This window comes from Dendropsophus ebraccatus, chromosome 15 (genome assembly GCF_027789765.1).
Source record: "Dendropsophus ebraccatus isolate aDenEbr1 chromosome 15, aDenEbr1.pat, whole genome shotgun sequence".
In the NCBI taxonomy this organism is placed as follows: domain Eukaryota; kingdom Metazoa; phylum Chordata; class Amphibia; order Anura; family Hylidae; genus Dendropsophus; species Dendropsophus ebraccatus.
Genome location: NC_091468.1, coordinates 8,004,357 through 8,076,445, shown reverse-complemented (window position 1 = coordinate 8,076,445; position 72,089 = coordinate 8,004,357).

Genomic DNA, 72,089 nt, shown 5'->3' with positions numbered 1-72,089 from the left:
GAAAAGGCCAGAGATTTCTAATTTACTTCTATTAAAAAATCTCCAGTCTTTCAGTACTTATCAGCTTCTGTATGTGCGATGACCGGGCCCGTAAGGGCTCAGAGGATGTTGAGAGGAGAGGATGTTGTTGCGGGCAGAAACCGGGGCAGCTGCTACCTAGAGGGATGTCACGGTTTAGGCACGGGGGGTCACAGCTGGAAACCGGGCTCCTGACCATGCGGGAATACTGGGCGTGCGATTCTTCATTGTCCTTAGTCAGGGCACCAATAATAACACCAATGCCAAGGTTCAGAAACAACGGTAGTTGTATATTTATTGTAACGGTGGTAACTAGTAGCAACAGTCTCTCCGGATGCAACCGGGAATAAGGCAGACTTGGATAAGGCAGAGTAATGGGTGATGCTGCAATAGGCTGTGATGATAGCGTACTGAATGATGGGAGTAGTAGTGATACTGAGGATGAGATGCTGGGCGGAATGGAACTGAGATGAATACTTGCTGTTGATGATTAGAGAAGATGATGAGAGGAATGACTGAAGAACGGCACCCAGTTCTTGAGAATAGATGAGAATCTTGAGAACTTGAGAATAGAACACAGCCAGGAACACTTCTGGTAATGCTGCAGTAGGTACCGCAGGGTTGCGGCCTTGTGACACAGGAGCAGAAGCAACACACAACCTATCCCCCTGAAGGTGGGAGACAAGAGCCCAGGTAGAGAGGAAGTGACATGGTTTTCCCCAGCCAAAGCTCGATGGCTATTGGAGTTACCATGGAAGCAGGGGCAGTCACGTGACATCCAGCCATTGCATAATCACACCATTAGACATATAGGACTAAATATACATGAGAAGTACCATACTTGAACACTGGGGGGCGACATAATACCCTTAGGCACTGATAACTGAATATGCATACAAGAAATGAATGGAATAGCATACCTGAACACTGAGAGGGGTGACACAATACACACAGTTTGCAGTGGACCATAGCTTTCCAGAACAGAACTGGCTATGATAAAGGTACAGAGACAAAGTGACAAATAGATACTCTGTTCTGGGACACTGCATACCTCCCTACTAGAAATGAGCCAACCTCAGCGAACCACAAGCTGAGGTAGATGTGGATGAATGAACATATAGGATCAAGACGACAGGAAGAAAGAATATGAGTGTGAGTGAATGTGTAGGTGTGTGTTTCCCACGCTCAAGGCACAGGTGACCGGAGAAACTATGAAGAGAAAGAAAAACCCTAGTGGCAGGACTTCACCTAGGGGTGCCTAACGTACTCTGGTTACAGGTAGCGCGTGGACCATGTGACATGTAAGTCAGGACTACTTAACTGCTGGCGGGTGACCCTCAATATTCCAGTCAGTTTGGACAGTAGGTTTCCAATGAAATACATTACCCTACTGGAAAAAGAATGTGAAGACCTGTGTACTGCCTTGGGTGTCTGTGTGACATGACTTGGACACCTGGAAGAGAAAAGAATAAAATAACAAAAGCAAACATACATTTGGGCCCCTTTCATACCGGTCAATCATACAACACAATTACTCGATAGGCCGAACACACGAAAAGGTATCCAAGGTGCAATATGTACGAACAAATGTAAATGTTAAATATGACTATGTGAAGCAACTACTGTGTGTTGGGACAAGACAGGGGTAAACAAACAATGGAGACACAAGGAAGGGAAACATAGAGGACAAGAACACTGCGAGGTCCTGAAGAATACTGGCTCAGAGGAATCTTTCCAGTGGATAACACAATAATACAATATATGAAGGAGATAGAATACCCTTTAGGAAATACACTCTTTGAAAAATATACTCCCTAAAAAATAGACTTTCTCTGAGGCTATAGATACATACTGACTTCTTACTCAGAGGAGGAGGAAACTGACTTTGGCCCGAAAATATACTCTATGAGAAGATAAACTGTTTCAAAAACACTTTACTCTGAGACTATCTAAATGACTTTTCTGCTTACTCAGAGGAAGAAAATATATATATGACTCTGGTATGAAAATAACCTTTGACTACTGTAGTGCAATAATAAACCTCTGACAATCACATAAGTATGAAAGTGCTTTAGGAAGAACTGGGTAAGTGTCTCTGTTTTGGTAGAGTCTCTTTTAGGCAATTAAAACCATTGTCCATGCAAAAGGCTCTGGGACAGGCACTAGAGAACAATACAACAATCTGAGTGTCCATCAGCACATAGCTGGGTGATGAAACAAGGAGGCTTGGTCAGGAGGAGCAGGTACAAACCTTAAACGTTGCAAAACTTTTTTTTCAACCTGAAACAAAACAGTCATATAAACAGTCACAGTGAGAACAGTTAGGACGACCATGTCGGCCTAGCTTCCCAGAGGAAGCTTACTCTTGCCCGGGGTGTGGAGGATCAGTCGGCTGCCAGATAGCAACCGAGGCTTCCCCGTTAGCGGCCATGACCTCTGCCCGATGATGCTCCCAGAGAGCTTGGACCTGGCAACGCCAGGCATGCAGAATGGCAGCCTTTTGGACCTCCTCTGGATCCGGGGTGTCCTCCAGGGACACCGGAGCGGTGTCCATCTCGTCTGGGGAGTCCTCCTCGGCCTGGGTGAGCTGCGAGTCCAGAGGCTCTTCCTTATAGCCGGAGAGACGGGACAGCCCGATGAGGAACAGCGCCCCTGTGGCAGCTGCGGGCACAGCAACAGTACCAACGGGGCTGGAGTGACCGGGTCCCGGAGAGATTCTGGTCTCAGGTATGGGCCCCTCATTCTGATCAGCAGAGGCCGGGATGGAGGCCCTGCAAAGACTTCCGTTGTCCGACGGGGCAGCGCCCAAGCTGGTGTCGCTGTAGGATGGGAGCGGTGCTAGCAGGCAGGCAGGATTGCTCTCTGGCAGCTCCGGTATCATGGGAGCTGCGGCTGCAGGCAAACGTTTCTTGTGGGCCGCCATCTTGCTGCGCACTGGCGAAGTCTTGAGGACCTGGGAGGAGGCGGAGCGCAGAGGCTGAAGTTCCGGCCCAGTAGTCTGCCCTGCAACAATGACGTCATCCGGCACAGGCAGCCAATCAGAAGGACCCACTGTAAAGTCTATGTGGCTGGGCGATTCCCGCGCTTGGGCAGCATGACAATTAACCCCCTCCTCTCCGGGGTATGGCGCAGTTACAAATAATAGGAGACGGCGGCCATCTTGCACACCGTTTAGGGCCTTTAGCACCTCGATTACGCCCATAGTGATATGACAAAGTCTTTCTTGGGATCCTTAGTGTGCCTTGAGAACACTGACACTCAGAACAGAGCAGCTCCAATCCTGTTTGTGACGCCAAATGCGATGCCCTGATAGGATGTTGTTGCGGGCAGGAACCGGGGAAGCTGCTAGCTAGAGGGTTGTCACGGTTTAGGCACGAGGGGTCACAGCTGGAAACCGGGCTCCTGACCGAGCAGACACTAGGCATGCGATTCTTCGTTGTCCTTAGTCAGGGCACCAATTATCACACCAATGCCAAGGTTCAGAAACAACAGTGGTTGTATATTTATTGTAACGGTGGTAACTAGTAGCAACAGTCTCTCCGGATGCAACCGGGTATAAGGCAGACTTGAATAAAGCAGAGTAATGGGTGATGCTGCAATAGGCTGTGATGATAGCGTACTGAATGATGGGAGTAGTAGTGATACTGAGGATAAGATGCTGGGCGGAATGGAACTGAGATGAATACTTGCTGTTGATGATTAGAGAAGATGATGAGAGGAATGACTGAAGAACAGCACCCAGTTCTTGAGAATAGATGAGAATCTTGAGGACTTGAGAATAGAACACAGCCAGGAACACTTCTGGTAAGGCTGCAGCAGATACCACAGGGTTGCGGCCTTGTGACACAGGAGCAGCAGCAACACATAACCTATCCCCCTGAAGGTGGGAGACAAGAGGCCAGGTAGAGAGGAAGTCACATGGTATTCCCCAGCCAAAGCTCGATGGCCATTGGAGTTACCATGGAAGCAGGGGCAGTCACGTGACATCCAGCCATTGCATCATCATACCATTAGGCATATAGGACTAAATATACATGAGAAGTACCATACTTGAACACTGGGGGGGCGACATAATACCATTAGGCACTGATAAATGAATATGCATACAAGAAATGAATGGAATAGCAGACCTGAACACTGAGAGGGGTGACACAATACACACAGTTTGCAGTGGACCATAGCTTTTCAGAACAGAACTGGCTATGATAAAGGTACAGAGACAAAGTGACAAATAGATACTCTGTTCTAGGACACTGCCTATGTCCTGCAGGAAGTGGTGTACTCTCTCCAGTCTGAAACAGTACTCTCTGCTGCCACCTCTGTTCATGTCAGGAACTGTCCAGAGCAGCAGCAAATCCCCATATAAAACCTCTCCTGCTCTGGACAGTTCCTGACATGGACAGCGGTGGCAGCAAAGAGCACTGTGTCAGACTGGAGAGAATACACCACTTCCTGCAGGACATACAGCAGCTGAAAAGGAATGGAAGACTGGCGATTTTTTAATAGAAGTAAATAACAAATCCCCAGCACTTTCTGGCACCAGTTGATTTGAAATAAAATCTTGAATCTTGATTTTGTTTTGTTTTTTTGCTGGAGTACCCCTTTAACCTCACATATTAAAACCAAGTGCATGACCTCAGGCATACCATCTCTATACAAATAACAAAGTAAATTTATTCCAGCTCACCACCATGGCCCAGGGGTTTATCAAGAAGATAAAGTGGTGGTGTCGCTATCATAGGTTCCTGATCCTGTAGATCTTCTCTGGTCACTTGTGAGTGATAATAAGCTATGGACTGGCCGCCCGTTCCCCAGACCAGAATCCCATTGAGCACATCGGGGACATCATGTCTCCTCCATCCACCAACATCACGTTGCAGCAAAGACTGTCCAGGAGTTGGCGGCGGCGGCATTAGTCCAGGTCTGCGAGGAGATCCCTCAGGAGACCATCAGCCACCTCATCAGGAGCATGCCCGAGCCTTGTAGGGAGGTCATACAGACACCTCATCAGGAGCATGCCCGGGCCTTGTAGGGAGGTCATACACCTCATCAGGAGCATGCCCGGGCCTTGTAGGGAGGTCATACACCTCATCAGGAGCATGCCCGGGCCTTGTAGGGAGGTGATACAGACACCTCATCAGGAGCATGCCCGGGCCTTGTAGGGAGGTGATACAGACACCTCATCAGGAGCATGCCCGGGCCTTGTAGGGAGGTCTTACAGCCACCTCATCAGGAGCATGCCCGGGCCTTGTAGGGAGCTCATACAGACACCTCATCAGGAGCATGCCCGGGCCTTGTAGGGAGGTCATACAGACACCTCATCAGGAGCATGCCTGGGCCTTGTAGGGGAGTCATACACATCATCAAGAGCAAACCCGGGCCTTGTAGGGAGGTCATACAGCTAACTCATCAGGAGCATGCCCGGGCCTTGTAGGGAGGTCGTACACCTCATCAGGCAAAAGGACGCTGGTTGACCTCAGGGAGATCAACCAAAACACCGCAGAGACACCATCACGTGTCTTAACGTCAGTGTATTCTAGAACATTGCCCCCTGGGAAATCAAATATGCAAAAGAACACTGCAGAGACACCATCACATGTCTCGACGTCAGTGAACTAGCCAGACCTTCCCTCCGGGAAGGAACAACCAAGCCAAAAGCATTCTCCAGTCAAGGAAACCACCTCAGCAAGGTATCCATCCATAGACAGCTGTTTCGGGGTTTTTGCCCCTCATCAGTGTGGAGTAGGTTTATGGCTAGTGGGAGCAATGACTAGTAAGTGCATGCAAAAGGACGCTGGTTGACCTCAGGGAGATCAACCAAAACACCGCAGAGACACCATCACGTGCCTCAACGTCAGTGTATTCTAGAAAATTGCCCCCTGAGAAATCAGGAGCATGACCGGGCCTTGTAGGGAGGTCATACAGCCAATTCATCAGGAGGATGCCCGGGCCTTGTAGGGTGGTCATACAGACACCTCATCAGGAGCATGCCCAGGCCTTGTAGGGAGGTCATACAGACACCTCATCAGGAGCATGCCCGGGCCTTGTAGGGAGGTCATACAGCTAACTCATCAGGAGCATGCCCGGGCCTTGTAGCGAGGTCATACAGCCACTTCATCAGGAGGATGCCTGGGCCTTGTAGGGTGGTCATACAGACACCTCATCAGGAGCATGCCCGGGCTTGTAGGGAGGTCATACAGACACCTCATCAGGAGCATGCCCGGGCCTTGTAGGGAGGTCACACAGACACCTCATCAGGAGCATGCCCGGGCCTTGTAGGGAGGTCATACAGCCACCTTATCAGGAGCATGCCTGGGCCTTGTAGGGAGGTCATACAGCCACCTCATCAGGAGTATGCCCAGGCCTTGTAGGGAGGTCATACACCCCATCAGGAGCATGTCCGGGCCTTGTAGGGAGGATATACAGCCACCTCATCAGGAGCATGCCCGGGCCTTGTAGGGAGGTCATACACCCCATCAGGAGTATGCCCGGGCCTTATAGGGAGGTCATACAGCCACCTCATCAGGAGCATGCCCAGGCCTTGTAGGTAGATGATACAGACACCTCATCAGGAGCATGCCCGGGCCTTGTAGGGAGGTCATACAGCTAACTCATCAGGAGCATGCCCGGGCCTTGTAGAGAGGTCATACACCCCATCAGGAGCATGTCCGGGCCTTGTAGGGAGGTCATTCAGCCACCTCATCAGGAGTATGCCCGGGCCTTGTAGGGAGGTCATACACCCCATCAGGTGCATGCCCGGGCCTTGTAGGGAGGTCATACAGCCACCTCATCAGGAGCATGCCCAGGCCTTGTAGGGAGATGATACAGACACCTCATCAGGAGCATGCCCGGGCCTTGTAGGGAGGTCATACAGCCACCTCATCAGGAGCATGCCCAGGCCTTGTAGGGAGATGATACAGACACCTCATCAGGAGCATGCCTGGACCTTGTAGGGAGGTCTTACAGCCACCTCATCAGGAGCATGCCCGGGCCTTGTAGGGAGGTCATACAGACACCTCATCAGGAGCATGCCCGGGCCTTGTAGGGAGGTCATACAGACACCTCATCAGGAGCATGCCTGGGTCTTGTAGGGAGGTCATACAGACACACCATCAGGAGCATGCCCAGGCTTTGTAGGGAGGTCATACACCTCATCAGGAGCATGCCTGGGTCTTGTAGGGAGGTCATACAGACACACCATCAGGAGCATACCCGGGCCTTGTAGGGAGGTCATACCGGCACGTGGAGGCCACACATACTACATATATATATCAGCCTGGAGGGCTGTGCCACTGTAATTCTTTGTGTGACGCCATCTCCAGGCCGCCATTGGGTAATACATGGGATTTCCAGTGATGATGTTTGTGGGATTTTGTTGTCAGCACATTCAGCTTTGTAATGAGATTTTATTCTGTCACATCTTGGAGGAGATATCTGAGGGCTCCCTTTAATTTTTTTTGAGCAATATATATATTTTTCTTTAAAAAGATCCGGTAAAGAAATAAGAAGGGAAGTAAACATCTTTATGTATGAAAAAATGTATATGTCCGCCATCCATATGCATAATAGTGCTGCTAAAGCTTTTTTTTTTTTTCCTTTTCTTTAAAAAGATATATTACAAAGTTTATTAAAGAAGTGAGACTTTCTGCAGTTAGCTTTACATGAATGAGTCACAATCTAAGTGCATTAATAATGCCTGACAATCTGTATCATAGGTAATATATAATATATACCGTACGTCTCAATAGGATTAGACCCCGCAGTAAATTTGTGCCTTTAGACGTTCTATTACAATGTCTGGCGCTGTATATTCTTCCCCACGTCGCGGGGATCAGGCGTAGGCAATGGGGGTGATTAAGTTGGTAATTATCATGTGGTTTGTGCCACTTTCAGCCGACCTCCAGCTGCTAATGTGCAGTGAAGGATGTTGTAATTCTCTATGACATCAGCGGCAGTAGAAGCGCACAGGCCTCACCCACACAGCACTAAGAGGGCGAGAAGCAAAACTCACAAAAACTCAGCTTCTACATCCTATTTTGGGATGAAAAACTCCCCCCCCCCCCCCCGGTCTGATGGTTACAGACTGTAAGATAAAACAGCATGCATTTACCCTTGAAAGTAGACGAGGATATTGCTGCCCCTAGAGGACCAGTTCTAAACTTGCAATACTGTCTGCATCCACTAGGGTGTACGACCAAGTCTCTGGGGCAGTATTGCTATATTTCCCATCATGCCTGGACCAGTTTTGCACCAGCTGGAAGGGTAACAGAGGTAAGAGTTGAACCGGCACCAATGGTCCCTCTGCCCCATAAGTAGGCTGCTAGTATAAATGGTAGGTGGGGCCCTATTACTGATTTTGTAATGGGGCCCAAGAGCTCTGACAGTATGATCTTGCCTTTGAAGGTACTTTGATTTAAAGGGATTGTCCATGATGAAAAAAAACAGGGCAGAAACAAACAGAATCATAATAGATGGCCTCCTATCTATATTTAATAGATGGCCTCATATCTATATGTAATAGATGGCCTCCTGTGTCTATATGTAATAGATGGCCTCCTATGTCTATATGTAATAGATGGCCTCCTATATCTATATGTAATAGATGGCCTCCTAGGTCTATATGTAATAGATGGCCTCCTATGTCTATATGTAATAGATGGCCTCCTATCTATATGTAATAGATGGCCTCCTGTGTCTATATGTAATAGATGGCCTCCTATCTATATGTAATAGATGGCCTCCTGTGTCTATATGTAATAGATGGCCTCCTATCTATATGTAATAGATGGCCTCCTATCTATATGTAATAGATGGCCTCCTATGTCTATATGTAATAGATGGCCTCCTATATCTATATGTAATAGATGGCCTCCTATATCTATATGTAATAGATGGCCTCCTGTGTCTATATGTAATAGATGGCCTCCTATGTCTATATGTAATAGATGGCCTCCTATATCTATATGTAATAGATGGCCTCCTAGGTCTATATGTAATAGATGGCCTCCTATGTCTATATGTAATAGATGGCCTCCTATCTATATGTAATAGATGGCCTCCTGTGTCTATATGTAATAGATGGCCTCCTATCTATATGTAATAGATGGCCTCCTATATCTATATGTAATAGATGGCCTCCTATGTCTATATGTAATAGATGGCCTCCTATATCTATATGTAATAGATGGCCTCCTATATCTATATGTAATAGATGGCCTCCTATATCTATATGTAATAGATGGCCTCCTATATCTATATGTAATAGATGGCCTCCTAGGTCTATATGTAATAGATGGCCTCCTATATCTATATGTAATAGATGGCCTCCTATATCTATATGTAATAGATGGCCTCCTATGTCTATATGTAATAGATGGCCTCCTAGGTCTATATGTAATAGATGGCCTCCTAGGTCTATATGTAATAGATGGTCTCCTATATCTATATGTAATAGATTACCTCCTATATCTATATGTAATAGATGGCCTCCTATATCTATATGTAATAGATGGCCTCCTATGTCTGTATGTAATAGATGGCCTCCTATGTCTATATGTAATAGATGGCCTCCTAGGTCTATATGTAATAGATGGCCTCCTAGGTCTATATGTAATAGATGGTCTCCTATATCTATATGTAATAGATTACCTCCTATATCTATATGTAATAGATGGCCTCCTATATCTATATGTAATAGATGGCCTCCTATGTCTGTATGTAATAGATGGCCTCCTATGTCTATATGTAATAGATGGGCTCCTATCTATATGTTATAGATGGCCTCCTATATCTATATGTAATAGATGGCCTCCTATGTATATATGTAATAGATGGCCTCCTAGGTCTATATGTAATAGATGGCCTCCTATATCTATATGTAATAGATGGCCTCCTATCTATATGTAATAGATGGCCTCCTATATCTATATGTAATAGATGGCCTCCTATCTATATGTAATAGATGGCCTCCTATGTCTATATGTAATAGATGGCCTCCTATGTCTATATGTAATAGATGGCCTCCTATCTATATGTAATAGATGGCCTCCTATATCTATATGTAATAGATGGCATCCTAGGTCTATATGTAATAGATGGCCTCCTATATCTATATGTAATAGATGGCCTCCTATGTCTATATGTAATAGATGGCCTCCTATATCTATATGTAATAGATGGCCTCCTATGTCTATATGTAATAGATCGCCTCCTATGTCTATATGTAATAGATGGCATCCTAGGTCTATATGTAATAGATGGCCTCCTATATCTATATGTAATAGATGGCCTCCTATGTCTATATGTAATAGATGGCCTCCTATATCTATATGTAATAGATGGCCTCCTATGTCTATATGTAATAGATCGCCTCCTATGTCTATATGTAATAGATGGCCTCCTATCTATATGTAATAGATGGCCTCCTATATCTATATGTAATAGATGGCCTCCTATCTATATGTAATAGATGGCCTCCTATGTCTATATGTAATAGATGGCCTCCTATCTATATGTGATAGATGGCCTCCTATGTCTATATGTAATAGATGGCCTCCTATCTGTATGTAATAGATGGCCTCCTATGTCTATATGTAATAGATGGTCTCCTATATCTATATGTAATAGATTACCTCCTATATCTATATGTAATAGATGGCCTCTTATGTCTATATGTAATAGATGGCCTCCTATGTCTACATGTAATAGATGGCCTCCTATATCTATATGTAATAGATGGCCTCCTATATCTATATGTAATAGATGGCCTCCTATCTATATGTAATAGATGGCCTCCTATCTATATGTAATAGATGGCCTCCTATCTATATGTAATAGATGGCCTCCTATATCTATATGTAATAGATGGCCTCCTATGTCTTTATGTAATAGATGGCCTCCTATATCTATATGTAATAGATGGCCTCCTATATCTATATGTAATAGATGGCCTCCTATCTATATGTAATAGATGGCCTCCTATATCTATATGTAATAGATGGCCTCCTATATCTATATGTAATAGATGGCCTCCTATCTATATGTAATAGATGGCCTCCTATCTATATGTAATAGATGGCCTCCTATCTATATGTAATAGATGGCCTCCTATCTATATGTAATAGATGGCCTCCTATATCATATGTAATAGATGGCCTCCTATGTCTATATGTAATAGATGGCCTCCTGTGTCTATATGTAATAGATGGCCTCCTATGTCTATATGTAATAGATGGCCTCCTAGGTGAGGAATGTAAATAGCCGCGCACTTGCTGATATGATATATACTGATACAGACGTAGTTTTTAGCCAGCAATAAGTGCTGCATGAGCAAAAATAATTCTGCAAAGTTTTAATTTCCTGTCTACATAAGGAGAAAGCCGTCAGTATAGAGCTGGAAAGGATTCAGCATTCTCCGAGTGATGAGTAACCCTACATTTCCTTCTATACACAATGCTAATGTCGTGTTACTTGAACCGGTTCCATACATAACACCAGAAATGTAGCAACAATCCGCAAGCCCATGAGTGTCTGTATACAGATATTATTATTGGGATAGAGGATAGAAGCTGTGTTATATAGTGAAACGGGATAGAAAGTGGGAGTATTCCGCTATTAACACTGACTGTATTGTCTACCTAGTAGTGCCCATACAGTTATCTCTCCCAGCTTCCCCATACACATGAATGTTTGGCATGGGCCAATGCTCATGCATTCCCAATGGAAAAGTTTAATCCACAGTGAGAGTTCTAGTGTCAGCTTATTCCTCTAAGAACAAAGGGGTATGGCAGTTTATCTAGGACAGAGCTGTGAATACAGTGTCTATAGAAAGCATGAGATAATCTGAGACACACCCAATCTTGTCAATGGTTCACACTGTTGCTCCCTCCCTCCTACTGCAGCTGCTCTACCTCATCTGCCTTCACTTCTGAGACGGACTCATCTATGCAGTAACAGCCTAACAGCCAGCTCAGCAATCACTGCCCATTGTGCTGTCCTATCTCCGTCAGTGGTAATATGTCACCCCTAAGACAAATCCATCTCAGAAGTGAAGGTGGGATCATTCAGCAGGGGACCCAGGACACTGGGGGGCAGGGGGGGGATGGCAGTGGTGCAGTGGGGGTAAGCATAGGCTTTTTATTATTTTATATATACTTTCAACAATCTATATACATTTTCCCTAGCCACACAACCCCTTTAATTCTTGATAACATCAAGCATTTGGTTAAAAAAAAAAAAAGGTACCATCATGGGTACAAACCAAACCCCATGTTCAACTGCAAACACAGACATTCATGGAAGAAATATAAAATAAAAAAGTAACACGGGCCATTAGGTCTCTATACCAACAGCTACAGTTTATGTTATTTAAGTCAAGGCTAAATTTAGACCCAGAGATCAGGAGAAATGTGAAGAATTCAGACATACATACCTCACACTGGTTCTTCCACATTTTCATTGGACTATGAGTTATTTTGCCCAATAAGCCATTATCATTTTTCTCTTTTGCTCTAGTGGAGCATTGTTGCGGGTAATTCTAGGCCCATTTCATTGTGTGCTCTTAGTTATGGTTGTATGTCTAGAAACACATAAAAACGTGCACCATCTGACTTTTGGAACACTGGGAATGCAGCATACAGTTGAGCTTTCTGATCCCTCCCAGCCATTTGCATGGACCATGGTCACTAGGCCAGGTTCAGTAGCATACAGTGTAGGAAATTAGGGATGAAGGGCCATGTGGTGGAAGCAAGATATACCAATAGGTTTGTCTTTTATTGGACTTGTAGCCCGAATAAACATCCATAGTATAACAAAGCCTTTCTCAGTATGAGCTAAACATGACATTATTTTGCTTGTTTTAAGAGGTATTCTCCCAAGAGCTTAAAAAATGCTCCCAAACCTAGCTAGTCTCACTCACCAAGTCTCATTGAGTATTTTGAGCCATCTCCCGTCTTTCTAGCTGCCACGATTTTTTTAGTTACAAGTCTTTCTAAAAGGCGGTCTATATCCAAGATGGTGCCACTTTTCCCAGCATGCATTGCACCTCAGAGCCAACTGTCCGCCCCAAGTATCCGCCTCATATTCTAGAATCTACCCTTTGCTGGCTCAATCTGCTTCTGTTTTACAATGTAAACAAAATATCTATCTATCCATCTACATAGATTGATTAGAAAGAGAAAGATAAAATAACTGTGTTTCCTTTCCTCTATACTGCCCAGGAGGCTGTCACTGTTCTGTTGTTTCCCTGCCCCTTGGCCAGATGCTCATTGATCGGTGTGATGATGGGCCAAAAGTTTCTTTCTTTTTTAATGACAGGAACACTTTAAGGACCTATGTGACAATCTTCTCGTTTTTGATCAATCGTTCCACCATACACAGCATCCCTATTATTGTAAAAATCTGCGACTGTAAAGGCCACTCATAGACACAAAGATCAGGTGGAAACAATTCAGCGTAAGATCCATTTTAAGAGCATAACAGGTGTTGGTGGAAAATAACAGTATGTGAAAGTTTTTATTTGCCGTGATGTTGGTGGTATTCTTACTTGTTGTTATTACTCTAGAGATCGCTGTACTATAGAGAGGGCTGCCGTATGAGCAGTTCAAGGACTATTATGACTAATACGCTATTAATTATAATAATTGATATGAATATTGCTGAATCATTCAGAAAGACAAAGTTAAAGGAGTATTCCAACTTAAAAACACAGCCCCTATCCAGCGGGGTAAGTGTCAGATTGCAGGGGCATCCGTCTAATGCCCCCACCCCTGTGTATGATCTTCGCTACAGGTTCCTGACCACACTTCAGAATAGGTGTTATAAGTTGAAATACCCCTTTAACATTCCAACTCTAGTAAATATAATGGGTTATTATGAAAGGGGTAAAAAGCATAATCCAGCAGTAGTACTCATGAATGATTCATCCTTTAAGGTTTGATATGACAAAAATGTCTAGGATCCCATATAGGAGCTTCCTCCAGATGGGTATTTTTCTTTTGCAGGAGATTCCACTTTGACTAATAATTACAAGACATGTTTAAAGGGGTATTTCCATCTCAGCTAATATAGTTATACCTGTAGGACTCATCAAGTGAAATATTCTTGCAAATACATTCATTTAACAAACTTGTCTCCTCTTAATATGGCCACTCTTTTCCTCCCATTGTTAACATAGACTAGACATAACACTGGGGGAGCTGTCTGTGTCACTAGTGCTGCAGCCTCCCCTGATGTCTATATAATACATGTTACCTGTCAGTACAGGGGAGGCCGGGACAAGGCACGACAGTGAGCCCTGATGCTGAACCCACCAACTGTCCCTACCTACTTGCTTCAACCTTGGCGGCTGTGGACAACCACGAAGACGTTCCCTTTGCTAGATATGGGCCCACAGAACAAGACAGACAAACAAACACAATATCAGATAGCCAAACAGGCAAGGTCAGAACCAAACGGGCAGCACAGTACAAAATCAGGTAACAATCGGATGGTCAAAAGTCAAGCCAGAGGTCAGGTAACGAAGTCGAGCAAACAGAGGGAGTTAGGATGGGGATCGCAGGAATAGACAGGGGGAGCTGGGACAAGGTATGTGAAACCTAATAGCCAGCGCTGGGACTCTGCCTCAGCTTTATTTTATGCTGTCCAAGAGCCTGGTCCGGATCCCCATTGGACCGGCGCTCTGATCCTCCAGGTTGCAGACAGGCAGGGAAACCAGTCAATCACACAGACTACTCAGCTGCATAGTCAAGTCCAGCAGAACTCAGCTTAACTCCTGAATTGCCGGAAGCTGAGAAGCAGTCGGTGTGACACACAAAAGCAAACACCAGGCTCAGTTCAAACCAGGCTACTGCACATTCCTGACATTACCATTAGAATAGACATTACACTGGGGATAGCTGTCTGTGTCACTAGTGCTGCAGCCTCCCCGATGTCTATATAATACAGGTTATCATTAGAATAGACATTACACTGAGGGAGCTGTCTGTGTCACTAGTGCTGCAGCCTCCCCTAATGTCTATATAATACATGTTACCATTAGAATAGACATTACACTGAGGGAGCTGTCTGTGTCACTAGTGCTACAGCCTCTCCTGATGTCTATATATTACATGTTACCATTAGAATAGACATTACACTGGGGGAGCTGTATGTGTCAGTAGTGCTGCAGCCTCTCCTGATGTCTATATAATACATGTTACCATTAGAATAGATGTTACACTGGGGGGAGCTGTCTGTGTCACTAGTGCTACACCCTATAGCAGTGGCAGCAGAGATAAGCAGTTATCTCTGCTATAATAACATAAAGAAAAACTAAATACCCCTTTTATAAGCCGAGCCAGAAAACTCCCCCAGAAGGAGAAGGGAATTATCGGAGTCAGGGACAGAGCACATCTTTGCTATTCCCTGTCTTTGGTTCATTACTATGTATGTGTCGTTGTTGGTGGTGTTTTTTTTCACATACTTTTACTATACAAGAATCCTATTCTCCTGCATATTAGGAGAACGGCTGATCAGAATGATGTAAGCAATACACCGATCTGTTCAGCATTTCTGTCACTAGTTTATGCTGCTCATTTAAGGCGGCCTAAACCTAGTGACAGATTCCCTTTAACGCTGCTGAATGAATCTGAATACTGCCTTCATGTACAGAGCTAAGCAGAAAAACAAAGACGCAGCACTCTATATGGTTGTACGATTGAGCTTTTATAATGTAAGGGCTACAGTTATGGACTAAAGTCTAAAATCCTATCATCACAGAACACAGACTGGATTTATAAGTTTAGGGCAAGTACATTGTGCAGAATTAGACTGCTGTATATCATGTCGTTCTGTATATCATGTCGTATTGCTGAGCGCATCTATTAGCAGTGTGATAAGAGACAGGAAGGAAGAACGAGGACACAAAGGGTCCTAAATAACATAAGGAGTGTGTCCAGTATAGTAATAGCTTCTCGGCTATTAGACAATGCACCTTGCTGTGTACTTAGATCCTGGACATTATGCAGAGTGCTCTGTATCTAAGGCCCCTATTCCACTGGACGATTATAGTTCAGATTATCGTTAAATCGTTCGAATCTAAACGATAATCGTTTGGTTAAAATGCAGTTAACGATTAACGACCGAACGAGAAATCGTCGATCGCTTTATAAGACCTGGACCTATTTTTATCGTTGCTCGTTCGCAAAACGTTCGCAAATCATTCGCATTGAATAAGACATCGTTCTGTCGTTCGCAGTAGATACGAACGCAATAGCGAAGAAAAAACTGTCACAAATACGATCATAAGTAACGATTATCGTTCCATGGAAATGAGTGAACTTTTTCAGGTCTTTCACAATAGCGGTCGTTTGAGATCGTTAATCGTTAACGATTATGCAAACGATAATCGGCCGGTGGAATAGGGCCCTAAGATGAATGGTCGGGTGTAACGTAACCAAATGACGACCTTACTGCTTATGATGCAGAAAAATAGACTGTGATGCAGCGGCCAAGATTAGAGATAGCTCAGATCCCGGGGGTTGGGCGGGCTTCACCCCAGCAGCCGGGGTGACAGGTTTCCTTTAACCCTCCGAGTACATAGTGCCGGATGCATAAAATATTGCAGTGTATCCTATAAGTAATCAAGCGATTTCATGTCTAAGTCCCCAAGTGTGCTTAAAAAAAATGAAAATATATTCTTAAAAATTTTAAAAGTTCAAAAACACTTTTTCCCATTTATCAGGAAAAAAAATTCTATTGCCACATCTGAAAATGTCAGAACAATTAAAATATCAATTCAAAAAAGTTGATCCCACCAAAACTGTAATGATTCAAAGAATAAACCTAAAAGGGCATCGTTTAGCTTTTTAGCGCATAGTAAATGCTAAAACCGCAAAAGAATTTCAGAATTACATTCTTCTCCATTTCACACCCCTCCCCCCCCAAAAAAAAAACCAAAAAAAAAAAACCAAATAAACCCTGTCCAGTCCATTGTGCAGTTATACTCCCTTCAGTCTGCCCTCTAAAACTTGCTTAACCCCTTAAGGTCAAAGCCAATTTTCGTTTTTGCGCTTTTGCTTTTTCCATTTTATGTTTAAAAGTCCATAGCGCTTGCATTTTTTCACCTAGAGACATATGGGAGCGCTTATTTTTTGTGAAACCAATTGTACTTTGTAATGACAGGCATTGTTTTTCCATAAAATATGCTGCGAAACCGGAAAAAAATCATTTGCGCTGTCAAATTGAAAGAAAAAACGAATTTGTTTTGATTTCGGGGAGTTTTGCATTCGACCCTGGGGTAAAACTGACTTGTTATGCATGTTCCTCAAGTTGTTACGATTACAATGATATATAACATGTATAACTTATATTGTATCTAATGGCCTGTAAAAAATTCAAACCATTGTTAACAAATACATGTTCCTTAAATTCCCAGGCTTATAGCGCTTTTATTCTTTGGTCTATGGGGCTGTGTGAGGTGTCATTTTTTGCGCCATGATGTGTTCTTTCTATCGGTACCTTGATTGCGCAAATACGACTTTTTGATCACTTTTTATTAAATTTTTTCTGGATTTGATGTGACCAAAAATGCGCAATTTTGCACTTTGGAATTTTTTTGCGCTGACGCCGTTTACCGTGCAAGATCAGGAATGTGATTAATTATTAGTTCGGGCGATTACGTGCGCGGCGATACCAAATATGTTTATTTATTTGTTTATTTATTAATTTATAAAATGGGAAAAGGGGGGTGATTTGGACTTTTATTAGGGGAGGGGATTTTTAATTAATAAAAACACATTTTTATTTTTACATAAACTAGAAGCCCCCCTGGGGGACTTGTATATTGACAGAACTGATCTCTCATAGAGATCAATGCTGTGTATATACACAGCAAAGATCATTGTAATCAGTGATAGATTGCTGTGGCCTGCTGCAGGCCACAGCAATCTATTGCCGAGCCGGGATCAGCGTCATTGCGACGCTGAGGCCCGGGCCGGCCAGAAGAACAGATCTTCCCCCCGCGATCGCATCGCGGGGGGAGATCCATCCCACTAGACACCAGGTTTGACAGCTGCATTGAAGTGCTTAATTAGCCGACGCGGCAACGGGACCCGCGCCGGCTTATAGAGGCACTGCCCGGCTGCAGATTCCAACGGGGGGGGGGGTGCCTTTCAGAGCGGGACCCCGCTCTGAACACCCCCCGCAGTACCATGACGTACCAGGTACGTCATGGGACGCTAAGGGGTTAAAGGAGTTATCCAGTGCTACAAAAACATGGCTACTTTACTCTATAGACAGCACCACTCTTGTCTCTAATTTTTGTTGCAGGTTTTCCTACTCAGTTCCTTTGAAGTGAGTGGAGCCTAAATGCAAACCACACCTGACCTGGAGACAAGAGTCATGTTGTCTCTAGAAGAAAGTGGCCATGTTTTTGTAGCACTGGATAATCCCTTTAACTACCTTTAACATTATAGAAAGTTGTAGAAAGAAAGAAGTATGGCTGAAGGATCAGACTACTCAGAGTGTGCTTGTTGTCTGTTGCCATGGAGACACATAGGTTTCCATTAATGCTGTAGAGAGAACTAAAATATCTATAATAAAGACTACTGACAGAACTGCTTCACCTTTTATATTAGATGCATCAGAAAATTATAACTAGCAAAAGTGTACATCGCCTATAAGCCAGCGGTCGCATATTTTTGCAGACAAGATGTAAAACGAGGGAACCATTTGACTGCCGTGTTACAAAGCCTGCTCCATTTATAGTGGGAGAACGAGGACATGTCTCCGCTATTCTCAGTCATTGTGATCCCCGGGAGGATAGAATGTAGTTCACTCCGTCTCTCGACTTCCAGCTCTGAGCCGCTTTACGCTTCCACTCATCTCTCCATAATTTATATCTCCTTTAGAAATGTACAGCACATGTTTGCTTAAACTTTTACCTTTTGCTCTTAAGGAGTATTATCATTTTCTTTTGTTAAAAAATATTCCCAGGCTCATCATTCAGGATGGAAATGTCTGAGGCGAGCGGCCAAGAAATTCAAGGGAAGAATGCCGAATACTCTGACTGTCATCGTACCGTGATATGAGTCATTGGACCAAGACAATTACTCGATCCGCGTAACTCTGAAATGTATTGTAGGGATATAGTTAGTAGAGTTTAAAGCTAAAGATGGTATTGCATCCATTTTGTTACGAGTTTATGAAAATCAAGATGTCGGCATGGACATGGACCTCGTAAAAAGGTCTATAATTCACTGACACATTAACGGCAGCCATTTTGAAAAGTTGAGTAGCAAGAAGTTATTAGTTGAACAGAAATGTGACGAATCTACGTATAAGGTAGATGACAGCTACCTTTCCTAACCTCTGAATAGGGAAGAAGGAAAGCTGAAGGTATATATCTCTGGTATTCATTTGTCCAACCCCCCCCCCCCCCCCCCCAGCCAGATGAAACCCAAGGTGCCTGATCTCTTTCTTTTCCAACATTAAGAGATGGGAGGCCAATAGATGAGCCGATGGTCCTCCTGTAATAGGGAGGTCCAGCCAGAACATGTCAATGTTTATGGCCAGCTGTAGACATTCAGTAACCTTAGCTTTGTCTCCCACGATTGAAGACCACTTTCTCTATTAGCTTCATCATTACATTCATAGGAAGGGTCCTACAGGTGAGAAGGGGTAGGCTTGGGGGCTAACTGGAAAATACTGCTGGTGAAGACCTGAAGATTTGGCCTGTGAATGAAGATTGGGTGATGAAGGTCCCAGGACCTCTGATGAAGGCCCCATAACCTGGCCCTCTCTAGGCAATTTAAGTGGAAATACGGGTAGCATATTTTATAATACAGCTTTTGTTATTAGTTTGTGAAGATGGCGATATGGACCAGGAGTTCCCAAGGAGGTCAACAAGTCTTCAATCATTGTCTTCTTTGTATTAAACAATTAACATTTTTGAGACTTTTGATATGTCATAGATTTATCAAATTTTTTTGTCAGTCGGGTTCTGAGTGTTTAGACCACAACCGATCAGGAGAACGAGTCAGGTTACAGTAAGTGATCAGTGCATTCTCTCCCGGCTTTGTCATGTGACCAAAACAGCCACATAATGACTTGGCGCTGGTCTTTTTGGGAGCACCGGCCCGGCTCTATACACGGGGGGCAGGCCCGCTCTCTTATGTGATGAAACCCACTTCCCTCTGTGACGTGGCTCTATTAGAATCAATGGAACATTGTCACACAGGGGTATTCCGGGCAGGCTAGTGCACCCGAAAAGGAACAGGGAGGCAATTTCAAAAAAGGAGCGCGCCACCAGCATCCCTGCGCCAGCACTGATCCAAAGGCTCAGCAATATACTGATGGTGCATTCGTTTTAAGGTTGGCAAAAAATTTACAAACCTGCTAGACTGAACTTTTGAAAAGTTCACTCACCTCTGAATTGAGCCACACCGAATTGAGTTGACCTCGATTATATAACACTTAGAAGATAGAAATAAAACATTGAAAAAAAAAAGAAAACAGCAGCTCTGAAGCCCATGTTATAGCGGCATCATTTCCTGTTATTTTATAATGTGACTGTATTGATAGAGTGTGGGCAGTCATATAAAGAATAGGGCTACTTACAGGATCCACACAATGTGGCCGGCTGGTTCACTTTATAAAGTTTTAGAACCTGGAGTGGGTTGAAATTCTTCTGAATACTATTGTAAGAGCAAAGACACATTTCTTTTTTCTCTGTTGGATTTTTACACCTACGGCGCAGACCTGGAGCCGATAAACTCATAAGTGACGGTCGCTGTAGGAATGGCTGGTTACAAAAATACAGACTGAAGTCTCCCACTGAGTCATCTCCAAACCGACCTCTAATCTACAATCACCGTGCCCCCTCCTTCAGAATATAGTCAATGTATTTAACTCTACTGGATTCAAAGATACTAAAAGACAATAAATTATAGCGAAGTGAGAAAAAAAAATGTCACTACATAGTTTTGAAATGTCACTGCCACAATGTCTCAGGAGGGAAAAAAATGTAAGTGTTGTAATTAAGTCCCCCATGGTCAAGAAAACGACAACTAAAATACTGCCTTCTACACTATGTACGAGAAAAAAACTACTATAATACTGCTCCTTTATATAAGAAGATAACTAAGATAATACTGCTCCCTATATACAAGAATATAATTACTATAATACTGCTCCTATATACAGGAATATAACTACTATAATACTGCTCCTATATACAGGAATATAACTACTATAATACTGCTCCTATATACAGGAATATAACTACTATAATACTGCTCCTAAATACAAGAATATAACTACTATAATACTGCTCCTATATACAGGAATATAACTACTATAATACTGCTCCTATATACAGGAATATAACTACTATAATACTGCTCCTATATACAGGAATATAACTACTATAATACTGCTCCTATATACAAGAATATAACCACTATAATGCGTTTCAGGGAAGAAACAGAGTGCTGCACCTCACACCTATGGCTGATACTAGTGCCCCTAGGCTAAATAAAAAACACATCAGAATTTTGTGTATGAATTGATCAAGCCATACTGCCCCATGTACCTCGTGCCGGTATCTGATACACATGGGTCCCTACACTAAGTCCACACCGTGCCAGTCAGTGGCCTAGCGGCCTAGCGGCACTAGTATCAGCCATAGGTGTGAGGTGCAGCACTCTGTTTCTTCCCTGAACCGCATTTTGTTTCTCTCTCTTCTCCGTGTTTTGCACTCCTCCTGGTGAGACCCACATGACCGCAATTAGCAGGAGACACCTGAGTGCACATGGTTTTAATCCCTCCTGTTTTTTCCCATTCTGTCTGCTGCAGCTATGGTGAGTGTAATACCTTATCCAGACTTGTGCTGTTTGGGGGCGACCTTCTCCGCCGGCGGTGCTGGCCAGGTTCTGGTGTGGTGTTTTTGGGTCTGGTCCTGTGACATGGGGGTCGCAGGGCCGTCCCATGGCCCCCGTTCCCTGGCTGTGCATGCCTGCGGGGTTGGTGGCCACTGACTGGCACGGTGTGGACTTAGTGTAGGGACCCATGTGTATCAGATACCGGCACGAGGTACATGGGGCAGTATGGCTTGATCAATTCATACGCAAAATTCTGATGTGTTTTTTATTTAGCCTAGCGGCATTAGTATCAGCCATAGGTGTGAGGTGCAGCACTCTATTTCTTCCCTGAACCATAACTACTATAATACTGCCACCTATATACAGGGATATAACTACTATAATACGAACTGGAGAGAGTGGAACGGCTGCACATCCCATCTATGGCTGATACTAATGCCGCTTGGCCTATATTAAAAATCAACACCAGAGTGTCTGTATATGAATTGATCAAGCCATATTGCCCCGTGTACCACCGCGCAGGTCCTCTGGTCCACACGGGTCCCTACGCTAACTCCACACCGTGTCGGTCAGCGACCGCCAACCCCGCATAGCGTGCACATGCAGGGAAGGAAGGCCATGGAACGGCCCTGCAACCGTAGGTTGAGGTGCAGCACTCTGTTTCTTCCCTGAACCGCATAACTACTATAATACTGTCCCCTATATACAGGAATGTACTACTATAATACTGCTCCTATATACAGGAATATAACTACTATAAGCACAAGCAAATAGATGTGTTGGCACTATCAGTAACCCGTAATTTGTGTGGGGCTGTATATGTTTTCAGGTTAAGTGTCTTTGTGAGATGAGGAGCGTTGTAGTCTTTGTTGACTGAGTAATCTCAGTGACATTCATGCATTACAGTGGTGCTCAGCGTAAATGAGAAAGCAGTTCATTAAATCAGCACAAGCCATTGAGGAAGTAAAGACCAGCGGCACTCACCGGGTTAATGCAGTGGTGATGATTTATTGGTACGATGTCTTCTTGCAGATAAGCTCAGGGCAGGGGGAGACAGGTCCAGAGGTGCTGTGCACCGTGGACAGCACCTCTGGACCTGTCTCCCCCTGCCCTGAGCTTATCTGCAAGATGACATCGTACCAATAAATCATCACCACTGCATTAACCCGGTGAGTGCCGCTGGTCTTTACTTCCTCAATGGCTTGTGCTGATATAACTACTATAATACTGCTCCTATATACAGGAATATAACTACTATAACACTGCCTCCTATATACAAGAATATAACTACTATAATACTGCTCCTATATACAGGAATATAACTACTATAATACTGCTCCTATATACAGGAATATAACTACTATAACACTGCCTCCTATATACAAGAATATAACTACTATAATACTGCTCCTATATACAAGAATATAACTACTATAATACTGCTCCTATATACAAGAATATAACTACTATAATACTGCCCCCTATATACAGGGATATAACTACTATAATACTGCTCCTATATACAGGGATATAACTACTATAATACTGCTCCTATATACAGGAATATAACTACTATAATACTGCCCCTATATACAAGAATATACCTACTATAATACTGCCCCCTATATACAGGAATATAACTACTATAATACTGCTCCTATATACAGGAATATAACTACTATAATACTGCTCCTATATACAGGAATGTACTACTATAATACTGCCTCCTATATACAAGAATATAACTACTATAAAACTGCTCCCTATATACAAGAATATAATGAGTTTACCCTGCTGGCTCTACCCCAGTCCACACAGCAAAGCTGAGCAGCAGTAACATTGAAATGCCAGTCTGTTGTGCACCCTCTAGTGGTCAGTGTAAAAGTTTTTTTTTAAGTAAATATTCACAAAAATATATTCCAAAAACTTCTAATATGTTTATGCTAAGACCCTAATTGGAGTTGTCACCCTCCGGAGATGATGCATCAACTGTAGTACAGTTTAGTAGTAATGAACAGATGTTCAGAATTCCCAATATGCAGCTGCACAAGTAAAACTAGGAGAAAAGTCTTTGTATAATTAAAGTTTTAGTGTATACTTACTTTTAATGAATCCCCCCCCCTTAGCCCCCACAGGCCACGTTCCAGCATTCCTGGTGAGTACATTGTCAGATGACCAAATGTGTATGTTTAATCTGCATCACTCGGTTATTATGTAGACGGCCAAGGCATGTGTCTCCGCGGATGAGTTGGCTGCAGAGCACTCTATGATGTCATGGCATAATCACTCGTTGTTCTTCTCCCTCCTCGATGTACATTGGCCCTTTCTCAAGATCTCCCATCGTTTTATTAAAAGAGAGAGAGAGAGAGAGAGAGAGAGTAGATTGTACCAGGAATTAGGTCTTCATTGACCTGATGTTGAAAGCAAACATTCCTGATATGATGGAGCGGACGCCAAGAATACCGATGTTCTACGACTACCTGACAGGATCCTGACAAAAACTGGCGGAACATCAAGTCCTATATATAGAAGAATGAACACATCATGTTGATCTAAGTCACAAGGGTAGAGAATAGGTAATTGGCTGCCCAGTGCCAAGTTATTAAGCCCTTCACTTTTTTTCTGTAAATAAAAGACGTAAGACTTGCGCACAGTCATTGGGTATAGAGACTTTTACAACCCTTAAAAAAATAGCAACTTTGCAAATAGTTTTGATTAAAAGTCATTGCCTGTGTAGTCTAAGGAATGATGGCTGACCTCATGGAGATCAACCAAAACACAGCAGAGACACGGTCACATGTTTCTCAACGTCCGTCAGCTAGCCAGACCTCTACTGGGAAGGAATAACCAAGCCAAGGAGGGTCTCCAGTCCCTATTGCCATGGTTGTTCCTTCCTGGTAGAAGGTCGGGCTAGAAATAACATGATGGTGTCTCCACAGTATTTTTTAATATTTATCTTCCCAGAGGGCAATAATCCTAGATTCACTGACATTGAGAAACATGTGATGGTGTCTTCGCGGTGTTTTGGTTGAACTCTCTGAGGTCAACCATCATTCCTTTGAATGCACTTTCTCAGCTTTGCTCCCACTATCCAAAATCCTGCTCCACACTGATGAGGGGCAAATACCCTGAAACAGCTGCCTGTGGTTGGGTACCTTGCTTGATTTCCTATCATGTCTTACCTTGGCTTGGTGGTTCCTCCCGATAGAAGGTCTGGCTTGCTCACTGATGTTGAGAAACACATGATGCTGTCTCTGCAGTATTTGCGCATATTTCCTGTGTAGTGGCCGGACCTGGTTACTGCAGCTCAGCTACTGTATTTAAATACAAACAAATTTGATATGACATTCACCAGCAATTGGAATAAACCCAAAATAGAGTTTTTAGATGTTCAAGTAGAGATTAAAAACAACCAGATAACAACTACGAGTTATAGGAAGCCGACAGCATCTAATGCTTATCTGCACCATGCTAGCTATCACCCGTTACATGTAAAAAAAAGCGGTCCCATATGGACAATACTTGCGTTTACGGCGCATAAACAGTGAAGACACTACTTACCTTCGTCAGGCAGACGAGTTGACCGAGAGGCTGGTACCAGAGAAGTCCCCTTGAAAAATCAAAAAACAAAGCCTACAAAATAAATTGGAATGAACTCCTAAACACACACGCGTTCGATACGTACTGGGCAGGGAGCCACCCGACTCATACAGCATACAAACAAAGTGCATAATGGGGACATTAAAGTCCTGAAATTTATGGGCCTGGAGCACGTAACCGGCAAAAATACTAAAAATGTGAATAAAACCCTACTAAGGAAGGAAGAGCACCTCATAATAAATACAGGCGCACAAGGAGATATCGGTCTAAATGACCGTATAGAGTTGAATATGTTTCTCTGAAATCTTTTTGCGAAGTGGTAACAATAATGTTTTGGATTTTATATTTTGTTTTTAAACCCACTGTAACGCCTACCTTCTTACACGTCACTGCAACAGGTGGTTATACCTGTGACGTGAAGGAAGGGGCGGAGACTGATGAAGCGACTATCGCGAAACAGCTGTCTGCTGCAGGTGTTTGGCGTCCTCGCCGTCTGCTAAATTATGTTTTAAGAAGATTACAATAAAGACTACTGCACACATGGGTGAGTGCCCTTGCATTTTCTCTTTTTTGTATATTGAATGTGGAAGTGCTATACTGCCAGTGAGCAAGTGAGCACCATCGTGCACAGCAAAAAGGAGTGAATTACTCCACTCACTCTCCTGTAGATCCAAGCCGCATGGAGAGAGTTGTAGTGCTGATGCCTGTGACTTTGTAAATAGTACTATGGTGGGACGGTACATACTGTGGTGGGAGGGTACTTACTGTGGTGGGATGGTACATACTATGGTGGGACGGTACATACTGTGGTGGGATGGTACTTACTGTGGTGGGATGGTACATACTATGGTGGGACGGTACAAACTGTGGTGGGATGGTACTTACTGTGGTGGGATGGTACATACTATGGTGGGACGGTACATACTGTGGTGGGATGGTACATACTATGGTGGGATGGTACATACTGTGGTGGGATGGTACTTACTGTGGTGGGATGGTACATACTATGGTGGGACGGTACATACTGTGGTGGGATGGTACATACTATGGTGGGATGGTACATACTGTGGTGGGATGGTACTTACTGTGGTGGGATGGTACATACTATGGTGGGATGGTACATACTGTGGTGGGATGGTACATACTGTGGTGGGATGGTACATACTATGGTGGGATGGTACATACTATGGTGGGATGGTACTTACTGTGGTGGGATGGTACATACTATGGTGGGATGGTACATACTGTGGTGGGATGGTACATACTATGGTGGGATGGTACATACTGTGGTGGGATGGTACATACTGTGGTGGGATGGTACATACTATGGTGGGATGGTACATACTATGGTGGGACGGTACATACTGTGGTGGGACGGTACATACTATGGTGGGATGGTACACTATAATGGTGGGATGGTACATACTATGGTGGGATGGTACATACTATGGTGGGATGGTACTTACTGTGGTGGGATGGTACATACTATGGTGGGCTGGTACATACTGTGGTGGGATGGTACATACTGTGGTGGGATGGTATATACTATGGTGGGATGGTACATACTATGGTGGGATGGTACATACTGTGATGGAATGGTACATACTGTGATGGGATGGTACACTATAATGGTGGGATGGTACACTATAATGGTGGGACGGTACATACTGTGGTGGGATGGTGCATACTGTGGTGGGATGGTACATACTATGGTGGGATGGTACATACTATGGTGGGATGGTACATACTATGGTGGGATGGTACATACTGTGGTGGGATTGTACATACTGTCGTGGGATGGTACATACTGTGATGGGATGGTACACTATAATGGTGGGATGGTACATACTATGGTGGGATGGTACATACTATGGTGGGATGGTACATACTATGGTGGAATGGTACATACTATGGTGGGATGGTACATACTGAGGTGGGATGGTACATACTATGGTGGGATGGTATATACTGAGGTGGGATGGTACATACTATGGTGGGATGGTACATACTGTGGTGGGATGGTACATACTGTGGTGGGATGGTACATACTATGGTGGGATGGTACATACTGTGATGGGATGGTACACTATAATGGTGGGATGGTACATACTGTGGTGGGATGGTACATACTGTGGTGGGATGGTACATACTATAATGGTATACCAAGAGCCTCATTACATGTATGGAGATAATCTTCAGTAGTTGGGGGGAGACCCTATCATGACACACCACAGCGGGGCCCTGTCCACCTCGTACATAATCCTAATAAGTGATAAGTCAGGTGCACAGAGTTCAGCAGGACACGGTCTAAATGTGCTGATGCCGTCCCTGTTGTAGGTTACAACCTACCATAAAGGAAATCATGGCTCAGCTGCCAATCGCATTGCTCGCTGCATTTCGCAGCTGTAATTGCATTGGATTTGACTTGCAGATCACAATGTAAATAACAATGGTCGAGGCTTTCACCGAGTTCGTGATGATAATTAGGAAAATGTTACATTTGCTTTTCTGGCTGTTAACGAAATGACAAATGTCAGATAAATGATGTTAAACTAAGTAATAAAAGCAACGAGGCGTCAAAATGTGACATTTCTGTACAGCGCAGAAGACGCGGATGGAGCACGACCCGAGAAGGCTACTGGTGCGGATGTTACTGTGTGTCAGGTCACGGGACAGGATTCATCTTATACTTTACATTTTGTTACTGTCAATTAAAAAGATTGTCTCATCTTCCCAGCTGTTCTCTATATGTCCTGTTACTATATGTGAATGTTATAGGGGGGATTCCCCCTTAGGCACTCCCACCTCTATGAATTAGAATGGCTGTTGCTCCAATGGTCCCAGTTTGTATGCTGGTTGCATGTAGAGATGAGTGAACCTCAAGCACGCTCTGGTTTGTCTGAACCCAAGCATGCAGCAATTGATTACCGGTGGCTGAAGAAGTTGGGTGCAGGCCTAAGGCCTATGGCTGTCTGGACAACAGGGACACAACATAGGCCATAGACTGTACCCATGTTTATCAGGACTCCTTGGGGCTGCATCCAACTTCTTCAGCCATTAGGATTGAAAAGCTGCACGCTCAGGTTCAAGTGGACAAGAAAGTTTTAATCTTAAAATCCCTTTAAGTTTAACCGAGGGATAATTAAAAAAAAAAAAATTGGATAAATATTTTTATTTTTAATATTTACAATAAAATCCCAATTTTTTCCCCTCTCTCTGATGTTGTAAATTCCGTATCATGACCTGAAGTACATGAATTATATTCAGGGATTTAATTGTAATTAACATTCACTTTAGCTTTGTCTATCAATGATTAGCAGCTTGTCAGGCTCCTTCATGGGATCAGCGAGACACAAGAGCTCGGGATGTTTCTGGCTGAGATAAGGGCTCAACAAGCAGCTGCAATATTTATTCAGCTCTAACAACATTTCTGCAGCTGAAGTTGGTTAAATAGAAAGTATAAGGTTGGTGATGTTTTTTCTGAAAGTTAAAACATGCCTATCTGTAAAAGGGTCGTCCAAAAGAATTGTTTTTTAATTTATATATATATATATATATATATATATATATATATATATATTATATATATATATATATATATATATATATATATATATATAAATGGCCAGGCTACCTTAAAAAAGGAACAAAAACCTGTACTCACCTTCCTCGATCCCCCACAGCAGCTTCACTTCCTGGTGCGGGGATCGGCACGCTTAGCCAATCACTGGAGGGACGGGGCACCTCTGTGGCTGGTGGCTGACTGAACAGCAATGTGTTATGTTAACACCAGCACCAGAAGTTAGATCGAGCATAAGGGAGACTGTGGAGGAGCAAAGATTGGTTCAGGACAAATTGAGGGGCCATCCGAGAGGCTATCTTAGGGGATGCGGCCTCTGGTGCGTTTACACGGCATGATTTTCGTTCAAATTTTCCGGATAACAATCGCATTTGAGCGATAATCGGCTCGTGTAAACGCAGCAAACGTTCGAGCGACGTGCAAAAAATCGTTCATTGGGATCTTTCAACATGTCGGGAAATAGCATGGGAGGTGTTTCAGCATTAGAGTAGGAGGCGTGCCAGCATGAGGAGAAGCTGGCACGTCACGGAGGGGGGAGGAGAGGGATGTGAATAACCGGAGCAGGGTCAGCCTCCTGTGCTTGAGCACAGGTCATTAGCATATTACTTTATCGGCGGTTTTAACGGCACTGGAGGCCCTTAATCACAATTACCTGCCAATGATTGATTCATAGAGTGGAAGCAGATACAATGGGAATAGTTGGAGTTATGGTTGCTATGCCAGTCAACCACAGGAGAAGTCCCTGTAAATGGGAGGTGAGGACCATAGAGACGAGGACTCTGTGACATAGAAGGACCAATGTCTGGGAACACGTAATGGCTGAACAGGAAATCCAGTAACGTGGAGAGGCCTATAGTGGAAGAAACCAATAGAGATCCAGCAGAGCTGGGTATGCGGCACAGTGTGACAGAAGACAGCGGAGCTGGGGGTCACATATTAGAGGTCATGATTGATCTGGATACAGAATTGTGGAGAATTTAGGAAAATAAAAACTTACAACTACAGGTCAAGTCAAGTGCAAGAACAACATGGCAGAACAAACAAAGACGAACTAAAACAGGGAAGCAATACTCATCCCCACACTTATAACTTATGTCAATTATTTGTCGAGGACAATGTCTTCATTGGGGATTTCTGTTTAGTAAGACAATGTAAACTTCTCCGTTTCTGTTTTCAGTTTTGCCCGGGGACTTTGTCATTTCCTGAACATTTCGGTTTATGACTCATTGAGGTTTTTATATATGTAATATATATTAATCAGCCATCATGTAACCACCTGCTCAAAACTGCTGTCACTACCGGTCTCACCCAAGCCATTGACTTCACAAGACCTCTGAAGTGGGGATGAGTGAATAGTGAAATATTAGAATTTTCGAATATCGAGTTGAGTAGACCCCGATACTCGACTATTTGACGAATTTCGAATCCCATTTAAGTCTATGGGATAAAAATGCTCGACTCTTGGAAATCAAAATTCGACCACTTGGAGGTCAACAAGTCCGCAATGACACCTCAGGAAATGATGTCAACACCACTGGATGTAACTGGGACAGCAGGGGAAGCATGCCTGGGTGCACCTAACATGCCAAAGTCGCAGCATTACGCCACTATCACAGCCTATCAACTATACACTCCAAACACAATATAACATGGACCTTCTTTCCTTTACATTAGCATGAACAGAAAGCCACTTCATGCACCCCTTTAAATCATGTTGCCTATGACAGCCACAGATAAGGGGGAAATCACACAGCACCCACTGCTAACAAGGGGTATACAGCCGTATCCCCTCTCTATGACGTAGCTGAATGCCTTACAGCAGGCGACTTTTTTATGTTGCGCACAGCATGCAAAAGAGTAGTACCAAGCTTTTATTTTTTGCCTTGGCACACAAGAAGTATACAGCCATATACCTTATACAGACAGATACATTGCAGCCTAGTCCTTACAGTGAATACACTCCAGCTGCCTGTCTGAAGACACTGATGTGCTGCTAGCCAGTTTAATAGCTGTATATCTTTAGATAAATATATTCTGTCTATAATTTTAGCCCTAACAAGGGCTTTTGTGGGTTTCTCCTGCCCAATATGACCTAACACTTGACTGTCCCTGCTACACACTGTCTCTGTTAGGACTCTAGCCGTGCGTTCAGCTTGGCGTCCATAGCAGTCAGACTGCTTTTCCTGTTTTTCTCTGCTCTGCTATTCTTAGATGTAGCAGTGTCCAGTGTTGCACTCCATCTGCTGATCAGCACTAGGTGTTTGTAATCTCAGCTGTCGATATCTGGGCCAGGCTGGGACTTCTAGTCCTATAATTACTCTCACTTGTTTCAAGTTCTTTGCTCTCTTTGACAATATAAAAATTTTTTGTAAATTTTGGAAGCACAGACAAATATATGAAAGGGACCATGTGTCCCCTTGTCCTAACAGCATCTAACAGTGTCTTCGGCTGGGAATGTGAATAGCGACTGACCGACTCACTTTATGGCCATATTACACGGGACAATTATCATTCAAAAAATCATTAGATCGTTCAGATTTGAACAATAATCGCTTAGTGTTATAGCAGACAACGATTAAACGTCCAACAAGAAATCGTTGGCCGTTTGATAGAATTTTGACCTATTTTCATGATTGATCGTTTGCAAATCGATCGCATTTAAAAGGATGTCGTTCTCAATAGCGACGAATGCTATAGCGACGACAAGCCGACCGCAAGAACGATCATAAGTAACGATCATTCCATGTAGTTGGGTGAACAATTTCAGGTCGTTGGCCATAGTGGTCGCTTGAGATTGTTAATCGTCAAAGAATTGCTTGGTGTAACAGTACCATTTCCTTCTGGGCTACCATAATGTCACCCTGCCTCCTACAACAAGCCCCATTCTCCACCGCTGTGAATTCTCCATCTAAACTTCTCGAGTAAACCTTTATTTACTTTCCTCCTTTAACTTTGAAAGAAAAAAAACAAATCTTCCCGTTCGACAGAACTGTAAACTTAAAGCTTGAAGGATTTAAAGGGGATTCAGTTTGTATCTTTTCCTGCTCATCTCCGCTCTTTGTGCTTTCAGCGGAGGTTATGGGATCAGCTGAATAGACTCTCCCGATCCTCTCCTGGGCTCAAAACATCTGAGAGACAAAACTTCTAAATAATATGAAAACATTAAGGATTCTGTCCATGCAAGACACATCAAACACAGGTACGGTAATCGCACTGAAACTTGGTGGAACTAAACGATCAATCCTTTATGTTTAAAGTACCGGTTCACCTTTTAACACCATTTTACTTCTGGATACAGGCTTGATAACGTGGAGATACTTTGCAAAAACATTCATGTTTTTCAGGCATTATCCCAGGCACTGGGTTCCAAGGAGAGGCCAGAAGTCACAGGGTATATAGATACAGGGTTAGGCAGTGTCGGTGGGGTATCTGGGGCCCACCAGAGGTAATCATCCTGGGGGCCCACCAATGAAAAACCAGTAAGAAACAACATGTCGGTCAGTGTTTGTGCAGGTTCGAAAGCTGGGGGCCAATCGGAGGATCCTCCAGTCCTGTGGTGGGCCAGTGCGACACTGGGGCTAGGTCCTCACCTCAGGTGGAAAACCAAACTACAACTTTACACCATTGTGTAAAGTCTCAAACTTTGTCTAGCCTGAGCTCCGACTACATATCAAAAGGCAAAAAGTCTTTTAATGTCATATTCCAATGATATGAGAGTAGATTTAGGTATAATACTCGGATTCACCTGGTGGCATTGGTGCCCAGTAGTATCAGTGGACTGTGTCTATCGATAATTACGCCACAAATAATGATCATGAACATTATTTGCAGCCATCAAGATCCCGTAGTGGGAACATAGCCTTAGGGTCCTGAGAGCTACATGTAGGAGCCCCAACAGCATGGTTAAGGTTCAAAAGGTACCTGGCTCCAATTGTTTCCCATTTCTCTTTTTTTTTTTACACCTCGACCTACTGTACAATCAAAGAAATCCACATTTTTTGAGACAAAGCAAAAATGAACTGCAAGGCTTATACATGATATTGATTACTAATTAAAAAACACATTAGTAGAATTTAAAAGTAAAATGTATGATGGTGAAAATCACAATAATTTGAAAAATCACAAACTTGAAAGATGAATGGTTATTTTTTTTTCCTCCGGACGAGCCCCCAAATTTTTACCAACTGTAAATTTTTTAAAGATTTGCAACCCTGGACACTGCATATGGAAGATAAAAGCGTCAATACTTGTCCAGTCCCTTTTCCTTTATGTTCACACATTATAAAACCTAGAAAAAAAAACTGAAAAAACTGTGTAACTACAGCCTTGTACTCCAACTTTAGGCTATGTTCCCACTACGTACAGATGAGCACAAACAAACAGATGCACAAACAGACGAGTGCAAATAATATTGTTCACGATCATTAATTCCAGCTGTAGTTTTACAACAATTGCCATGGTTTAGTGTAAAACAACGACTGTTCACTAAAGAACGTCCGTTCTTAGGACATAGTAAAAACCTAGCCTTAAAATCCAACATAGGCCTCAATTCTAAGACTTTCTTTGTTTCTTCCTTACAATTTGTGATTATATTTAGCTGTTATAATTTACTTTTTTCTTAATTTCCCAAAAAATTGATTAACCCCTTCGTGCTGCAGCTAGTTTGGGCCTTAATGACCAGGCTAATTTTTCAAAATCTGACCTATCTCACTTTATGCTTTTTGCTCAGTGATGCTTTAACGTATGCTAGCGATTCTGAGATAGTTTTTTCGTCACATATGGCACTTTATGTTAGTGGCAAAATTTGGTCACTACTTTGTGTGTTTTTTGTGAAAAACATCAAAATATCATGAAAAATAAAAAAAATAGCATTTTATAAACTTTGAAATTCTCTGCTTCTAAAAAAAGAACGTCATAGCACATAAATTAGTTACTAAGTCACATTACCAATATGTCTTCTTTATTCTGGCATAATTTGGTAAACATATTTTACTTTTTTAGGGTGTTATGGGGCTTAGAAATTTATCAGCAAATTATCACATTTTCGTGAAAGTTTCCAAAACTGATTTTTTTAGGGACCAGTTCTTTTTTAAAATGAATTTAGAAGTCTGATATCCTGAAAACCCCCATAAGTGACCCCATTTTGGAAACTACACACCTTAAAGAATTAATCTGGCGGTATAATGAGCATTTTAACCCTACAGGGGCTGGAGGAAAGTATTCACAATTAGGCAGTAAAAAAATGGAAAATTAAAATTTTCCAATAATATATACGTTTAGATTAAAGTTTCTCATTTTCAAAAGGAACATGAGAGAAAATGCACCCCAAAATTTGTAATGCAGGTTCTCTTGAGTACAATGGTACCTCATATGTGAGCGTAAACCACTGTATGGGCACACAGCCGGGCTCAGAATTAAGGGAGCGCCAATTAGCTTTTCCAATGCAGATTTTGCTGAAGAAGTTTCTGAGCGCCAGGTGCGTTTGCAGTGCCCCTGTAGTGTCAGCAGAGAGGAAACCCCCCATAAGTCACCCCATTATGGAAAGTGCACCCCTCAAAAAATTCATCTTGGTGTGTGGTGACCATTTTGACCCCACAGGTATTACAGAAAAAGTATTTAAAAGAAGACAGTAAAAATGAAAAACTCGAATTCTTCCAATAATATGTTCGTTTAGTTTGAAATTTCTCAATTTCACGAGGAACAAGAGGAAAAAAGTACCCCAAAATTTGTAACGCAGGTTCTCCTGAGTACAATGGTACCCCATATGTGGGCGTAAACCACTGTATGGGCACACAGGAGGGCTCAGAAGGGAAGGAGCGCCAATTAGCTTTTTCAATGCAGATTTTGCTGCAGAAGTTTCTGAGCGCCAGGTGCGTTTGCAGCGCCCCTGTAGTGCCATCAGAGTAAAATCTCGCCATAAGTCACCCCATTTTGGAAAGTGCACCCCTCAAAGAATTCATCTTGGTGTGTGGTGACCATTTTGACCCCACAGGTATTAGAGGAAAGTATTCAAAATTAGACAGTAAAAATGGAAAACTCAAATTTTTCCAATAATATGTTGGTTTAGTTTGAAATTTCTCAATTTGACGAGGAACAGGAGAGAAACGTACCCCAAAATCTGTAACGCAAGTTCTTTTGAGTAAAACGGTACCTCATATGTGGGCATAAACCACTGTATGGGCACAGCAGGGCTCAGAAGGGAAGGAGCGCCAATTTACTGGAACAAAACCGCAGCTAGTAATGGCTATTAGAGTAGCGCAGTTACTAAAATAAAATTAAAAAAATTAGATTACAGGTAATGTGGGGTGGTTACGGACAGTCTGGGGTGGTTATGGGCAACCTGAGGTAGTTACAGGTAATCTGGGGTGGTTACGGACAACATGGGGCGGTCACGGGCAACCTGCTATGGTTACAGCAACCTGGGGTGGTTACAGGCAACGTGTGGTGGTTATGGGCAACGTGTGGTGGTTACGGACAACCTGCAGTGCTTACAAACAATCTGGGGTGGTTACAGGCAACGTGGGGTGGTTACGGGCAACGTGTGGTGGTTATGGGCAACGTGTGGTGGTTACGGGCAACCTGCAGTGCTTACAGACAATCTGGGGCGGTTACGGGCAATGGGGGGTGGTTACGGATAGACTGAAGTGCTTATAGGTAATCTCGGGTGGGTACCTGTAATCTGGCATGGTTACCGCAATCTGGAGGGGGTCATTGGCAATTTGGGGTGGTCAGAGGCAACCTGCGGTGGTCAGAGGCAACCTGCGGTGGTCAGAGGTGACGTGGCGTGGTCAGAGGCGACGTGGCATGGTCAGAGGCGACGTGCGGTGGTCACGGGCAACCTGCTGTGGTTACAGGCAACGTGGGGTGGTTACAGGCAACGTGGGCTGGTTACGGGCAACGTGGGCTGGTTACGGGCAACCTGCAGTGCTTACAGACAATCTGGGGCGGTTACGGGCAATGGGGGGTGGTTACGGATAGACTGAAGTGCTTATAGGTAATCTCGGGTGGGTACCTGTAATCTGGCATGGTTACCGCAATCTGGAGGGGGTCATTGGCAATTTGGGGTGGTCAGAGGCAACCTGCGGTGGTCAGAGGCAACCTGCGGTGGTCAGAGGTGACGTGGCGTGGTCAGAGGCGACGTGGCATGGTCAGAGGCGACGTGCGGTGGTCACGGGCAACCTGCTGTGGTTACAGGCAACGTGGGGTGGTTACAGGCAACGTGGGCTGGTTACGGGCAACGTGGGCTGGTTACGGGCAACCTGCAGTGCTTACAGACAATCTGGGGTGGATACGGGCAACGTGGGGTGGTTACGGGCAACCTGCAGTGCTTACAGGCAATCTGGGGTGGTTATGGGCAACGTGGGGTGGTTACGGATAAACTGAAGTTCTTATAGGCAATCTGGGGTGGGTACCTGTAATCTGGCATGGGCACCGCAATCTGGAGGGGGTCATTGGCAATTTGGGGTGGTCAGAGGCGCCGTGGCGTGGTCAGAGGCGCTGTGGTGTGGTCAGAGGCGACGTGTGGTGGTCAGAGGCGACGTGTGGTTGTCAGAGGCAATGTGCGGTGATCAGAGGCAAGGTGCGGTGGTCAGAGGCATCGTGGCGTGGTCAGAGGCAACGTGCGGTGGTTACGTGCAATCTGGGGGGTTACATGTAATCTGGGATTGTTACTGATAAACTGAAGTGCTTATAGGTAATCTGGGGTGGGTACATGTAATTTGGGGTGGTTACGGGCAATCTGGAGGGGGTCACTGGCAATTTGGGGTGGTTACGGGCAATGTGCGGTGGTTACGGGCAATGTGCGGTGGTTACAGGCAAAGTGCGGTGGTTACGGGCAACTTGCGGTGGTTACGGGCAACGTGCGGTGGTTACGGGCAACGTGCGGTGGTTATGGGCAACGTGCGGTGGTTACGGGCAACGTGCAGTGGTTACGGGTAATCTGAGGGGGGTTAGGGGTAATTTGGGAGTAAACTTCAATTATTACTATTATAAAAAATGTGTGTTTTATTTTTTGTATGTTTGTCACTTTTTGTACAGTAATCACAGTAATCATAGTTCAGTGACAGAGACCAAATTGGGGGGGGACATCACTTTTTATCCCCTGTCACCAATCATTCATGGTGACAGGGGATAAAATGTGCCGGGATGCACGTGGCACAAGCGATCAGCGGTATATAGTATATACCGCTATCGCTTGTACCGGGTCCCCACAGGGGGGTCCCCGATCACTGCCCCATGCTCTCAGCTACCTCCGGTGGCGGAGAGCATGGGGTTTTCATTCATTTTAACTTTTCCATCACATCGATGGCGGCGGCCATCTTGGATCTGATGGCCGCCGGGGGAGGGGGGTTAGTGATCGCCCTACTAGGGGGGGCTGATCTGAGGTCTGGGGGACACTTATTTCATCTCCCCCCGCCGTAGATTCACAGCGGGGGGAGATGAAAGGCGGCGGCAGCACCGGTAATCCCCTTTATCGTCGGTTAGGGGGGGCGGGACCGGGACAGACCCCACACACTGCCCCATCCCCCCAACCTCCGGTAGCTGGGGGGATGGGGTGGGGCCAGTCCCGGCCCCGCAGCCTTATTCTCTGCCATCGCCGTAAAAAGCTGATGGCAGCAGAATAAGGACCCTTAGTGACCGCCGTAAAAAGCCGTATCGGTGGTAACTAAGGGGTTAAAGCGTAACTGTCATATTTTTTTTTTATTGCAGAAATCAGTAGTATAAGCGATTTTAAGAAACTCTGTAATAGGTTTTATCAGCCAGAAAAAGCCTCCTTTACTCAAGAAGCAATCTCCCAGCCTCCCCCCCTGACTTCTTAACTGTGCATTATCAGGCAAACACATCTTCATTACAGAGACGCCAGTGAAGACGGGCTCTGCTTTCTCCATTCTATCCTTATGAAGAGGGGAGGGGCTGGGGGAGATGAGGGAGCAGGAAGAGGTGACATGAAGGTTTATAGGTTTATAGACTCTCCTAAACACCTAAAACGCTAATTTCAGGGGTCAGAAAGGTCAGTGCTTATCTATGAACTTACTGAGAGAAGATTGCAGGGTCAAGGTTGCAAGAGTGCAAGAGTGCAGGTATCCATAGCCACATAATAGAGACAGAAATCCTGCTTCTTCTGAAGTGAGGGGGGAGGCTGGGAGATTGCTTTTTTAGTACAGAAGGAAACTCTTTTGGTTTATAAAACCTATTACAGAGTTTCTTAAAATCGCTTGTACTATAGATATTTAATGTTTTCCAAAAAATGACCCTGAAATGACAGTTACGTTTTAACCCCATACAACATCCTGCGAGATGGAATGCTGCTGCTTATCTTTCCTGTATTTTTAGCCTTTGCTCAGTAACAATTCCTTTCCAATCCCTTCTATTCTAATGAACACATTAAACATTGCTTTATGAACGTCAGTGTCTAATACTAAAGATTGATGTTTAATTGTGAGAGCGAGAAGTGAGTGTGGATCCTCTATAATTTTGCCGATTGTCTGGCTCAGCGGCAGTCTGGCCTGGCAGATGGAAGGTGTAATCAGATCCATTATTTTAAGAGGGTAAAATGCTCTTGTAAAGCACTAAAAAGCGAATGATGGTGGATTCGGCTGCCTTTAATTTACTAAAATGTTTGCGCGGCCGACTCCTTTCAGAAGTGCTTAGTTCATATACATTACAAAACATTCCACTTGCAAGTTTGGCACCAGTAAAAGTGAATTAATTTTCCCTACAAATCTTGACTTTTCTTAGACATTTGCATTTCTTTAGGGACACTGGTGTTTTGCTTTTATTCACACTATTGGATGTGGTCTCAGAAGAGAACTTTTAGTCGTTGGATTTTTAAGAAAAATGCTTGATTCTATGACCACTGCCAGGAGGGACAGTGAGAGTCCAGATTACTCCACCCATATATTGCGGTTCATATCTTTTCTCAGAATACAACTACTTTATTAGATCAGATATTAGTCCATGCTACAGAATCCATGCAAAAGCTGTTTCAGACTAGTGTCCTTACTAAGGATTTCAGCTGCTAAGCACTAAGAGTATTAATATAAAGCTAAGTACTACTATAATACTGCTCCTATATACAGGGATATAACTACTATAATACTGCTCCTATATACAGGGATATAACTACTATAATACTGCTCCTATATACAGGGATATAACTACTATAATACTGCTCCTATATACAGGGATATAACTACTATAATACTGCTCCTATATACAAGAATATAACTACTATAATACTGCTCCCTATATACAGGAATATAACTACTATAATACTGCTCCTATATACAAGAATATTACTACTATAAAACTGCTCCTATATACAGGAATATAACTACTATAATACTGCTCCTGTATACAGGGATATAACTACTATAATACTGCTCCTATATACAGGGATATAACTACTATAATACTGCTCCTATATACAAGAATATAACTACTATAATACTGCTCCCTATATACAGGAATATAACTACTATAATACTGCTCCTATATACAAGAATATTACTACTATAAAACTGCTCCTATATACAGGAATATAACTACTATAATACTGCTCCTATATACAGGAATATAACTACTATAATACTGCTCTTATATACAAAAATATTACTACTATAATACTGCTCCTATATACAGGAATATAACTACTATAATACTGCTCCTATATATACAAGAATATAACTACTATAATACTGCCCCCTTTATACAGGAATATAACTACTATAATACTGCTCCTATATACAGGAATATAACTCCTATAATAATGCTCCTATATACAGGAATATAACTACTATAATACTGCTCCTATATACAAGAATATAACTACTATAATACTGCCCCTATATACAGGAATATAACTACTATAATACTGCCCCCTATATACAGGAATATAACTATTATAATACTGCCCCCTATATACAAGAATATAACTACTATAATACTGCTCCTATATACAAGAATATAACTACTATAATACTGCCCCCTATATACAGGAATATAACTACTATAATACTGCTGCTATATGCAAGAATATAACTACTATAATACTGCTCCTATATACAGGAATATAACTACTATAATACTGCTCCTATATATCTATTTTCCCCGGCAGGAAGAAGCGCCGAGTGGGCGTGAAACGTCGTCCCGGGGGTGTAAGCGCCCGCCATTCCATCTGTCCTCCCTCACCTTGGGATTGAAGCCATACCGCTAATAAACTGAAGTTGCAAGTCCGGTGAGTGCCCCAGTCTTTCTTTCTACTTGTGTATAACTACTGTAATACTGCCCCCTATATACAGGAATATAACTACTATAATACTGCCCCCTATATACAGGAATATAACTACTATAATACTGCCCCCTATATACAGGAATATAACTCCTATAATAATGCTCCTATATACAGGAATATTACTACTATAATACTGCTCCTATATACAAGAATATAACTACTATAATACTGCTCCTATACACAGGAATATAACTCCTATAATAATGCTCCTATATACAGGAATATTACTACTATAATACTGCTCCTATATACAGGAATATAACTACTATAATACTGCTCCTATATATACAAGAATATAACTACTATAATACTGCCCCCTTTATACAGGAATATAACTACTATAATACAGCTCCTATATACAGGGATATAACTCCTATAATAATGCTCCTATATACAGGAATATAACTACTATAATACTGCTCCTATATACAGGAATATAACTACTATAATACTGCTCCTATATACAGGGATATACCTACTATAATACTGCTCCTATATACAGGAATATAACTCCTATAATAATGCTCCTATATACAGGAATATTACTACTATAATACTGCTCCTATATACAGGAATATAACTACTGTAATACTGCTCCTATATACAAGAATATACTACTATAATACTGCTCCTATATACAAGAATATAACTACTATAATACTGCTCCTATATACAAGAATATAACTACTTCTGCCAGCTATAGAACAGAACACACAATTCTGCCTAGTCCTGCTGTATAAGCTGTGCGTTTGGTATAGGCGGTGTTCCTCCGCATGTAGCGTCTCTATACAGCGGGGTGCTCTTTCTACCTCTGCCACCTGCATTATGACTCAGCTTTTTAATCTGTTGAATGCTCTTTGTAGATTTTCCACATTTCGTGTTCCCGCTGGGTTCATATTGAGGCTGTTTACCATTTAGAGATGGCGTCTTGGCAGCGGTGGACATAGCAGCCACCCGGCCCTCAGAGCAGATGAGTTGGCAAGGTGAAGAAGATGTGACGGCTCCGGGATGATACACAGATCCAGATTAGAGTGTTCAATGGTTAGGTAGGTGGCATGTGTCACAGTAACATCCACGTCATACCAGGGCGCAAGCTTTTCAGAAAGAAATCCCCCAGAGCCTTTCCTCTGTATCTGTGCTGGCATCCACTAGTATAAGACAATCCAAGACAACTGCCTGAGCAAGAGCATCTTCAGCACCTCATCACTTATTCTAAAGTAGGCCCCAAGAGGCAGGAAGTGGTGCAGGACATCTCCACCCTCTGCACCAGACCCTGCTGATCATCTGTGTGGAGCACGGAAGGGGGCACCTGTCTAATAGGGGAAACTACCTACCTTCTTACTGAGTACACCTAGTTAGAAATAGGAGATTCAATCAGATGTCGTATCTTGATCAATTGTAATAAATAAAACTGTTAAAAATCAAGTACAGGCTGATCAAGCGGATAGCTCCAACTGCTTTACACACTGCATTTTGTACCCCAAAAAATTGCCACGTTTAAACATAGATGTATATGAGACAGATTACATACAAGAGTGGCTGAACATAGTTGGATATGAGATAGATTAGATATAAGAGTGGCCGAGCGTAGTTGGACATGAGATAGATTAGATACAAGAGCTGCTGAGCATAGATCCATATGAGCTAGATTAGATACAAGAGTTGATGAATATAGTTGGATATGAGATAGATTAGATACAAGAGTTGGTGAACATAGTTGGATATGAGATAGATTAGATACAAGAGTTGGTGAACATAGTTGGATATGAGATAGATTAGATACAAGAGTGGCTGAACATAGTTGGATAAAAGATAGGTTAGATACAAGAGTTGCTGAGTATAAATGGAAATGTGCTAGATTAGTACAAGAGTGGATGAACATAGTTGGATATGAGACTGATTAGATACAAGAATGCCTGAGCATAGATGGACATGAGATAGATTAGATACAAGAGTAGCTAAATATGGATGGATATGAGATAGATTAGATACAAGAGTGGCTGAAGATAGATTGATATGAGATAGATTAGATACAAGAGTGGCTGAACATAGATGGATATGAGATAGATTAGATACAGGAGTGGCTGAACATAGATGGATATGAGATAGATTAGATACAAGATCACATAAACATAGATGGATATTAGATAGATTAGATACAAGATCAGATAAACATAGTTGGATATGAGATAGATTAGATACAGGAGTGGCTGAACATAGATGGATATGAGATAGATTAGATACAAGATCAGATAAACATAGATGGATATGAGATAGATTAGATACAAGAGCCGTGGTGCTGTGTTTGGATGAATAGAGGAACCTTTCCCTCCCATCTCATCCAGCCCCTTATGTTATCGCTTCTTCTCCCCCGAGATAATCATCATCTCATCCCAGCTTTGCAGTTCATTTATGTTTTAATTTATCTCTTCCTCTCATCCAATTTCCATAAAGCTCTCCACAGCTAAGCGCACAGTTGTTCCTCAGTAAATGGAAATGATACATGTAATGTGCCGAGGTCGGCAGGATTTGTCTCATGCTCGGGAGCGTCCTGGCCGTCTCGGGTTGAGCTGCGGAGATGCTGTTCGGCTGATTTTCACCCATTGCTCTTTTGAGGTTTGGATAATTACCTTTGCGCTCTCAAGGTGAAGCCTGGTGTTATATAATCATTATTCTACCATTAATAATACAGCCTCATTCACAGAACCTTCCCACACTACAGAACATTTCCATTTAAGCGTTCATTCACAATTTACAGCGTGGCACACGGCCGGGGCTGCCGCCTCTCTGCTCCTCTCTGCGTGACGCCCTTTATCTCAACTCCAAGACATGTCAAGTATTGCGAGGGAATGGAACATTTTACAATGTAAGTTTTTCCATCATTTAAGGAACAAACCAATTTAAGAGCTTATTTTAATCAAAGTTTTTCTTATTCATATATATTATATTTTTTTTCAGTGTGTTTTTTGTGACTATTCATGTGAAATTTCTTAATATTATCCAGCTTCACTGGCTTGATATAAGTCATCTCATCAGTAGAGAAAGGTGGAGTTCAAGGGAATCTGTCAGCTCCCGGGCCCTACCTAAGGTGCTGACAGTGTACAGCCGCTGGCAGTCCCCTAGTGAGCATGGTACATTTTGGTAATTTGTCTCAGCTCTCCTACTGTAATGAAGAGTCAAAGAGGAGTTGTGGCTCAGTGTTTGTGCCTCACTCTGGCCGCCTCACCCCTCCTTCCTCCTCCCTCCTCTTCATGAATGATCTCGGCTGCCCCGCCTCCTGCTCGCTCAGCTGTCAGCCAGTGTCTCTGATTGCAGATCAGTCCTCTGTAGGCGGTTTGTGTCTGAAATGTATAGTTGAATCTCTGAACCCAAATGTATTGGAGCCGTGGTCTAGGAGTAAATCACCAGCAGTTCTTTATTTAGTTCCAACCCCCTGCTGGAAATGAAATATAGGTCTTTATTTTTTTTCCTCATTATTGTATCATTTTTAAGGCCAGGTTCACACAACAATTTGCAACAACGCCCATGATTAATTGAAAAGATACTTTGCATTGACAATGAATGCAATCCCGTCCAGAGTGTATAAACATAGTATACGCTCCGGCTGACGTCAGTTTTGTGCAGCTGCTACTTATTGAATAGCGCCCACACAACCCTGCGGCCGCACTTTACATTGTGTGCAATGGTGAATTTGGATGTGGGCGCACACAGATGCACCCGTATCCCAATTCAGAACGGCCGGTGTCATACGTTGTGTGAACGTGGCTTAAAAGTGCAGCTGTGATCTTTGCTAGAGTATCTAGCCTGTGTACTTAGTTGTGAAAACATGGCAGTCATGGCAGCTGGACGCCCACTTCAACCCTGGAGAAGACTTAAAAGGAATGTGTCACCTATTATTAGAGTCAGATACTAAAACTTTTATTCTAATCTGTTTCTATTTTCTGATTTTAATGTTCATTTATTTCAATTTTTGTACATTGTTAGGGGGTGGCCATATTGCCTGGGCTGTTCTTAACAGCATTTAGTGACATGCTTTACAGCAAGCCTCATGGACATAGACAACAATAGACAGACTCTGTACCTGTCTTCTAGCCCCATGGGTGTTAAATAAGCTTATAAAAATGCAGAAGATGACACTATCCCTGAATGTATTCTTTATAGTGTGAATTTACTATGTAGGAGCCCAAAGCTAGCATGTAGAAATCTCCAGAGCTCAGTGAAGAGTTGGGGTAGAGTAGCTGTCATGAGGTTGACGCATGGTGAGTGATGTGCATCCAGCTGTCAATAGACCCGTGGGATTCTTGATCAATAACCTGCCAGGAAATCTCCTTTGCTGATGTTAGTTCCACCTTAGACCCAAAGTATTTAATCAAAGTGTCTGCAGAGTAAAGTGTAACACATCCATTACATCCCAGTACCAGGCTCTTCCTTCCATAAATCCCATGAACACTCAACACTGCGTAATCTGCAATCTTAACAATGTCCTTAAAGTGAACATCCTTTGAATTCCATTCTCCATGTTCTGTGCTGTAACAGTTTAAAATCTCCTGCATAGTTTACCTTGAGTTCAATGGTAAAATTGTGCCACCACTAGAGGGAGCTTGTAAGTTTTCTGCATACAGTTTATCCATTGAACCCAATAATAACACAGTATGCAGTAACTTTCTGAGCTCCACATAGCTCAGACTGGATTGTATGATTTAACTCTTTGTCTATACAGGTTTCCCGGGGTCCGTATCAGAAAAAACATAGCTCCAACCACCTAAAGTGGTATGAGGTTAAATGAGGGACATACAGTAATTATGGAGTCCCCTGCATGCAACCGATACATCCTGCTGTATGTCCTGCAGGAAGTGGTGTATTCTCTTCATTCTAACACACTGCTCTCTGCTGCCACCTCTGTCCATGTCAGGAACTGTCCATTCAGTATCAAATCCCATAGACAAGCTCTCCTGCTCTGGACAGTTCCTGAAATAGACAGAGGTGGCAGCAGAGAGCACTGTGTCAGAGTGAAAAGAATACACCACTTCCTGCAGGGCATATAGCAGCTGATAAGTATGGGAATACCTGAAATTCAAAAAGGTATATAGATTTGAAAAGTTTTAAGCCTGAGTACCCCTTTAGGAGTATGTCTGTTGACAGACTTGCTGACTGTTGCCAAGAACAACCAGCATAATTATGAATGCAGCTCCGGAGTATAATACACAATTAAATCTGTCAATATTCTATATTTCATTTATAGTACATAAGAGGCTGCGGTGAGTCCCACCAGGACACTTGTGCGTCCCTCTGGTTTGCCGATGACCCCTAGTTTATTTGGAAGAATGTCGAGAGATAGTTCGCATTAGTTCCACTCCAGGCAGCTCACATCCTCGCGAAGATTTATTGCCATATGAGTAACCTGGGTTCCATTGTTAGTGAAAACTTTTATATTATTTAGAAACAGGATACAGTGAGTGATTTAAGACGCATGAACGAATCCAGATGCTTAGCGCTGCCATTTACAGGGCTGACATAATTCAGGCTGACATGGAAAACGTATCCATCTGGTTTTTTAGTTGGACAGAATAAGCTCGTAATGGGACGTTGCAGCTACATCTTATACAATTTTTATATTTATTGCTGATTACATTAAAATTCTAGTGAAGTCGCCTTCCTCTTCGATGTGTCTCGGGCTGCAGATGTTAGAGTCAAGTCAGTCTCGGAGCACGCTCGGCCTTCTGTGTACATTGGCCAATAATAACACGACCAGTCACATCTAGTGCAGACCACACAGACTAATGGTGGATTGTCAGGGTGGTTTACGAGGAGGATAAACCAGGGCAATTTATTTCCTAGGGGGGGCCCTAAGACTGGATCCACAGGAGGTACCTGAGTGCTATACACAGATTGGACCCGTCAACTCCCAGTGAAGCATGAAATCAGATCCAAGATGTAATTCCAAAATGGAAAAATCTTGTGATCTGAGAGACTTGAAGCAAGATCATCATGGCTAAACTAGGCAGGGCTAGGATTTCACTGGAATCGTGTGAGGTTTTCTGGTGGAATGGTGTTGAGAACACACAGAGAATGGTTTAGTTGAGGAGAAACATCCATGGAAAGAGGATCCTGTGGAGAGAAGGAACATGAGAACAATCAGGAATCGCTGGTGTCCAACTAACCGAACCCACAACTCACTGCTCCTGGGCTATAACAGCAGACGACCGGCGCCAGCACCATTGTAAAACAACATGATGAGACTCCAAGGGGTAAAAGGGCAAAAATTGTGTATACTGAAGAAGATGTAAACCATGTCCCAGTCAGATGCATCCAGATCTCTGTGGGAAAACATTGCCTAGTTAGATGGATCCAGATCTCTGTGGAGGAACATGGCTGGTCAGATGCATCCAGATCTCTGTGGAAAAACATGGCCTAGTTAGATGGATCCAGATCTCTGTGGAGGAACTTGCCCCGTTTGGATAGATCCAAAACTCTGTAGAGAAATGTGGTGAGATGCATACAGATCTCTGTGGAGAATCATAGCCTAGTCAGATGGATCCAGATCTCTTTGGAGAAACATAGTTTGGTCAGATGGAGCCAGATCTCTGTGGAGGAACATGGCCTGGTCAGATGCATCCAACTCTATATGGACAAACATGGCCTGGTCAGATGCATCCAGATGTCTTTGGAGAAACATAGCATAGGTAGATGGCTCCAGATCTCTCTGGAGGAACATGGCCTGCTTAGGTGGATCCAGATCTCGTTGGAGAAACATGGCTTCATCAGGTGGATCGATGTCTCTATTGAGAAACATAGTCAATCGGCCTAATCAGATGGATTCAGACATCACTGGAGATGTAAGTCATTTACACTGGTATAGGAGGTGATGGTGAGGGGAATCTTTTCTTGATGCCACCTTGCTTTTCTGATACCTGTGGATGGAACTTTGGACAGTAGGAATTATCTAAGCATTGTGAAGACCAAGTTCATCCATGTTCGGCAGCTTTTTCCCCTATGGCAGAAGAAGACTGTCAGTAGGACAATGCACCAGCAATGAGGCTTCTATAGTCATGGATGATTTTAGGGACTTGACAGTTCGATTTTCCTCTTTCTCTAGTCAGATCTTAATCCTATAGAGCATCTCTAGGATAAGGTAAACCTGGGTCATATGGTCCATATCAGGACCTACATCTAATGTGACACATGATTATCATACATATCTCAATATTAGATCATACGGATGTGACAAGCTGGGGTTTCCCTATCGCGGCCCCTCAGTAATAGCCAGGGCACAGATCCGCTATGTTAGCTCTCGCTCCGGTAACTTAGGCGCCTGCCATGTAATACTTGGTCACATTAATTTTTCATTGTTAGTCCTAATGTTTGTGCCGTCTTACATACATCTATTTTTACTGTCCCCCCCCATCCCCCCCCGTAGCATTTCATTCTGCATCACTTCCAATGTCCGGCTACGTGTGCACAGGACGGGTTGTCACCACAATCCATTTGCCTTAGTGGCAGCAGATTTCCTTTGGGGCTCAAAAAACAATTAAGAGAAACAGGAACAATAATTAGGGCATAAAATAATCGCATGATCGGCCGCGCTGTATCGCAGACCCGCCAGCAAAGTGAAAAGTATAATCGCGCTTTACTTTCCAGTGTGTTTGCTATTACTTACTTATAAATGAAAGTGTATGTATATATATATTACTTAAAGGGGTTTGGCTGAAACGTTTAATGGGCATGGTCAGATTTAAATGGTATGTATCACCTAGATTATAATTTTGTTTTTCTCAAATCTGTTTGTAATTTGTTATTTAAAGGAGAAGTCTGGCAAAAAAAATTTATTAAAGTATTTTATTGCCCCCAAAAAGTTATACAAATCCCCAATATACACTTATTACGGGAAATGCTTATAAAAAGCTTTTTTTCCCTGCACTTACTACTGCATCAAGGCTTCACTTCCTGGATAACATGGTGATGTCACTTCCTGGATAACATAGTGATGTCACTTCCTGGATAACATGGTGATGTCACTTCCTGGATAAAAATAGTGATGTCACTTCCTGAATAACATGGTGATGTCACTTCCTGGATAAAAAAAAAATAGTGATGTCACTTCCTGGATAACACGGTGATGTCACTTCCTGGATAAAAATAGTGATGTCACTTCCTGGATAACAAGGTGATGTCACTTCCTGGACAACATGGTGATAGCACGACCCGACTCCCAGAGCTGTGCAGGCTGTGGCTGCTGGAGAGGATGATGGCAGAGGGATTTGTATAACTTTTGGGGGGCAATATAATACTTTAATAAACATTTTCGCCAGACATCTCCTTTTCTGTTCATTATTGTGGGGGCAGCCATCTTGTCTGAGTTGTTGTAACAGCAATTAGATACATATATTAGATGCTTTATAGTAAGCCCCATAGGCCATAAGGAACAATACACAGGACATGTCCCACTTAGATCATGGGAAAGGCTTCTGGGCATGCTCAGTGCGCAGTGTCCCAGAAGCCATTTCCACTGCTGTTAAAATATGTATATGTAGGGCGGCACACACTAACTTTTATTGTGATTCTATTCACATGCAGCAAGCACTTGCTGTAGGAGCTGAAGGGGTTAATTGTCTACTGTACATGATTGACAGCAAGCTTGCCAGCCACCTCCCTGCCTCTGGACCTATCACAGCCCTGCAAAAGTACCTCCATTTCTGAACAATCCTGCTCTGAGCTACCTCAGGCTGACCTCCACCAATAGGATTTTTAGACTTGTCCGCACTAGTAAGTTCCTAGTTCCGGAGTGTACGCAGAGTACAGCAGAGCAGAGTATCCTGAGCGGGATCTCTCCAGCGCCTGATGTAACTAAGTCTAAGTTGTACCTGTTCCTGAAAGCCAGACCAGGGGTTAACTACCACAGACAAGGAGCCCAGACCTGTCCACGCTGAGGCGGATTGTACACCAACTGTGTACATATGTTATTTATATACTCCTCTGTCTGTGATGATAGGGAGGATACAGCAATGAAATCTGTACAGAACAAGGTTAGTTTTAGGTCTAGTGGTCAGAATAAAAACTGCAACATTTCAGGATTGCTTTATAATATATATAGTAACATGGAGCATTAGAAAAAAAAAAATTCTTTAAAAAATATATTTAACATATAAACCTGATCTGAACAATAGGCTCTTTGCCAGTGACACATTGACTTTAAACAGAAACTGCTCAATTCCTCTACAGTGCCTCTGCAGGAGGGATGAAGCACTACACCCTGCCTACTGAAAGGATATCTATGTAATGTAGGATGCACCAGGTGATCCAAACAAAGAGTTCATCCTGGACTCCTTTGTGCATCTTGACATGCTATATATCCAAGCAATAGGCACTTGGAATCTCTGTGTAGTACCAGCAGGGTTGTTGATAGAGGAGGGGGGGGGTCTTTTTTATTAGATTTAGTAGTGGAGGTCTATAAAAATTTTTTAATGGGAATAGTGTAATGCTTCTTTTCTCCTAAGGGGGCGCTGCAAAAGTGTGTGATATTCTTTGTAATGCTAGGAGGGTTATTCTGAGGTCAAGTTGCTGATGACCTCACTGTGATTAATCCTCCCAGTATTACAAAGAAGCTACAATGTTGCAGATACAGCCTGCCAGGGACTTGTTTACATCAGCCGTCTCAAAAGGGAGGGGGGAGGAGGTAGAGACATAGAGAAAGGCTCACACACAGATCTTTGTGTCTTCATCAGAAAGCAGCAGCTGAGAACTAGGGGAAGGAGACTGAATAGATAATAAGTATGGAAGGAATTGTTAGTCTCACTGTGGTCAACAACATATCAAAAGTTATGTTTGAGTGGAATACCCCTTTAAATTGTAACTCACTTGAAAAAAACACAAAAAATAAAATAAAAAATAAAGAATATAAATAAAATAAACGATGGCTCTTGGAAGGCGAAGAAATAAAAATGAAAATATTTATATTGTGATTTTTCTGTTCCTTCCTGTTCAGAAACTTAATTTGGGATTGGAAGTGACAAGAAGCAGGACGGCTTCAGAGCAGCACTCCTCCACGTCACCTGGCTTATAGATAATATGCTAATTCGTGTTACTTCTGCCAACCGCTCAAGGACAAGTAGCTTCCCATAAAGACATAATTCATACAAGTGACCCTGCAGGAGGGAGCTCAGCACTCTCTTACAGTAAGACGGTGGCATATACGCTAGTCACAGAAAGTTAGGGATATTTTGCTTGTGTTGAAACCTATAAAAAAAATACTGAGACCTGCTGCGATCAGGAGATACAGCCGGGGAGAGAGCGTGGCAGCAGCGCCATCCACTCCCCAGCCGCTCGCTAATTCTGGCAATGTAGCCTCATAGACTTACGGAGATACAGCGAGGGAGTGGATAACTCTACCGCCACGCTCTCTCAGCGTCTATATCACCTGATTGTGGTGACCGGGGGTTGCTAGGTGGGTCTTGCATAGGCAGGGACTGGTGTGACACCAAGCACTTGTCACGGGGTGTAAGTGGTATCTACCCTCCCTGGGTCCCAAACACACGCTCTTTGAAAGGGCTGTAGGTGCAGTGCAGGGTAACTTAACCATTTAACCGTTTTACTAAACAGTTCTTAAAGAGACAGTACAAGGTTATTTTAGCGGCAGGTTTGAACAAAGCAGCTTGTGTTTGACTATGATAAATATAATTGCCACTTGGAATAATTGAGGATGCTTTTGGACAGGACATGCTTGACTTGTAAGAGCCTCTTTGGTACGTTTTAAGTAGACTTGCAGAGTAGATAGGGGGCTATCAGGGACACCTATCTAGGCAGTTCAGTGACTGCCTGGCAGGAAGAAGTGCCGAACAGCACAAAACAGCTGTCCCGGAAAACGTGCCTGCTGATCCACCTGTCCTCCTGCCCCATAGCTGATCCAGGTGTATGCCTGCTCCTTTGCCTGCATCTCTCCCCATTATTACTATTGGTAGCAAGTACAACCAAACTCACAGACAGCAGCTTCTCTTTCATCGTGTGAATTGATACGTACGTTTCAGTGTTGCATCACCCAGCTGTTACTGGCTACATTAAGGGATATCATGGATTATTTGTCAGATGTCTCTTCCAGTATTTTGGGATTGTTAACTCCACTGGTGCCGGTGTGTTTTCTACTGCTTTACATTATAGTAGTTATATTCTTATATATAGGGAGCAGTATTATAGTAGCTATATTCTTAAATATAGGGAGCAGTATTATAGAAGTTATCAGATACCGGCACGAGGTACATGGGGCAGTATGGCTTGATCAATTCATACACTAAATTCTGATGTGTTTTTTATTTAGCCTAGGGGCACTAGTATCAGCCATAGGTGTGAGGTGCAGCACTCTGTTTCTTCCCTGAACCGCATTATAGTAGTTATATTCTTGTATATAGGAGCAGTAATATAGTAGTTATATTCCTGTATATAGGAGGCAGTATTATAGTAGTTATATTCCTGTATATAGGGGGCAGTATTATAGTAGTTATATTCCTGTATATAGGAGAAGTATTATAGTAGTTATATTCCTGTATATAGGAGCAGTATTATAGTAGTATATTCCTGTATATAAGGAGCAGTATTATAGTAGTTATATTCCTGTATATAAGGAGCAGTATTATAGTAGTTATATTCCTGTATATAGGAGAAGTATTATAGTAGTTATATTCCTGTATATAGGAGCAGTATTATAGTAGTTATATTCCTGTATATAGGAGAAGTATTATAGTAGTTATATTCCTGTATATAGGAGCAGTATTATAGTAGTATATTCCTGTATATAAGGAGCAGTATTATAGTAGTTATATTCCTGTATATAAGGAGCAGTATTATAGTAGTTATATTCCTGTATATAGGAGAAGTATTATAGTAGTTCCAAGCACGTATGTTTTTTTTTTTTTTTTTTTTTTTTTTTTTTTTTTTTTCTTCCTTCGTGGTTATATGCTCCCTTAAAGGGAACCAATCACCCAGAAAATCAATGTAAAGACAAGGATATGTGCTGATAGATCACCCAGCACACTTCCCAAATATGCCCCTGTAACCTCTGTGCCCCCCTCAATTAGACAGTAATCTTACTTTGTTCAGGTCACGCGCTGTATGTAAATTTTTGCTAAGTAGTCCCTGGTCGGCGTATGTAGTCCTGGTGGGCGTATGTAGTCACTGTCCGGGGGCGTATCTAGTCACGGTCCGGGGGCGTATGTAGTCACGGTCTGGGGCTGTAATCACGCCCAGAGGGGCGTGATTCGGAGGCTTGCGGTCCAGTGACGTCATCCGGCGGCTTGCGTTCCGCGTCGCGGCCGCGCCGACGTGTTCGGGAACCCGCGCATGCGCAGTACGTCAGCGTCGTCTCCCGCCATACTGCGCATGCGCGGGTTCCCGAACACGTTGGCGCGGCCGCGACGCGGAACGCAAGCCGCCGGATGACGTCACTGGACCGCAAGCCTCCGAATCACGCCCCTCTGGGCGTGATTACAGCCCCAGACCGTGACTAGATACGCCCCCGGACCGTGACTAGATACGCCCCCGGACCGTGACTACATACGCCCACCAGGACTACATACGCCCACCAGGACTACTTAGCAAAAATTTACATACAGCGCGTGACCTGAACAAAGTAAGATTACTGTCTAATTGAGGGGGGCACAGAGGTTACAGGGGCATATTTGGGAAGTGTGCTGGGTGATCTATCAGCACATATCCTTGTCTTTACATTGATTTTCTGGGTGATTGGTTCCCTTTAAGGGCCAATGGTTAGAGTCCTGACATGGAATATTAGAGGGCTGGGTGAAAAGTGTAAGAGACGGGCGGTTATGAATATTATTAAGAACTACCAGCCCTGTATTATTGGCCTTGTGGAAACTCATCTAATAAAAGAGGCGGTGGTTGGGGTCCACAGACCATGGTGGGGCGCTCAGTTCCATGCGACCTATTCCAACTATGCGCGGGGTGTGTCTGTACTTATCCACAAGAAAATAAGATGGGTACTGATGGATCAATTTCTGGATAGTGAGGGAAGATTTATTTTTTTACATTGTCAAGTCGAGGGGCTAGAGTGTATTCTCGCTTTTATTTACATCCCCCCCCCCCCCCTTTAAGTCAGAGGTATTGGATAAATTGTTTTCGTTTAGTAATAAATGGAGCCGATGCCCGCTCATGGTCACCGGGGATTTCAATGCGGTTATGTGTGAACATGCGGATCGGCTCAGGATGATCTTACCTGTTCACGGGGTCGGTCACTCCCCCCTCCCTTCAATTCTTGGGGAGCTGGGACTGATCGACCTCTGGCGAGAGAGAAACCCAGAGGCAAGGAGCTTTTCCTGTTGGAATAAATCTAGTAATACTCAATCCAGAATAGATATGGCCCTGGTAAACACAGATATGGTGAAATGGGTACGGGATATTAAATACCTGCCTCGCTGCTTGTCTGATCATGGCCCGTTGGTGGTTGATCTAGACACGCAGCGATGCAGGGGTAGGTATAAGTTTAAATTAAATGCACAGTGGTTAAATTTAATAGAAAATTCACCTACTTTAGATAAAGAATTAGAGGAGGTATGGAAGATAAATTACGGAAGTGCACCCTTAGACATAGTATGGGACACGATTAAAGCGGTAATACGAGGTAAATACTTTGGGATTATACAAGGGAAAAAAAATCACAATTTAAGTGTAAAGAAACTGAGTTAAGGGGAACTGTTAAAAATTTGGATGACAAATACAGAGGGGATCCTTCACCAATAACACGTCACGAATTAGAACAGGCACAGGTAGCACTGGATAATTATTTGCTTGATAAGGCTCAAGCGCAGCTGGGTTTCTCGGCTAAAGTGAAATATAAAAACTCAGGAACACCAAATAAGGGGCTAATGAGGATAATTAGAAATCAGAAAGGGGGAGGGGAAATACACGTAATTAGATCGGCAGCGGGGAGTGTAGTTAGCTCACCTGGTGGCATTCTGGAGGTGTTTAGAGAATATTTCCAGGAGATTTATACATCTAATGGTAAAGAGTATGACGACGACTTGAAACAGTTATTAGAATCCGCTAGTTTACCGTCCCTCTCACAGGAACAAGGGGAGACACTCGGTTTACCCATTACTTTGGTGGAACTGGAGGAAACTTTGGCCAGCACACCCTGTGGTTCCTCCCCGGGGTTGGCCGGAATAACATTCGAGCCCTATAAAAGACATAAAAAATTCTTGCTCCCAGCGCTCCTGCAGGTATTGGAACATTCAAGGGTGGTCGGGAAGCTCCCAAGTTCGATGGGGGAAGCCGAGATTATTTTGTTATTAAAAGAGGGTAAAGATCCCTCGGAGTGTGAGTCCTATAGGCCGATTTCACTGTTGAATACGGATGTTAAACTGCTTGCGGGAGTGCTGGTGCGTAGATTAAATAAGGTGGTTGGGGATCTTATAGGGGAGGATCAGACAGGGTTTATCCCTGGGAGACAAATTAAATCTAACCTTAGGAGACTATACGAGAATGTGCAGCTATCGGGGTCGGGGGGTGCCCACTCCATCCTGTCGCTTGACGCTGCTAAGGAGTTCGACAGGGTGGAGTGGGGGTACCTGTGGGCCGTGATGGACTGCTTTAACCTCGGTAGGGAGTATAAAAGTATAGTAAAGTTGTTGTATGCAAGTGCGACGGCTGCCGTAACGGTAAATAGGCTGCATTCAGTTTCCTTTGGATTGGGCCGTGGCACTAGGCAGGGGTGTCCTCTCTCCCCCTTGCTCTTCGCCCTTTGTATAGAACCTGTGGCAAGTCTGATTAGATTGGACCAAGGTATTGAAGGGTTTGGGGCGAGGGGCAAGGGGGACAAGATATCCCTATATGCTGACGATATGCTTCTGTTTCTTCGTGATCCTGTTATAGCTATCCCCAGAGTCGTACAGCTAATTTCTACTGTGGGGCAGTACTCGGGATTAAAAATAAATTGGGAAAAGTCAGTGTTATTGAGGGTAGGTCTAGAGGGAAGGTTGTCTTTCCCCCAAATGAAGGAGCTGCGCCCAGGGGAAGCGTTTAGATACCTTGGGATCTGGGTGTCCCAGGACATTTCGACCTTCAGTAGGCTCAATCTGATACCACTGATAAAAGAAACGGAAAAAAAGGCGGAGGTGTGGCTTGGCCTTCCGCTTTCTAAAATGGATCAATTGGTTCTGCTGAAGACTGTGTGTCTCCCTAAGTTTTTATATATTTTCGGGGCTGCCCCAGTCTGGATAGAGAAGAAAGAGTTTAAAAGGATAAAGTCAATCTTGAACTTTTTGATTTGGGGACGGAAAAGGGTAAGAATCAGATTAGAATTGCTGACTGCCCCTAAAGATAAGGGTGGACTTGGCCTCCCTTCAATGGAGCTGTACTTCTTGGCATCCCAGGCTTATTGGCTCTTGGAGTGGAGGGATAACCCTTTCTTCTTTTATTTGAGCCAGGTGGTCAGTGATGCCAAGTTGGACATCTTCCAGATGCTAGATGCCGGATGCCTGACAGATGGAATAAGCTCTGTATGGCCAATGGTGTCTGCCTTAGTTAAAACCTGGGGGGAACTGGGGAGGCTTTTGAAGGTTACAGGTTTTTTTTGTTTCTCCTCATTGTGGAATCACTCCCAATTGCAGGAGGTCCAAAAATTGAAGATGGACCGAGAGTTTATTACCTTGGGTGTGAGCCTCATAACTGATGTAGTCTCCGATGGGAAAATAAAGTCTTGGGATCAGTTCAGGGCAGAGTACGATCTCCGTGAGACCCAGTGGTTTAGTTTCCTGAGACTAGTTTCTGCCTTGAAGTCCGATTTGAAACGTGTAGAATATACACTCACAGTTAATATGACAATTGGAAAGTTGCGTGGAGCTGGGTCAAGCTATAAAGGAGTCTCAATGCTGTATAGAAGTCTCCTTCAGGAGAGGACTGTGATTTTTGGGAGCGAGAGAGTTTGGGAGGTTGAGTGCGGAGGCGTTGTGAACTGGTCGAAAGTCTACCGTAATATTAGTAAAGTAGCACCGTCTGGGAATCACCAGTTGATTCAGTTTAACATAGTACATAGGCTGTATTACACCCCTTCCTTTTTGTTTAAAATTAAAAAAAGAAGAGACGATTTGTGTCCGCGTTGTGCGGGTGCGGCGGGAAATATGGTTCATATGTTGTGGTCTTGTGATAAGCTGAAGACATTTTGGTCTGGGGTGATCCAGAAGATAGAGAGCAGTACGGGAGTAGAGATAGATGTAGACCTCCGACTAGTTATATTGGGAGATACCTCCAGTTTATCAAATAGACATCTGGGGAAGATAAGTAAGAGAATGTTGAGGTTGTTTTTCTACGCGAAATTGTTAATTATGAGAAACCGGATATCAGATCAGCCCCCAAGACTGATTGAATGGGAGCAACTGGTGAAATACTATGAAGATGTTTAGGGATGCGGATGGATAGGGAATACTTTTTTTTTTTTTTTTTTTTTTTTTTTTTGGGGGGGGGGGGGGGGGAACCCATACGTGTTTGGTCCAGGGTTGGGATAGGGGGTGGGTGGGACTGTGGTGGGGTTATGGCGACTGTAATGTTTTGTATATTTCTTCTTAAATGGTTTATATGTCGGATTTGAAATAAAATAAATTAATAATTAAAAAAAAAGTATTATAGTAGTTATATTCCTGTATATAGGAGCAGTATTATAGTAGTTATATTCCTGTATATAGGGGGCAGTATTATAGTAGTTATATCCCTGTATATAGGAGCAGTATTATAGTAGTTATATTCCTGTATATAGGAGTAGTATTATAGTAGTTATATTCTTGTATATAGGAGCAGTATTATAGTAGTTATATTCTTGTATATAGGAGCAGTATTATAGTAGTTATATTCTTGTATATAGGAGCAGTAGTATAGTAGTTATATTCCTGTATATAGGGGCAGTATTATAGTAGTATATTCTTGTATATAGGGGAAGTATTATAGTAGTTATATTCCTGTATATAGGAGCAGTATTATAGTAGTTATATTCCTGTATATAGGAGCAGTATTATAGTAGTTATATTCCTGTATATAGGGGTCAGTATTATAGTAGTTATATTCTTGTATATAGGAGCAGTATTATAGTAGTTATGTGGGAATAGATAGAGCTAGTCCGCACTGCTACAGCATGAGCCCTTACTGGACGGAATAGAGCGCGGATGTGTCTTGCATGGAGACAGCGGGGTGCTTGGCAGAAAAGATAGATGCAGTACAATGTGCAGGAGAAATTCAGGCACTCACCGATGTAGTCTTCCAAATCTTTATAACATGGAGATCATAGCAGGGAGGGGATGGTGGATCAGTGAAGGTGCAGGCGCATCACCTGGGATAGCTATTTCGGGACTCCTCCCTTCCTCTAGCCAGGTCAGATACGTCACACCCGGGGAGGTGTTTTATACACATAGTGGGTAGTGATATACATGTGAAAATAAAAATTAATGCCAAATAATGTTACAAAAATACACTTAAGTCGTTGCTTTCATTCAAACCTCCGGCTCCTGTGGCATCCAATCTGGAAATCCACAGTGATTCCCTTTGCAGTAGGAGTCGGTGGCGATCACCGCCATCCGCTGGTTGGTTAACCCTTTCCAGCCCGATGAAGCGGAGCACCCCTGCGTCTCCGGCATAAACAGATTTAATAAGCCTAGGAACACCTTTGTTGGACCTTATCGAGTAGCAATGTTCCTTATACCGGGTCCACAGGGGTCGCTTCGTTTTGCCAACATAGAAACGCCTGCAAGTGCATACAATCGCATACACTACAAACGAAGTCTTGCAGGTAATGAGATCTTTGACTACACTCGTTACCATTGAGATTGATGTATGACAAATTCAACATTTTAGCGCATTATTTGCACTGACCGCACCGTTTATTGCCAACAATAGGTGCTTGGGCCAGCCAGGTACTGGGGGAGGTGCTTCTATCAATTTTATTGAGCGCGTCTCCTATTGTGCCGTTTCTGCAAAATGTGACGACTGGTGGCTGCATTGTAAGTTTAGCAAGATCTCAATCCTGTTGTAGCAGGTGACAATATTTACATATTGCTCTTCTATGACATTATTTTGGGGAGAATTCTGAAAAGCAAATGAGAAGGTGGATTGCTCTATCTGTTTTTCTTTTTTGTTTTCATAAATAAGCTGCTGCCTATTTAGTTGAGAGGCTCGTTGGAATGCTGTCTGAATTATGGGCTTAGGATATGAACGGGCTATTAGTCTTTCTTCTAATTCTTGGGCTTGGGAGATGAATGAGGTATCAGTACTATTTAACCATCATAGTCTAACCATTTGGCCATAAGGTATGGCGTTGCGTACATGTATGGGATGAGAACTGGCATAATGCAAAAGTGAATTACATGCCGTGGGTTTTCTATATACTGATGTCCCAAGTGAACCATCTGTTATGTTCACCTGTACGTCTAAGAACTCTAATGAACCACCTCCTATTTTGTAAGTGAACAACATGTTAACATTGTTGGCACAGTTAAGGTAATTTACAAACTCTTCGAACATGTCTGCAGTCCCGTTCCAAACAATAAACACATCGTCCACAAACCTAAGGTAAGTGACGATGTGTCGTATGTAAGGGTTACGGACCGTGAAAACTGTGTCATTTTCCAATTTAGAAAGGAAAAGATTGGCATAGGTGCAGGAGACCGGCGTACCCGTTTCATCCTTACCAATAATGTGTTCTTATTTGAGGGAGATTGGTTCGGGCAGGAGATCGGCACCGCGATGGGTACGCCGGTCTCCTGCACCTATGCCAATCTTTTCCTTTCTAAATTGGAAAATGACACAGTTTTCACGGTCCGTAACCCTTACATACGACACATCGTCACTTACCTTAGGTTTGTGGACGATGTGTTTATTGTTTGGAACGGGACTGCAGACATGTTCGAAGAGTTTGTAAATTACCTTAACTGTGCCAACAATGTTAACATGTTGTTCACTTACAAAATAGGAGGTGGTTCATTAGAGTTCTTAGACGTACAGGTGAACATAACAGATGGTTCACTTGGGACATCAGTATATAGAAAACCCACGGCATGTAATTCACTTTTGCATTATGCCAGTTCTCATCCCATACATGTACGCAACGCCATACCTTATGGCCAAATGGTTAGACTATGATGGTTAAATAGTACTGATACCTCATTCATCTCCCAAGCCCAAAAATTAGAAGAAAGACTAATATCCTAACGTAGACCGGAAGAAGCGTGGGAACACGTGAAACAATTGTTGTCTACTACTGAGAATACACCTGCCTCCACTCCCCCCTCCCTGCATGTGTGGATGTAACCTCTAGTAAAGTACCCCAGCGGCACACTACATCGGTGAGTGCACGTCTCTTTGACTCTTTTTTTATTATAGTAGTTATATTCTTGTATATAGGAGCAGTATTATAGTAGTTATATTCCTGTATACAGGAGCAGTATTATAGTAGTTATATTCCTGTATATAGGAGCAGTATTATAGTAGTTATATCCCTGTATATAGGGGGGCAGTATTATAGTAGTTATATTCCTGTATATAGGAGGCAGTATTATAGTAGGTATATTCCTGTATATAGGGAGCAGTATTATAGTAGTTATATTCTTGTATATAGGAGCAGTATTATAGTAGTTATATTCTTGTATATAGGAGCAGTATTATAGTAGTTATATTCCTGTATATAGGAGCAGTATTATAGTAGTTATATCCCTGTATATAGGAGCAGTATTATAGTAGGTATATCCTTGTATATAGAAGCAGTATTATAGTAGTTATATTCCTGTATATAGGAGCAGTATTATAGTAATTATATTCTTGTATATAGGAGCAGTATTATAGTAGTTATATTCCTGTATATAGGAGCAGTATTATAGTAGTTATATTCTTGTATATAGGAGGCAGTATTATAGTAGTTATATTCTTGTATATAGGAGCAGTATTATAGTAGTTATATTCCTGTATATAGGAGCAGTATTATAGTAGTTATATCCCTGTATATAGGAGCAGTATTATAGCAGTTATATTCTTGTATATAGGATCAGTATTATAGTAGTTATATTCTTGTATATAGGAGCAGTATTATAGTAGTTATATTCCTGTATATAGGGGGCAGTATTATAGTAGTTATATTCCTGTATATAGGGGGCAGTATTATAGTAGCTATATTCCTGTATATAGGAGCAGTATTATAGTAGTTATATCCCTGTATATAGGAGCAGCATTATAGTAGTTATATCCCTGTATATAGGAGCAGTATTATAGTAGTTATATTCTTGTATATAGGAGGCAGTATTATAGTAGTTATATTCTTGTATATAGGAGCAGTATTATAGTAGTTATATTCTTGTATATAGGATTGGGTAGTATTACAGTAGATATACCTGTACTTAGAGCATATCTATAGACACGTGTATTCCTCCAGTTCGTTTTCTACCTCATTCAAAGTGCATTATCCAGTACTATCTGACAGTAAAAATCAACCCACTCTTTCAGGGATATGGGGCATTTCTTTACAAATACACATATTCTTCTACCTTAACATTGTTGTTGATATCAGAGTGCTGTAACTGGAGCTGCCTTGGTAAGGAGAGTCCCAGCCCTGAGGGTTCGGCTCTTCTATAGGTTAATAATGCGGCCACTGCTTATTTCCCTATCCTCAGTAGTGAAGGACTTTATGCGGTATGACAAGGCTCTCTGCGATGTCTTCAGGATTACTTAATCTAAATTCTCTAACCTTGAGCATTATTACAAATATCTGACTCAGGTCAAACAAATAATCGCGTATTAAAGATGATGAATGCCCCCATCCCCGAGAGAGACCGTGCTTACCGCCAGTGTATTAACAAGCACAATGTTTGTCATCATCTTAGCGGAGGATAAGGGGTTTAATAAGATGCATTTACATATACATTGCCTTAAAGGATCCTTAGAGGAATTCCATTTAAATGGTAGGATAAACATCTGCGCCAAATTATGGTTAAGGCAAACAGAAGCCTCCACCCCAGAGCGGCCTCCACTTTCCAGTTCCTTCAAGCAGTTTCTAGACACTTCGAGAAGCATTACATATGAATCAGGCAGAGAAGGAACATCACTAGCAATGCTTCTTTGGCCGATAATTGGCCCGTGTGAAAGTGACAGCAATTGGCCAAAGAGCGGGAAAACGCCAAATTCCCGGTTGACTGCATCTTTTGTGTGGGATTTTATTGCTATCAGCTGCACTTACTGTTTAAACAGAGGATGTATGGGCGATAGCGATAATCTGCTGACTGAAGCAGAATTCAGCAGATTATCAATCCGTGTAATAAGGACAAGATGAGCTGATCTAGGTCCTACCTAAAAATTATCAACCACCGACCGTGCATCGCTAGGTGTTATAGTGACGGCTGATGACGGTGTAAAGAAAATAATAAAATTCATCCACACCTGTCTCCCCAGTGACTTCCTGGCTTCTGACCGATCCCTGGTGACTTTCTGGCTTCTGATCTATCCCTGGTGACTTCCTGGCTTCTGACCGATCCCTGGTGACTTTCTGGCTTCTGATCTATCCCTGGTGACTTCCTGGCTTCTGACCAATCCCTGGTGACTTCCTGGCTTCTGGCCACTCCCCAGTGACTTCCTGGCTTCTGACCGATCCCTGGTGACTTCCTGGCTTCTGGCCACTCCCCAGTGACTTCCTGGCTTCTGACCGATCCCTGGTGACTTCCTGGCTTCTGGCCACTCCCCAGTGACTTCCTGGCTTCTGACCGATCCCTGGTGACTTCCTGGTTTCTGCCTGCTCCCTGGTGACCTCCTGGCTTCTGCCCGCTCCCCGGTGACTTCCTGGCTTCTGCTCGCTCCCCGGTGACTTCCTGGCTTTTGCTCGCTCCCTGGTGACTTCCTGGCTTCTGCTCGCTCCCTGGTGACTTCCTGGCTTTTGCTTGCTCCCCGTGACTTCCTGGCTTCTGCTCGCTCCCTGGTGACTTCCTGGCTTCTGCTCGCTCCCTGGTGACTTCCTGGCTTTTGCTTGCTCCCCGGTGACTTCCTGGCTTCTGCCCACACCCAGTGACTTCCTGGCTTCTGCCCAAACCCAGTGACTTCCTGGCTTCTGCCCACGCCCGGTGACTTCCTGGCTTCTGCCCACACCTGGTGACTTCCTGGCTTCTGCCTGCTGCCCGCACCCGCTGCAAGAACTGCAGAGCCAGCCTCTGAAGAAACAGGCCGCTCGGCCAATCACTGATCGAGATGGGACCGGAAAGTGCCCAATGATTGGCTCTTCAGAGACCTTTATACTTTATTATTTACACTAAAGGCAAGGGCTGCACGGACATCACTAACAATATATATATATATATATATATATATATATATATATATATATATATATATATAGTCCTTGCTGCACGATAGTTGGCCCATCTAATAAGCTCAGTGAATGAGTGATGTAGCAGATCAGAGCTTGTTTACATTGGTTATCGGGCCCTTAAATGACCTGGATCTAAGTTACATCATAGCGTCACATTATATGACATTGGGGAGGGGACTTCCACCAAATTATTTGCCCGATGGCCCCCACCAAGCTTGATTGATCCTGGTTTACATTTCTAGGTATATTGTTATTCAGAATTGGACTGGTCAATATGAAGACTTTTTAGTGGGCCCAGATATGATAGCCCAAGAGGTTGTCGATCTGAAATGACAGTGTGTGTGTGTGTAGGGGTCGGGGGTCATTCTTTTCAATCCATATTGATTAAGTGAATGGTATGAATGGATACAATTACATTAGGGAAGGCGAAGGGAAGGCGATGTAACATCACAGCACTGTATTCTCTACCTGTAACACCACACAGCGCTGTATTCTCTACCTGTAACACCACACAGCACACTGTATTCTCTACCTGTAACACCACACAGCACACTGTATTCTTTACCTGTAACACCACACAACACGCTGTATCCTCTACCTGTAACACCGCACAGCACACTGTATTCTCTACCTGTAACACCACACGGCATGCTATATTCTCTACCTGTAACACCACACAGCACGCTATATTCTCTACCTGTAACACCACACTGTATTCTCTACCTGTAACACCACACAGCGCTATATTCTCTACCTGTAACACCACACAGCACGCTGTATTCTCTACCTGTAACACCACACAGCACGCTATATTCTCTACCTGTAACACCACACAGCGCTGTATTCTCTACCTGTAACACCGCACTGTATTCCCTACCTGTAACACCACACAGAGCACTGTATTCTCTGCCTGTAACACCACACAGCACTGTATTCTCTACCTGTAACACCACACAGTGCTGTATTCTCTACCTGTAACACCACAAAGCACGCTGTATTCTCTACCTGTAACACCACACAGCACGCTGTATTCTCTACCTGTAACACCACACAGCACACTGTATTCTCTACCTGTAACACCACACAGCACGCTGTATTCTCTACCTGTAACACCACACAGCACGCTGTATTCTCTACCTGTAACACCACACAGCACGCTGTATTCTCTACCTGTTACACCACACAGCACGCTGTATTCTCTACCTGTAACACCACACAGCACGCTGTATTCTCTACCTGTTACACCACACAGCACGCTGTATTCTCTACCTGTTACACCACACGGCACGCTGTATTCTCTACGTGTAACACCACACAGCACACTGTATTCTCTACCTGTAACACCACACAGCACACTGTATTCTCTACCTGTAACACCACACAGCACACTGTATTCTCTACCTGTAACACCACACAGCATACTGTATTCTCTACCTGTAACACCACACAGCACGCTGTATTCTCTACCTGTAACACCACACAGCGCTGTATTCTCTACCTGTAACACCACACAGCACGCTGTATTCTCTACCTGTTACACCACACAGCACGCTGTATTCTCTACCTGTAACACCACACAGCATACTGTATTCTCTACCTGTAACACCACACAGCACGCTGTATTCTCTACCTGTTACACCACACAGCACGCTGTATTCTCTACCTGTTACACCACACGGCACGCTGTATTCTCTACCTGTTACACCACACAGCACGCTGTATTCTCTACCTGTAACACCACACAGCACGCTGTATTCTCTACCTGTTACACCACACGGCACGCTGTATTCTCTACCTGTAACACCACACAGCACGCTATATTCTCTACCTGTAACACCACACAGCACGCTGTATTCTCTACCTGTAACACCACACAGCACACTGTATTCTCTACCTATAAAACCACACAGCACACTGTATTCTCTAACTGTAACATCACACAGCACCCTGTATTCTCTACCTGTAACACCACACAGCACGCTGTATTCTCTACCTGTAACACCACACAGCACGCTGTATTCTCTACCTGTAACACCACACAGCACGCTGTATTCTCTACCTGTAACACCACACAGCACGCTGTATTCTCTACCTGTAACACCACACAGCACACTGTATTCTCTACCTGTAACACCACACAGCACGCTGTATTCTCTACCTGTAACACCACACAGCACTGTATTCTTTACCTGTAACACCACACAGCACTGTATTCTCTACCTGTAACACCACACAGCACACTGTATTCTCTACCTGTAACACCACACAGCACACTGTATTCTCTATCTGTAACACCACACAGCACACTGTATTCTCTACCTGTAACACCACACAGCGCTGTATTCTCTACCTGTAACACCACACAGCACACTGTATTCTCTACCTGTAACACCACACAGCACGCTGTATTCTCTACCTGTAACACCACACAGCACGCTGTATTCTCTACCTGTAACACCACACAGCGCTGTATTCTCTACCTGTAACACCACACAGCACACTGTATTCTCTACCTGTAACACCACACAGCGCTGTATTCTCTACCTGTAACACCACACAGCACGCTGTATTCTCTACCTGTAACACCACACAGCGCTGTATTCTCTACCTGTAACACCACACAGCACACTGTATTCTCTACCTGTAACACCACACAGCACACTGTATTCTCTACCTGTAACACCACACACCACACTATATTCTCTACCTGTAACACCACACAGCACACTGTATTCTCTACCTGTAACACCACACAGCACACTGTATTCTCTACCTGAAACACCACACAGCACTGTATTCTCTACCTGTAACACCACACAGCACTGTATTCTCCACCTGTAACGCTGATATTGGAATAAAGTAAATAACTTTTTGAATTTTCTTTTTCTTTTCATTTCCATGCACATATTATGATCAAGCATCTTTTATCTTTGAAGTTGAGCCCCACAATAAGGCTCTGATTCTCTCTGCCGTTTAGCATCATTTACATGTGTTACTGCATCATTTTTGTGAATACACTGCAGTACTGCAATGACACTCCAACATGTGTGAACACAGCCCTAATTTCACTGCACACTTCTGCACAATTAGAGAAATCAGTACAACACCTGCTTCTGGCCGGTCAGAGATGGTGAATCACTCAGGGGATTGGGGGATCCAGCCCCGCCTCCTGGGACATCACGCCCTGCCCCCTGTCTGCATCATCAGCCTGTGCTCAGCAAACACACACAATGTGAGACAGAGGCCTGGAAGATTTGTCTCCTAAGGTGGGGATAGCAGCAGGAGCAGGAGACAATGTGGATTTGCACAGGGGCCATTTTTTTCACTTCCTGGATTTCTATCAGCTCCCAGTGTGGCAGAACCGCACAGATACGGTAATACATTGTATAGACACATTTATATAACTTTTAATGTATTTTTAATAGAAAACAAGTTTTTCTTATCCGGAGATCCCCTTTAAACTGACAAATCTCAGGCAGGCAAGAACATAATAGGGAAAGTATACTTACCTGTACCCGTGCCCTCGTATTTATTTTGCTTTTAAGCTATTTACTATGCATGATCAGGAATATGATAGTTTAATAGTTCGGGAGAATATGCAAGCGGAGATACCAAATATGTTTATTTAATTATTTGTATTCATAAAATAGGAAAAGGGGGGTGATTTAAAAAAAAAGCAAGAATGGGAGGTATTTCAGTATGAATTTTGGGAGTCTATGTAGAACAGATGGTATAAAGTGGCCTCCATCATAACTATATAGGAAGGTATGGAGGTCATGGAGCAAAAAGAATAAAAACGTGGTGTGAATGAGACCTTAATATGGTGCATTTTTACACTGTCTAGTTTAAGTTTCCACTGTCAAGCTAATTGACTTTTTTTATTTAATTTAAAGAGGTACTCTGGCAAAAACTCTTTTCTTCTCAAACCAACTGGTGTCTGAAAGTTATATAGATTTGTAAATTACTTCTATTTAAAAGTCTTCCAGTACTTATCAGCTGCTGTATGTCCCACAGGAAGTGCTGTGTTCTTTCCAGGCTGACACAGTGCACAGTCTCTGCTGCCACCTCTGTCCATGACAGGAACTCTCCAGAGCAGTAGCAAATCCCCATAGAAAACCTCTTCTTCTCTAAACAGAGGTGGCAGCAGAGAACACTGAGTCAGACTGGAGAGAATACACCACTTCCTGCAGGACATACAGCAGCTGATAAGTACTGTAAGACTGGAGAGAATACACCACTTCTTGCAGGACATACAGCAGCTGATAAGTACTGTTTTTTTATATATAAAAGTTAAATACAAATCTTTATACACCAGTTGATTTGAAAGAAAAAAAGTACCAATTTAATTCTACTGAATTCACTATAAACGTGAACCAAGATTAAGACTGTTCTTCCTGCTTTTTGGTGTTTTTTCTGGCACTTTTTCTGGCATGTTCTCATTTTAGTGTAAAGTTTAGTTCTCATTTTATCCCCTGTTGGGCTTTTTCGGGACAAATCATGTGATTCTTTATCATGTGATTCCAGGTTTTTATGTTGAAGAACTGGGGAAAAAACATTAATTTCCATATAGACATGACAATATCCCCCCTATAGAAGCTTGTGGCAAAACGCAGAAAAATGCCCTATGGGTGTTGTGATTCGATTTTCCCCACTGACTAACATCTGGTCTCCGCGTTTTTGAACCCTAAAAATGCCATATGACTTATTTCTGAAAAACGTCTAGTCTGAGTCCAGCCATATAGTACATGAGAACACCCCCCTCTCCTAGTTATTCACAGGATAAGGGATAACAAGACCCATAGAGAATTATTGGAGCACTGTCCCCACTGTTTATTTGAAGGGGATATGTTTCCCACATTCTCATAACCACTGGGACCCCAACCAATCAGCTTGATATCCCCTATCCTGTGGATTTTGCAGGGGGGGGGCAGCTACCTAGCCCACACCTGCATGTATGGGTGTGCGGGCACAATACTCTGCCTTGCCCCTGATCCTGCCCACACACACACAATGTGTATATATGATGTATATTTATGGTGGTGTCCGTGTTGCTATGGTTGGTGTGACCTGTCACTTGATAAAACCTTTTGCAGATGTAGGTATAAACCTTGTTTTTTCTTCAGGATTTGAGTGTTCCTTTAATCCAGGGATACACACATACAAGCAGGAGTTCCACCAGCCACCGCTCTATACTACTTTTGCGCATTGTGCAGGTGATAGATCTGTGTAGCAGGCAGATGTCCAGCTTTATGTCTCTGCAATATGTGATGGACCCCCAACTCCCCCAAGTTAAACCAAAGAACGCAAAATAAAGACACAACACATTGTAATCAGGTGTCAAAGGGTGCCAATTTTATTCAAAATTACATGACACTGAAAATGGCAGACCCCCGACTCACAAAGAGTCACCCTCCAGCACACAGGCGAGGAAAAACCCCCTGTGGGGGAAACCTCGAGGAAGCCATGGCTGGAGAGCTGCCCCTTCCCTGGGCTTAGAGGGTAATACCATACTATAAGTATAATAAACTGGATGTGAGAGAGATGAGGCTGCAATATCTGTCACCTTATTGATGGCTAGGTGGCTGTATCTCTTCTCCTTCACAGATCCAGGTCCCCTGCTAGAACCTCCAAATTTCATCAAGGGTTGGGGGCAGTAAAGTAGTCAAGCTCAAGGTCGTCTGGCGCATCCAAGATGGCACTGATCAGGGTGCGGTGCATTGCTTTATGGAACCTTCTTTATGACATAAGCGCTTGTCATCATAGTGCACGGTTGCCATGGTTACAGCAGGTAAACACATCTGAAGCATTAACCCATTAATGACTGGCGATGTGCTTTACTGCAGAGGTCACTAAACACACTTGTGACCAAGCAAACAGCCTATGGTTAGGCCGCACTAAGAACACTAAATAATATGGTTTGATGTGGCCCATAGCAACCAATCACAGCTCGGCTTTCGTTTCTCAAATTACTCTGGTAAAATAAAAGCTGAACTGTGATTGGTTGCCATGCACAACCTAGACAGTCTAATCTGCCCATAGCAACCAATCAGAGCTCAGCTTTAATTTTATAAGAGCTTGTTAATATATGAAAGGTGAGCTGTGATTGGTTGCTATAGGCGAATCAGATTGTGTTTTGTCTCTGGCAGGTTGATAAGCTGCTCCATTGTTGTAAAATCTGATGATGATGATGATGATGATGACTGAAAACACATGATATCAAGCTTCCCCATAATGCATTGCAGTCAGCCCTTCCTCCATACCTCCCAACTTTTTGGAGGGACACTTGTGGTTCACAGACATTTCTATACACAGTTTAGAAAACCACTGGTATACGCTTATATACGGCGGATTTGTTAACATGAATGAGACAGCTGACAATCTGATTTCGTTGTATGTGGAAATGGCAGCCAAAGAGTGTTACTACATATCCCAGGCTGTCATAGGAAATCGGTGATCACCCGATTAGTTGATCAATGGAGAAAATGCACTGACTGTACAAAAGGGGCTGTCAAGTTGTTTAAAAGTAAAATAGTCCACAGTATTAAAAGGGTACTCCAGCAAAAAATATTATTTCAAATAAACTGGTGCCAGAAATTTGTACTTTACTTCTATCAAAAAAATCTTTCAGTACTTATTAGCTGCTGTATGTTCAGCAGGAAGGGGTTATTCTTTCCAGTCTGACACATTAATATCTGCTGCCAAAGTAAGTAACTGTCCAAAGTAAGTTCCTGGCATGGACAAAGGTGGAAGCAGAGAGCAATGTGTCAGACTTGAAAGAATACACCACTTCCTGCAGGACATACAGCAGATGATAAGTACTGGAAGGCTTGAGGGTTTTTAGTAGAAATAAATTAAAAATCTATATAACTTGGGACACCAGTTGATTTGAAAGATTTTTTTCTTAGCTTGACATCCCCTATCCTATAGATTTTAGGGGGAGCACCACCTTGGGCCCACCTGGGAATTTGATTCTTGGGGCCCACCATACCTTACACCAGATATAATAAGCACCAAACCTTTCACATTACTATAGTGACCCTGCACAGAGCTGTGTATGTGACCAGCGATGCTCGCTCACTACTAGTAACTCTTCAGTCAGTCTATGCGAACAGCATAACGTGCCACTTAAGTTTCTTGAAAGGAGAAGTCCCATGAAACTAACAAATCTCAGGGCGGCGGGGGGGGGGGGGAGGTGCAGGAACATAATAAAGAAAGTATACTTACCCATCCCTGTGCCCCCGAAGCTCTTCCTTAATGTGCCCGCTCAGCCAATCACTGACTGGGGATGGACATCGCTGCAGTTATTGACTGGCTGAGCAGGCAATTCATCAGGTGAGTATGTGACATTGAGCTGGGGCCGTGACATCAGGGCCGGCCTTTGGGGTGTGCGAGCTGTGCGGTCGCACAGGGCGCATCAATCCTGGCAAGTCAGGGGGCGTCCGGCCTCCTGCAGTGGCTAAGTGAACAATGAGGACGGACCAACCACTATTCATTTAGCCACTACAGAGGGCCGGTGCCTGGCGCCCCAAGACCTGCTCTGGCCCTTTAACTGTGAGGCTCATAATGAACATTCACAGTTAAATGACGCGGCGCCCCCCTCACTGACTGGGCGGGATCCATTGCCACAGGAGGCCGACGTCCTGACGTCCAAATGACGTCACGGAAGCGCGCCGCCCTCTGAGCTGGGGAGAGGAGATGCGCGGCAAGGTGAGTTAGCTTCTGTTTGTGTGTGTGTGTGTGTCTACATGGGATAAGGGGGGAGGAGAGGGGAGTGGGGCAACTACCAGCATAAGATAAGGGGAGAGGAGAGGGCATAAGGGAGACAACTACCAACCTATATCTACCTTACTACTACAACTACCTACCTGCGGAGAGGAGGGAGAGGGGAAGGGGCAACTACCTACATGGGGGGGAGGGAACTACCCACTACATGGGGAGGGAGCAATTACCTACCTACAACTACCTGCATGGGCGAATACCTACCTACAACTATTTACAATCATCTACCTACTTGTAGCTACCTACCTATACCTACCTACATGGGGAGGGGGCAAATACCTACCTACAACTTTCCACATATACCTACCTGCAGCTACTACTTATAACTACCTACCTACAGCTACCTACATCTACCTACATGGGGAGAGGGGGGTGAGAAAGGAAGGGACAAATACCTACCTGCAACTATCTATCAACAACTAGCTACCTACACCTACCTACCTACAGCTACCTACTTACACCTACCTACCTACAGCTACCTACTCACATCTACCTACTTACACCTACCTGCAGCTACCTACCTGCTGATTGGAGGGGATGTGGTGTCTTTATTACCAGGCACAGGGACTTGCACTCGGCTTTACCAATTAATCTCCCCCATCCACTCTCTCCTCTCTGTACAGCTCTCTGCCCACCCATTGCCTCTTATTTGTATCCCCCTCCTCTTATCTCTCTCCTATTGATTTTAATGGCTAACCCCCATTTCACATCTCTCCCCCAGTTTTCCCTTGTTTCCATCTTCTCCCAATTCCCTCTCTATGATCTATCTATCTCAAGGGGTCGCTCTCGCTACAACATTCTGGTGACATATACTGTAAGTGGCCTTATCTAATATACAATATGGGGGTACAGAGCTGCCTGACTACTGTTTGGAGACATGTAATGGGCATACTGCTTATATGGGGGCACAGATGGGGCCTGACTACTATTTGGGGGCATGTATTGGGCATACTGCTATATCGGGGCACAGAGGGGACCTGACTATTGGGGGCATAAATTGGGCATACTGCTTATATGGGGGCACAGAGGGGGCCTGACTACTATTTGGAGGCATATATTGGGCATACTGCTATATGGGGGCACAGAGGGGGCCTGACTACTATTTGGGGGCATATATTGGGCATACTAATTATATGGGGGCACAGAGGGGCCTGACTACTACTTGGAGGCATGTATTGGGCATACTGCTTATATAGGGGCACAGAGAGGGCCTGACTACTATTTGGGGGCATGTATTGGACACACTGCTTATATGGGGGCACAGAGGGGGTCTGACTACTATTTGGGGGCATGTATTGGCATACTACTTATATAGGGGCACAGAGAGGGTCTGACTACTATTTGGGGGCATGTATTGGACACACTGCTTATATGGGGGCACAGAGGGGGTCTGACTACTATTTGGGGGCATGTATTGGCATACTACTTATATAGGGGCACAGAGGGGGTCTGACTACTATTTGGAGGCATATATTGGGCATACTGCTATATGGGGGCACAGAGGGGGCCTGACTACTATTTGGGGGCATATATTGGGCATACTAATTATATGGGGGCACAGAGGGGCCTGACTACTACTTGGAGGCATGTATTGGGCATACTGCTTATATAGGGGCACAGAGAGGGCCTGACTAC